This window comes from Sinohyriopsis cumingii, unplaced genomic scaffold (genome assembly GCF_028554795.1).
Source record: "Sinohyriopsis cumingii isolate HCF-2022 unplaced genomic scaffold, ASM2855479v2 utg002106l, whole genome shotgun sequence".
Lineage (NCBI taxonomy): Eukaryota > Metazoa > Mollusca > Bivalvia > Unionida > Unionidae > Sinohyriopsis > Sinohyriopsis cumingii.
In genome coordinates, this window is record NW_028316131.1 from 396,672 (window position 1) to 466,961 (window position 70,290).

Sequence of the window (70,290 nt, forward strand, 5' to 3'; positions counted from 1 at the left end):
ATTTCAGTCTTAACTACTGTATCTTTATTGACACTATATAGTCATACGTTTGCTTATGTGCTGTTAGACCATAATGCATGCATGCATACATATACATATCTTTCTTAGACAATAATCGACATGCTATATCATGCTACACTGTACAGTGTGTACTTCCTTGTTGCAGAATTTGTCATTGTGGATATCAGATTCAGGACCACGATATTATTGAGAGAAATCCACCAAAACAAGAAGAGAAGAGCTCTAACACCGTGTTAAAGTGGGAATTTTCACAACACACAGTGACTCGACCAACCAACGCCTTTGGGAACATTGAATTTGTTGATGTCAATCAAATAGAAAATATTGAAAGAAAAGTAAGATTGATAAACGTCCAAGTTTTGACCACCACATGGAAAATAATAAAACTTGCATAAGTATGCATACAGTTAAATATATTGTCATAAACTACAAGGTACATGACAATTTATGTAAAGATTGTAATAATCCTGATCATGCATCAGTGTAACTCACAGTATAAAAAACATACTGCATGATTCTGACAATATGAACTTAACGAGGACAAAAATGAACATATATTAATAAGCAAGATAGTATAATTATGATAATTAATTAATTAAAACAATAGCTATTTGCATAACTTTTGATTGATAATCTTTTTTTCCAGGTAGATTGCTCAGTCAATTACATTCTGACCTATTAGAGGTTCATGGTTTAGCAGGTGGTCAGATTACAGTTAGTTAAACACATAAACAAAAAAATCACCAGATAATGTATCCTTTTCAATTTTTCAGTTTATTCGTGTTGACAAACAAACTGATATGTCCAAGATGTTGGAATTGTTGGAAAGATGGGGAATGGAACAGCCCAATTTGCTCATTTCTGTGACTGGTGATGCACAAGACTTTGTCAAGAACCCTAACCTAAAAGATGCATTCCAAGGAGGACTTATGAAAGCAGTGCATAGCATAGGTTGGAATTATACATTTATGAATGCAAATATCAAATTATTCTTTTCTGTCATATGTCTGATCCTAATGGACTGGATTAATGTAGCATAATTTGTATTGACACATTTTTCTCATTGTCACTTTGTTCTGTTCATTGTCTCAGTCAAAAGTCACAGGTGAGAACATTAGAATCTACCATTCGTATTTGATTGGGGCTGTGGTAAATCAATACAGGAAGATATCAGTTTAGAGGTTACATTTATGGTTTTTATAAGGGTCCTTAAAAATGAAGAAAAGTAAATTACATCTGTGACTCGTATTTTCTTTTAATAAATAATAATGAAGCGTAATAAAGTCCTGCAATAAAATGTCAGATTTTAGAATTAAGTCATAAAATATTTTCTATAGTGTCAGATTTTATCGTCAAATTATATGATAATATTTAGATATCCTCTCATTGCATAACTCAAACAATGAATTTTGGATAGCGCTACATTTATTATTATGGTTCTTCTCAACAGATGTTACATATGTTTGAGCGAATGATAAGGTGAAGTTGTCAGCATTTACAACTTTGTCATTGAAGTGTGTGTGTGTGTGTGTGTTATTTGGATTTTTAACGTAGCTTTTAAAAATTTTTCAGTAATATTGCTACGATGTCTGCAGTGTAACAGTTTATAGTGATGTTTAGCACTGGGGCATCATGCCGCAGAGATGTGGCATGATGTCCCACTCAGTCACATTATCCTGATACCTGGCCGACCAGACTTACGCTAACCTCTTGTCTTCCATGCTGAGCGCCAAGCGGTCATTGAAGAGAATGTTGACAGACCTGTATACTACTTTCATGTAACGTATAATGTAATTGTGGAACTGTACATTATCAAAGCACACAAATAGCCAAAATGTCTGCCTCCATTAGCTCGAATTAGTTGAAAGTACTCTATCTTTAGCAGCTGTTAAACTTGTTTGCTGGAATAGTGAATACCAGCTTCAGAATGACTGAATTACAAAATATATATACAAGAGGTAACTAAACTTGTCAGGTTCTTTTATTGTTTACCTTTGAAGTCCAGGAAGTGAAAATGACTAAAATAACTAGCAATTTTTTACAATTTCAAATCTGAAGTAATGCCAAGCTGTATACTTTATCACCCAATTTATACCCATCAATCATATATCAATATAAAGGCAATTGAAAGTTATTTAAACAATTAAAAGTCATTTTAAAAACGTATAAGGTATATAAGGTCTATTTTTTATTAACCAGGAAAACCAGGATTGAAAACCTGGGAAATTATTTTTCTCTCAGAATCTAACCTTGTGAAATACGAAAATGTGATGTCCAGATAAATTGTGTTATTCAGTTAGGATGAGCTTTGCACTTGACTATTTAAGATCATATTATCGAATTTGAGTAGCCAATGGTTTTGCCTTTAAGTATGATACATTTTGGATATCATTGGATTTTGCCCTTAAGTCATTATAAGAATAGTTATCGTCCAATTTTATAGTGAAATGGTATACAGTTGTCCCCTTTATGAACAGCTACCCAGTCACCCACTCTTTGCGGTTAGAATCCCTTAGCCAACATATAATTTGTTGTTTTTTTTTTTTTTTTTTGGGGGGGAGCATCACCAGACAGATGCCCCCACCACTTATCCACAAAATAAAGAAAATGTGTTTATGTTGTTGTTGTTTCCACCAGGTATGTTCTTTCTTTATTTCTGTAAAATAATTTTGATTAAAACAAATAAAATAATTAAAAGACATTTTTGATGGGATATTTATGTCCTAGTGTTGTCTATGGGGTTGTTCATCCGAGTTCGGTTTCTATCACCTTATTCGAAATCCCTCCCTTGAGTTCTTAGTTGACCTGGGCTATAGGTCTCCTACGTGTGCTATATAATTTTCGTGTAGGGAAAGCATCATTTTTTCAATTCATACCAGTTGTCTTAATAGCAGCATTTGAACCTGTCTCTATGGATTTCGTACGTACAATCCTGATGAAGAGTGCACCAAAGTCATGTGAACTTGATCCAATTCTAACATCATTGCTGCTTGAGTGCTTAGATCCAGTATTGCCTTCACTAACTGATGTTATTAATACCTCTCTCTCATCTGGGGAATTCTCATCATTTTTCAACTTTGCCATTGTAAAGCCTCTCCTGAAGAAACCAACACTAGACCATAACGATTTAAAGAGCTACCGCCCAGTTTCTAATCTCCAATTCATTTAAAAAATCTTAGAAAAGTTGTTCTATCCCAGCTTGTATCTCATCTAAATTCAAACAGTCTTTTCAGCAATGTACAATCTGCATATCGCAATTGCCACAGTGCTGAAACTATTCTTCTAAAAGTAGTTAATGACATTCTCTCTGCATTGGATAGCGGAAAGATTACAGTCCTCACCCTCCTTGATTTGTCTGCAGCATTTGACACAATAGATCATGATATATTACTTCACCGTCTCCAGCATGTATTTGGCATTCATGATACAGCCTTACTGTGGTTCAAGTCCTACTTGGTCAACAGGACACAAATTGTATATGCAAATGGAATACACTCCCGCCCAGTTGATCTATGTTGTGGTGTTCCAGAGGGGTCTGTTCTTGGGTCTGTTCTCTTCATTCTGTACACTCAGTAGCTCTCAAGTGTCATAGATCATTATCCAGTGTCTCATCAATTGTACGCTGATGACACCCAAATATACAAATTTAGACACCCAACTGAGTTGATGCTACCATCAAAGGTGTAGAGAGGTGCATTTCTGATGTGAAATCATGGATGACTTGTAACAAGCTGCAGATGAATGATGATAAAACTGAGGCCATTCTGATCACATCACAAAGACTTTATCATTCACATCCTTTACCTAAAAAAACAAATATCAGCAACGCCAACATGAAAGTCACACAATCAGTATGAAACCTAGGTGTTACTCTGGACAGTACTCTCACATTGCACCAACATGTCATGAACATATGCAAGGCTGCGTATCTTGAGCTGAGACGCATCAGCTCCATTCGCAAATATCTTTCAGTTGATGTCACTAAAACACTTGTGTGTTCATTAGTAATTTCAAGACTGGAATATTGTAACTCAATTCTGTCTGGTTCATCTCAATATCTGCTCCAGAAACTTCAGAAAGTTAAAAACACAGCTGTTCGGTTCATAGTTAGTGTACCACGATCAGACCACACCTCTCCGCTGCTCTATACCCTATACTGGCTATCCATTCGATCCAGAATCAAACACAAAATTTGTTCTCTGTGCTACATTTCACTGTCGGACTCTAGTCCAACATACCTATCTGACCTCAATCATGTGTACCCACCAGCAAGATACTTACGCTCCTCTTCTGACAATCGTATGCTCATTATTCCAAGTATGAAAACAAAGTCATATGGACAGCGTTCTTTTGCATACCAGGGCCCAGCAACGTGGATGAATTGCCCACTGAACTTAGACACAAGGACACAGTGATCACATTCAAGAGGGCTCTCAAAACTTACTTATTTCGACAGCAAGAACAAACTTAAAGACCTAATAATGTTTCCTACCTGAAATATTCTCGGCATATTTTTTTTTAAAAATTTTTTATGTTTTTCTAATTTCATGTTGTTTGTTTTTGTAATAAAATTGTTATGTTTCTTATCTTATAGGTGTTGTCTAAAGTTGTAAAGCGCTTAGAGCTTCTAAAGATTAGGCACCATACAAAGTCCTCATTATTATTATTATTATTATTATTATTATTATTATTATTATTATTATTATTATTTGGCTATCACAGATCCATTTGATAATTTTGATAAAATGTAGATATTTCAAATTTTAATTCATATTTTTGAATTGCGGTGAGTGAACGGTGTACTACAGGTTTGTCATTAAAAAAAAATAAACCTACTGTTTTATATGCGTGTTTGTATATGTCGTTCCTCGCATTATTTAAATTCTAGAGTGAGATCGGCTGTGCTCGAGTCGGGTCCACACTTTCTTTATTTAATTGTATTTCTCCCGACTCTGAGTTTGGCCGCCTCTTTATTATTTAACCTATTAACCAAAAGATCCAAAAAGGTTTAAAGAAATTTCCATAGAAAGGAAAAGAACTATACAGTAAGGGAGCTGTATAGTTAGATAGGAAAAGTATAGAAGATTATTAGTTGCCAACTAGCCTATTCCCCTGTTTTTCTGTATGGTCTGCCAGTTTTCTACGTGGGGTGTTTTTCCCAGACTATTTCAAGGGCCTGTTCACTTCGCGTAGCGCCATGTGACATATTCCCATAACGTCATTGCCTCGTACTTTCCCACCATATAGATTCTATGTCCCATCCATTGGTTTCTTTTTCTTAACCCTAATAAAACTTAAGTACATTTTAATTTATTACCGGGTTAAAGGATGGGCTGAGGGCTCCAGCCCGCATACTGACGGTGGCACACCCCTAATGGGTAGCAAACCGAAGCTGTCCTCCCTTCCTCCCCCTCATTCCTTTATATATATATCAGTAATTTTAAAATTTGAGATATTACCGATAGGATTTAAATTGGCTTTTAATTTGATCATTTTGATGCTTAAAGAGAGTGACAATACATGTCTGAGTTGAGGGATGAGGTGGGGGCTCTGGCCCGCACACTGGCATTAGCGGATCCCTAATGGATAGCAAACCAAAGCTCCCCCTCCACCCACCCCTCATGGTGTCTCACACCCCCTCCATACAAGTTATACATATATTTATTAAGCTTACTTGTTTATTTGTATTATTTGCCCGAATGCCATCGTGATCTCAATTATGTATTCAATGACCTTAAAAATTGTGCTTTTGTCACAATCTCTATCTAGGAAGAGTATCTTATTCTTCCGGTACCGGTGTCTTTTGCAGATGTCTATAATTAATTGTATTCTTTGGTCTTTTCTTTTTCGTATTGTGTGATTACATGCTTTTTTGGCTTTTAGTAAAGTAAGCTCTTTTGTACAAAGGTCAATTTGGTACTGATTTTATCATATGTCTCCTTCATGCAACATCCCTAGTTAGCCATGCATTGTGAAAGTATTTAAAAATTAGGCTTTGTACTTTTAGTGATTTGATTAATGGGACCAGTGCCCCCACACTCTTGGCCAATTATCCCCTCAGTTTTCTTGTTCTATTTTACATCTAATATTTTTAGTGATTTCCTCCCTTATCCAGTTATATGTTTCCTCTTTCTTTTTATTCCACAAATCCTTTTTTTCTCTAAATTTAATTATCCATTTAGGATGTGCTTTGCACTTGACTATTTAAGGTCACATTATAGAAATTGAGTAGACAATGATTTTGTATTTAAGTATGATACATTTTGGATATCATTGGAGTTTGTCCTTGACTCATTATAAGTACAGTTATCCTCAAATTTTATAGTGAAATGGTATACAGTTGTCCTCCTCAAAAACAGCTCCCCAGTCAACCACTCTTTGCGGCCAGAATCCCTTGGCCAACTTATTAATGCACACATGTAAAACTTTGCCCCTCACAAGCGGCCACATTTTATAATTAACATGTGTCCATAACCAATATTTAATTACGGTAAGGTAAATAATCCAATTATCTTTCTTTTCTGGTTTTGGATGTCAGGGTTTTGTTACTGAAATAAGTGTTGGCTAAAGTACATGTACTACTAAGGTTATTTTTATATAATTAGTGCAGACTTTTGCAGGAAATGGGGTCAGCAATGTTTTGATAGAACTGTGGCCTTCACGCAACTTTTTTTTTTCGTTGTTTAATTGCCGATCATGACCAGATGTAAGCTACGTTAAAAATACTAATCACACACACACACACACACACACACATACACATGACAGGACGTACTTTAAAGATCGTAACATGGTCAGATAGAAATGAGGTTAGTACTGTTTTGATAGAGCTTTGGGCTTCACACAGTGGATTTTTTATATAATAAAATTGACGATTACGACTGACGTAAATGTCAAAATCATAACATGCACAGATCGGCTGAAAATAGATTTTGTGAATTAACACACACACACACACACACACACACACACACACACATAGATAAACAATTAACCTTGAACAAAAGATGGTGCCAGACAAAGACCAATAAATCACGTGACAGTACATGTATCACTTCCTTTACCACAAGGGTTTTCGTTTACGAAAGTTTCATCTGCAAACTTAAATTGCAGTACTGTACAATTAGCAACATAGGAATAAATCATTACAAAACTTTAAAATGTCATCATGTAAATGAAGAAATAATACTTTAGAAGGAAAAGTAAAAGTTATTCGACTTGATGACAATGGTGGAGAATTCACTTGCCGATATATTTTATGTTGGCGAGATTCAAATAAACAAGCTCATAACAGATAATAGAATATTCTGTAGCAGTGGAATGGTGGAGTAAATGAAAAGGGAATTATTTTAAATACGAAACAACGTATGTACCATATTTAAATAACGTTTTTGAATGGTTTTGTTATGCGCATGCCAACTCACGTTCCACGCCTAATAATACGAACTATTAATTTATATTACCTTGAAATACATGCATTTAAGACAAGAAGAATAATTTAATAATTGATGCTATTTTTAAACGAAGATATTAACTGATTTAAGTTATATATAGCTTTTCTGCTATATACACACACATCTCACAAATATAGTCCGTTCTGGAAAGGTCGCCGACTCTATAAAGCCATTTTCCCAGTACAGAAGGAATGGTCGTATAAAAGTGGGACCACTGTAATACATTTCAGAATTCTTTTAATGATATCTATAAAATAAATAAGTTTTTTTATGTCTTTGGATTTTATTGCGAATTCCTAATAAATTTCAGCTTATTTATATTTTTCATCATAATTGATCAGAAATAGAATAGTTAATACAAAATGTATTAGTCAGCAAACCTGGATGTGGAACAGATAGTGGATCCCATGTATTTTAAATGGGCTTCCAAGCATGATTTAAAAATATTGTTTGTGATGTTTTCATTGCATAAAAATAAATATAGTTCAAAGAAAAAGAAAAATTTATCGTTTGACCCTCCCATTTTCTCCACCCATCTACCATCCCCTTCCTCTCCCCCAATAACAAATTGAAAAATAAAACAAAAATAAATGATACAAATAAAAATCTAAAAATAACATAAATAAAAAGGTAAAAAATATCACCGTGCAAAATAAAATTCCACATCTCCAATAAATTCTTTCCTGCAGGAGGATAAAAGGTGTTTAAGGAAGAAAGTTATCTCCCCTTACCCTCATTCAAAGATTTTGAGAGCCCCTCCCTCTCTTACCAACTCAACTTCCCTGAAGAAGCTAACTGGCAAAATTGAATATAATTATCTTTACCAAACTTGTATTAAACTTTGTGATATTTTCAAAGGAAATTATTTTCTAATCAGAAGAACAAAGTCGTATTATTTTGTTTAAACAGATGTTTTCTGAGAAATGGTAACTCTTTTGGAACAAAGTGCCATGTTTATAGTTTATGTAAAGTTTTGTTGAATATTAAGTACTTTATTTAGTTGAATTTTCTTCAATTTGATAGGAACAATAACTCTTGGAAAAGGGACAGTTATTTTTATTTTATGTTTGGTTATTGTGTTATTAAATTTTAATAATTTTAGCTTCATTTTAATTGTTTTGTTCTTTAAAACTTATTTTTATCATTAATGTGCTAGAAATTTACAAAAAATTGTTTCAATTTTCCAACTGACAGATTTTACAGTTGTCAAAAATGACTTACGTTTTCACATGGGAAAATCCATGGTATTTTTATTTTTACCATTGAATGATTGTAAAGATTCTTAATTAAAGAGGTTTCTTTTAGCATGGTCTTACTTCAGATATGTATCTATAAAAACAACTGCTATCTGCATTAATGATTTTCACTTTCTGGATTAAAAGGTATATATAAAAAAGGATAAAACCTTTTCTATCATTTTTTGAATATTTTGTAATCCATTCCTTGCAAATTCAGCAGCTGGTATTACCTAATGTGGCAAAGTTATTTCTCTCTATTTTAATAACTGCTAAATTTTGTGTACTTTGGACCAATTCAGGCTGATTTATTAATTCTTCTGTACAACCATTTAATCAGATATATGTTTAGATCAAGAACTAGAACATGCAAAGTAATATCAGCCACAGTACACGAAAGCAGCATAGGTGTATGCCAACATTCTCTCCAATGAGCATGCTGCAAATGCAAAAACTTCATTTTACACCCATCACATGATATCTGCAAATGTAATGATAAGAACAAGGTCTTTTTCTTATGCACAGACTGTTTTAAGATGGAAAAATAAAGTTAACGGTGAGTGAAGTGTTAAAGAAACCCTATCTTTAGTAGATTAAGCTGGCTAATGTACATCATAAGGTGACACATTGGTAATGCAGGTAACAACAATATCAAGTTATATCTGTGCAGTATACAATGTGTAAGATACTACCCTCTATACCGTATAAAATTTGAAACAAAAATATAGCAGACAACCTACCCTGAAAATTTGTCTATCATAAGGTAATGTGACTAGACTATAGTTTTTTATTATTTATTTTTAATTATATCCCACACATTCCATAATAATGCAATTTTAATAGAAATGTCTTGCAATAATTTTGTAAAATTCATAAATTAGTAGCATTTAGAATGACAGTGATTTGACTACATTTCACATCATAATTAAAATATTCAAATTACAGTATTTTGTTTACAAAAATCAATGATGAATATAAAAACAAATGGAAATTTATAAAATAATAACAGAAGGTCTTATTGCAAGGTTCACAGCTTTGATGCACATACTCCCATGGGTTAAAATAGTGCTGTCCAACCTTTTTGACACCATGGGCCAAAGAAAAATGTTTTTCTTGAAGCCGATGGCCGCAGCAGAAAACTGAAAAGCAGTGACTATATAGCTGCTCCAGCTCTGGTGGGCCATTTAAAATTAGCTAGAGGGCTGCGGGTTGGGCAGCACTGGGTTAACTGTGTTAAAAGAAGGCACATCTATACTGTATACATCATGCAAGATACATACAGCTTTAATGATGGCAGCTAAAATAAACGGGCATAAAACTTGTATTTACTAAGTTGCCTAAATCAAAAATAGATCATTATCGAAGCATTAATTAGTATAAAACTTTAAAAATTGCTGCATCATTTTATATCATAACATAAGTTTTTCTTTGCTAGTCGTGCCTTTATTCAGTTCAGTCCTGCTCAAGGAAATAATCTTTATAGGTTCCTGCTTGCAGAATATTCTGTTTAGATAATTTAATCCCTACATCCAACCTGATGGATAAGGTAAAAGGAACTTATCATGCCTATATGATGTGCTACATTGTCAGTAGTTAATTATAATTAATTTATCAATTTTGTATTGAATTCTACTTCAATCCAGTGGTTTTGTTTTTGATGTACATGGCAAATAAAATCCTCAGCTATTTTTGTCACAGGTGCCTGGATTATAACGGGAGGAACTCATACTGATGTGATAAAATATGTTGGTGAGGCAATAAGAAGTGATTCAAATTCGAAATCTGTTGTTGCCATTGGTATAGCTCCATGGGGAGTCATTCATAACAGAGAGGACCTGGAGTGCAAGGTACAGTGATTTCAAGTGGTGTGTGGTATATTCGTGTAATTTTTAGAATGACTCTTGAATATGTCCATTACTGTTTTAGTTGCATGCAGATATTTTTAACTGTGCAAATTACCCAAATTAAATTAGAGTTCTTGAACCTTAGTGCCAGTGGCACTATATTTCCAGGATTGTACTAATTTACATATTTACTGGTCTCCATAATCGAACTGACATTTTCTTCTTAGAATATATCAAAATTATTTGTGAAACAGACAGGCCTGAAGTCTCCACACTAGCTCTTCATGCATGTACTGTTTGCATGCAACATAGCAGCATTAGGCAATGGAAGATGTACGTTTTGTTCATTTAAAAACTTAAAATATTACTCAGTTTGAATAATGGTCTTGCATGTCTTGCCAGACTGCAGAAACAGTTATGAAATAGAGGACAATATACCAGTTTAGATAAATAAATCCATCCTCCATCTGCGAATAGTTGCTGTCAGGCTCATATTAGATTGAATGATTTCTAGTCCAGGGCATCTATCATCAGTTTGTACAACACTATATAGGATGCCAGTCAAAACAGGTTAAGACACGCACATATATTCACCATCACACACATGCACAAAATATGTTATCCATTTTTAATAGATAACTGAAAGGATCAAGCAATGTTAACTGGCTAGCTCAGTGCATTATATTACTGACATTGCTTTACCTTAAGCTGAGGAAATCTCAACCTTAAATCTATCATTCTAATCAATATGTAATATTGCATTAGAAAAATACTGTGATATTATTTTCTTGTGGTGTATAAATTTTAATTGGATTTTCATGCTTGCCTTTAGTTTTAACGACTCATTGAAAATGATTTTTCTGTGAAAACCATATTAAGCCCACCCTCTGTTTCTCAATTTATTCTGATCTTAACAGTGAAAGAAGTATTGTAAATGACAATGTAAATATTAAAGTCTTACATCTGTCAAGGTAAAATTGTTTAGAACTTGTGATCCTTTTTTATATAGGAGTTATTTGAGCCAGCGTTGTTTGAGCCAGCGAGATATCATATGAAAGGGAACCCACATTCAGATGAGAGGTTCCTGGACCCAAATCACAGCCACTTTATCTTAGTGGATGATGGCACCCAGCACAAGTTTGAAACTGAGATCCCTTTCAGGGCTGAGCTGGAGAAGAAAATATCTCAAATGAAAACAGACAAAGGAGATGGTAATGCAATATTTCATATTTTCAAGCATGTCTGGATGTAAAGGATGTTGACCCAGATGTGCCACCAAATAAAATACTGGCAGATCAAGGCCATTGATATGAATAATAAGCCTACTTATTGCATGCTATTAAAATCTTAAAACTCTTGAGTTTTAACTTAAGGTTTTGTTTCAACCAGTCAGAAATGATGCTATTTTAGAAAGGTCATTTTGCATTGGCTGATAATGGAAATTCAATGTCAAAATCAAGTTCATGTTTTCTATATCCAGGCATGATCTAACAGTATATGGTACTTTGCTGGTTTAAAAAAATGAGTTAGGAATGTTAGATTTTCCAGTCTAGAAAGTTGCAAAGGGTTCATCTTATTCTACAAATGGGGAAGAAATACTTTCTCCATATAAATATATAAAATTCAGAACAATTTGTTCAATTTCTTCTTGTGTTCTTTTTGGTCAGGATGATAAAGGGGGAATACCAGCTTTCCAGTATATACATTAAGTCTTAAATACAGAAATATTATTTCAATCATCAAGTTTTTCTCCATTATTTGAAACCTTTGTTTAACAATGTTTCCTATATTATACAATGACCCAGTCTGTTTGTCGACATTACAATGTGGGCAGTATTAATAGCTGAAATTGTTTGTTTCATTTTTATGTCCAAACATATAGAATGTGTCTGCTTATGAGAAATGATGTATTTCAAATTCCTGGTTTCAAAATTTAGGGATTAGGAAATTTAATCATCATCATTCCCACCGGAACTGAGGGCCTTTCAGTAACTATCCATTTGTCGCAATCTTGGGCTATATGTTTTGGCTCTTTTCAGGACATGTGGATGGTTTAAATTAGGTATCTTGTGTTTTTCAACAAATAATGGCTGGTGATCTACTGCTACGTTTGCTTAAAATATTCCAATCCAGGGCATGGCAAGTGATGTCAGACTGGTCTCTCCATAGGGTGTGCCCACTCTATCTCCCTTAGTGTTCCTTAATGGTGGATATGAGGTTTTGTTGTGTCCTTAGCTATAACTGGGGCTTATGTTTGGCCATTTGAGACATATGATCAGATGGAGACAGAATCGACAAAGACCTTTTGCTTATCTTTTAAGTTCTTGTTGTGTCTCCATGTCTCTGTCCCATAAAGCAGCACTAACATTAGAGGAGAACAGTCCAAGCTTTGTTTTTATTGTTCTTGTTATCATTCCTCCAGACTGGCATGATAGTGGTAAAGGCACGGTATGCTATGTCAATCCTGGCCTGGATATCCTCGTCTTTTCTTCCTGATTTGTTCACGATGATGCAAAGGTATGTGAACTGTCGACATTCTCAGTGGTTTGTCCCTGTTAGAGAATAGGTGCATCTTAGATTGCTTTGATTCACAGAAACTTGTTTTGCATGGCATGTAGTTTGGATGATGGTATATAGTCTTTAAATGCTGGAGAGAGTGATAACAGTTTAGTATCATCTGCAAAAGTTCCAGATCTTCAAGTTTTTGGGTCAGGGTCAAATGCATGCCTAAGTCTGCCTAGTTCAGTGCAATCTTCATTACACAGTTTATCACTAGTGAGAAAATCATTGGTGAAAGCAAGTATTCTTTCTTGACACCATAGTCAACAGAAAAAGAAAGAGAAAAGTCCATGTTGTGCATGTTATGACAAGTTATGTCTTTTTAGATGCAATGGATAGTCCTTAAAATCTTCGTAGAGATGCCCATAGAACCTCAGGAATTTCCAGATGGTGCTTCTGTCCACCATATTAAATGTTCTCCTGAAGTCTGCAAAGTGTACATTCAGGAGTGACTTACTTTCTAGGGACTGTTCTATGATAATACACAGTGTTGCTATGTTTTATGTTCATAACCTTCCAGCTCTGATTCCTGTTTGTTTGTCTTTCAGACTGGAATGTACTGCAGACCAGGTGCACTCCAAAATCAGCCTTAATTTGAGAATCTTGCTTGGTAGGGATGGTAGTGGAATATATCTCCAGTTCAAGCAGCCATGAACGTCATCTTTCTTGTGAATCTAAACAATGTATCCTTCTTTCTCTCAGGTGGCACATATTCCTTGCCCTATATTTCCTGTATAAGGTCAGTCATGGCATGGGCTGAAACTGTGGCCTTACCTTTTAAGGCTTCTCTGGGTTATTGTCTTGGCCAGAGGGCTCACCAATCAAGCTGTTATGCTAGTTTGCTCAGAGTATTCCCATCCTTTTCACATAAGGCTTGTTATTATTAAGTTTCTGCAATGATAGTTGCTGTGAGATGATGATGGATGGTCGTCATGTCATTTGTTTAACCAGATTTCTCTGCATCTGTGGCATATTATTCGGCAGGTTCCTGGTTATTTTACTTGCATGCTATTCTTGAGTTTATTTATTGTAATGTATTGCCTCATGAAGATGCTGTTTATGTGCTCTAATTATAGCTTGTGCAAGTCTACACTTGATTTCCTGTCTGTCTTCAGTACTCTTGATTGTATCTTCTGACAGCCATCTCTGCTTCTTTCTTCTAAATTCCAGCAACTCCTCAAAGTTTGACCTCAAATGTACCTCAATATACCTCAATTTGTTTCCACTTCTTTTATGTGGAACCATCATTAGAGTGAAGAAGAACCTGGAATCTATTAGAGATGAAAATGGCAAACTTCTCATGTTTCTAAACAGTCATGAGCACAGAGATGTCATCTCATGGTTGTTTGTTTAGTCTAGTCTTGTAATGCTTCTAATTCTTGTCTTCCGTTTTTGATGGCATGATCTGAGTTTACATCCTCCTCCATCTCCTGAAGACAGAAAGGTTGCCAATCTGATTTCACTGTTGCTGAATACATGTATATGCATTTCCAAGTAATCTGTTTGATCCTACAATGGAAAACAAATTGTCCCACAGATTTTAAGGTAATTCTGTCCAGAGAGTCTGCAAAGATCTCTCCATTTTCACTCATCTCTCAAATGCAGTCTTTATGAATGATTAGTCCCCATCCGATGCTCAAGCTGCCTACTTTTGCATTAATGTTGCCCATCACAACTGTGACTTCCTTCAATGGTACTCAGGCAAGCAGGCTCTCAATTAGAAAAAAAATTAGTGTACTAAGATGTTGTATTTTCTTTAATACTACATGTATTACGTTGTCATGCATCATCACATTATTCACTGAAATTGGTTCTGGATGGTGTCTTTAATATTCTGATAGAACATAATACGTTATCATCCTTGGGGTGTTTTGAAATCAGTTTTGTTAATTATCTAAACAGTAAATTTCAGCTATAAAAAGCATGTCTGGTAGATTATCTGTATCTTTTCTCAGTTCTAATTTAATTTATTCTTTCATATATATCTTTAAAAACTGACTTTACTTTCTTCTGTGATTAATATTTTTTGCCATTAAATTGAATTGTATTCAGGAACTTACTTGAGGCAGTGACCTAATTTCCATGTAGCTGCATCGTAAAATCTATCATATGATATGAAGGTAATAACCAAGTTTCTGTGTTTCACTTAAAACAATTATTTATTAAGCCTATATTTTTCTTATTAAAAGTTCTCCATATCCAATGTGAACATTTTGTGGTTGGTCAAAAAATTCTTGTGTCTTTATATATTTAAAGATGTTTTTAAAGTCCTGATACATGTTATGGACATTCCATGTAAGGACAACTTGTATAAGTCTATTTTCTTCATTGACATATTCACCAACTGAAAACAGCAGGGCCCAAAGTGGCTGAGTGGTATAAAGTGCTCACCATTACGTATCACTGCCATGTCATCTCTATCAGCATGGGCTTGAGGCTGGGTTCGGCCAGTTTGGGTATGTGAGAAAGCTTGCCAGTAGCTTCACATGGGTTGGTGGTTCTTTCCGGTGTTTTCCTAAGTTCTTCTTGTACCATTAATACTGGCTGCCATGTATAGCCTATCTTTTGCTGAACATGGCGTCAAATCCTACAACAACAACAAAAAAACCCAACACCAACAACCAGCTGAAATTCTGACGCTATCCATAAATTGCGTTTTTGGTCTCTTAAGACTCTTTAAATAGTTTGTCATGATCATCCCATATTTAACAAAAAAGTGACACCTTTCCTGGATGGCAAAGGTGTTTTGTTTTTATCCTAACCTCATTGCAATATTTAGCCTCTATAAACCTGACAGCTGTTCAGAATTACAAATTTGTTTGGCCTTTTTTCTTAATTTTATTGTCATGTTCACCTTCTATAAAGCTAACACCCTTCCACAAAGTTCAACAATATTTAGCAAATAGGCTTAATCCCTATCCACAAATGGCAGGTGTTTGTGGTCCCTAAGTATTTTCCTTTAATTTCATTTTGATCTTCAGCCTCAATAAAATCATACTTGTTTGCAAAGGACACCAGCTTCAGTCCCTTTTGTTACTTTTATTGCCTTATTAAGTATTAATTATTATAATTCTGACACCTCTTTACAAAGGCCAGCCTTTAAATCATATTCCCTAATTTCACGTCACTTTCAACCTTTATTTCTCAGCCCTTATAAACTACATAACTATCAAAAAGGGGCAGAAGAGTTTATTCTGTTAAGTCAACATTTAAATTCCTTTTCCAACCATTATAAACCTATTCCTGATGATAAACCAATATGCTTGTGATCCCTTAAATCCCTTTTCTTAATTTTACTTTCCTTTTCAACTTCCATAAACTAAACACTATAATAAAAGACTGGGTTTTCATTCCTTATTTATTGTATCCCTTTTATTGTATGACATTCATTGTCAACCTCCGTAAACATGACACCTGTCCGCAATTAAAAAATGTTTTTTGTCCCTATGGTCCCTTTTGTGAATTTCATTTTCCATTTCAACCATTATCAACCAAACTTTTTACTGGCAAAAGATGAACACTTTTGGTCCTGAATTGGACATCTATATTTCACCTCTTTAAACTTTTTTCATTCATAAATGACTCAAATATTTTGGCCCTTTTAAATTTCTTTTCTCAATTTCATTGCCTTTTAAACCTCACATTTGCCCACAAAGGTCATTCCTGCATAGTAAACATGAGACATCGTTGACATAGTACCTGCAAGAAATAGACTGTTTCAAGAGATAAAACACCTGTGCTCAAACAACACATTAAATTCTGATATGAAACAATTCAGGGCAAAATAAATGCAAATAAAACCATCTGGACCTAGCCTTCGCATTTGAGGATGATAGTTTTGACCCATTTATTTCTAATCTTGCCATAATAACATTAAACTTCCTGATGTTAAATCTTGGAGGATACACGTTTGACACAGAAGTGATTACTTCAAAGCACATGCAAAATATGAAGTTGTTATAATTCTGCTTTAAATAGCATATTACAAATAAAATACATCTTAACCAGTGAGTTGAGTTATATTTACTCTGTAAACTTAATTGTGTCTTCTTATATGCCCCATGGTTTAAAATTATTGCATTTCCAACAGAGTATCTTCTCAAATTGTCAGTAGTTTCAGATATACGTTTGGAGAATATAGATGTTAAGTTTCTTGGATTATATATTGCACAAATGATTCTTCTATATAGAAAACATTCAAATCTGATCAAATTGGGGATTCTCAAAACTTTTAATGTCAGCAACCTTAGTTCTAATGTCAGGCATCTTTAACATAGGGACAAATATTGCTGTAACGAAACGTATTCTCGGCTTGACCTTATCATAAGATGTTACCTTATGTTATGTAAGCCTGTTACGCTAAATGTTGAATATATTTACCTTAATCCGTCCATTGCAGTGCCTGTATTAATGCTGGTTGTAGGAGGAAGACAAACTACACTGAAGATGGTTGAAATTGCTCTCCAGAAAGATACACCAATGGTCATTGTAAAGGTATGCAAACAGTAGGATTATACTTCAGTTGTAATATATAATGCTGATTCAAATGTGCCTTGAACTAACGCTGATTCAAATGTGAATTGCTTAGACCAAGATCTGACATTGCTGTTTGTTCTACGTTTAATTATAAACAGTTTGGACTCTGATCAGCTGTTGAATTAATGCAATGGTCAACCGGGGTTTACATTGATTATTAGTGTGTAAATCATGTATGGGCAGATCTGGTTTTTAATTGTTTGTTAATATTATACTGAATATTTGCATTTTGATGTTTGAATGACTGTACCATTCCCTATAGGCTTGCATGGCTTAAACTTGTTCTTAATTGTCCAACATTGCTTAAGTGGATCACACACACTGCTTTGCACACCACATAACCATTTTTTGAGCCTCAAATATTCTCCCACCATTGTTCAAAATGCTGGAAGTGATGCAAAGTTTAAGGAAGATTGTTTTTGATTGAGAGACTGCTTCCACAAACAAATGCAACACGTGGGTGGGGCAGACTAAGAAAACTATATGAATAAAATGGCTGGTGATAAATGAAACTTAAGTTATAATACAGTAGTATTACACATCTGTGGTCCTTTATCCAATCATGTGGAAGAGTACATAGAGGACAGCTCAAGGAGGTAGCAATTTTTCTCCATTTTCTTATTACTTGCATCTTAAAGATAACACTGGCAACCAGCCATGAAAAATAATACATATGTTAAATCATCAGAACCATGGTAAACTTCCACTTTAAATCCAGTTTTGTTTTTCATTAAAAATATTTCGCCACTTTCTTGGGGGTGGGGGTGGGTAGTTTTATGTTTGATATGTATGATTACATGCAACTGGAAACAATAATATTGTTTAAAATTGAATTTTTGCATGTTACACAGTGTTATTTATCTCAGTGCTTGCTCATTAAGGTAGCATGCCTTCTAATAACCAGACAAGCTAATCACACCAGGGGACAATCCTTTGTGTAGCAATCTACATATGGCAAGAATAAAAATTGGCTAATATAAAGCAATATGATTTGTAGTTATTAATGGGGGTGTGGAACATTTTATCTTGGAGATCTTTAATCTTACAGTTTAATATAAGTTTTGTAAATTTCTCATGAACCAGCATCTTTTAAAGTCAATTCATTAGTAACAAAATTAAAGAGTAAATTGAGTAACCCACTTACATGTGTGCGTTTCGGACTTTTAATTTAGCTTTGATAATTATTTAGTCATATTGGTATTATGTTCGCAGTGTGACACTTTATAGTGGCACTTGGGCATCATACCGCATACGTGTAGCATCATGTCCCACTAAGTCACATTATCCTGCCACTAGGCTGACTTGTTCTGACACTAATCCCTTAATGCTTAGTGACTAGCAATGCAGCAGCAAGTACAAATTTTTATCTTTTAACCCACTTATAAAAGTGATGGTTTTTAACCAGTGAGTAATGTTACGTTTATTTAATTTGCCTTGTGGGTAGTTTTTATCAATGCATGTAATGCATAATTGTATTTGGTACTTGACCTTGTCCAAATTCAAGTTCATGTTGTCTGATCAGTGACATGTTTTGAAAACAATGTAATATATGGCTAGTGTTTCTCTCTGTGTGTAGGTTAAATATTAGAATCATTGTCTTATCTGGCTCAAGGACATTGGACTAGCACTACTTTAGATTGTTACTTAAAAACTATTAATTCCTGCAATAACATCTGATGCAGAAATAATTTGTGTACAATTTTGTATTTGGTTGGAATTATTTGTTCAAATTTGTCTTCTCTGGAATTACAAAGTGCTTAATAATATTCTTAGACAGAGCCATTAACATGGAATTAAAGTGAATTTAGAAAAGGACATTTTGGATTATATTACTGTGACTAATCAAAAGATTTAGTACATCATCACACTCAGGTTACTGGTACATTAGTACATTGAAGACTACAGGCACATTAACACCTTCAGCACTGGATTTTATTTTGAACACCACTAAAATTTAACTAGAACTTTATTCATTAGGACTGGTGATTTAACCTTTTAGACCATTTGTGATTTTATTCAGGGTACTGTAAGTTCTTTTTAAATTTTTCACTTTTGTAGTCTAGGAAAAAAATTGTATATTGAATTGTATGAAAATTGTTAGTTTTTGCTCTTTTCTGTTACTTGGTTTTAAAGCATAAAGTCAAAACAGTATACTGCAGGCTTTTAGATTTTGTGCATTTGCTGAAAGTCAGTTTTAACATGTATTGTGGGATGCTACTTTTAACATTAAGCTGTTTGTAATGAAATCAACAATAACAAAATATCAGATATAAACAAATATTGGATCATATGAATCACATTTTATTGTTTTTTCAAAGTGTTATGAAAACATTGCCGATGATATAGCAAATATGGAATATAATTATATAATGCTTTGTGTACCTTGCTCATTGTTTTATCAAGAGTTTACTCTTTTTCTAAACAATGAGTCTGGTTTATAGTTGTTGTTGTTGTAGGGTTTAACACCATTTTCCATCACAAAAAATAGGCTTTAGTGACGTGGCAGCGAGTATAAATGGTGGAGGAAGAATCCGGGAAAACCCCAGAAAGAACCACTGACCCACGAGAAGCTATTGGCAAACTTTCTCACATACCCACATTGGTCGCATCTAAGACTCGAACCCATTCAGACAGAGGTGAAATGGCAATGATCCATAATGGTGAATGCTTTAGACCACTCGGCCACTCTGGGGCCCTCTGGTTTATAGAACATCATACAAAGGTCATTTGTTTTGTATATCTTCTTTGAACATGAATTGTATATCTTCTTTGAACATGGGTACATTAATACTAAGAGACTGCACTAATGTTTCCTTAATGAAATAATGTTGAATAAAACAACATAGTCTGACAATGAATTGCATATAATGAATTTTATTCCTTTTTAAAATGAGTATACTTGTAATAAATGTGTTAAGTTATGAATTATTTTTGACATAATGGTGATATTTGTATTAGGTTAATAGTGAAAGATCAAGGCTACATAATCATAAATTTTGTGTATTTCAGGGATCTGGCGGAGTAGCTGAGATATTAGCTGATGCAATCAGACATGCAGAAAAGGTTGAGGTTGATAACAAAGATAACCAAGGACAAGACAGCGAAAGGTTTACAAATGCAAATTGTCATTGCAGACGAATGATTATATTTATTGCTGTTAATTGTTTGTATGTTGTTACCTACATACATACCTAATGGCCTATACACATGTGAAAAGTAATAGGTTCTATTTTGGTTATTGAAGTCAAGAAATTTGCTAGGATTCAGAACAGCACCCTCTAGGTTGTGAGTGATACAATGACCACAGCATTTATATTAAGCACATTATCATTATATATCAATAATATTATCAGTATCAACAAAAGTTTTATAAATCTTCATTATATGCCCAAGCAAAATTCATTTTGTAAAGACCAATCTAGAAAAGGACGAGAAGCCATTCGTTATGCAATAAGAAAGTAGAAATAGCAATGATGACATATTGTGTGCTGGATTATTATCTATCATATAATTCAGTTGGTAGTAAAAATAAAAGTTTCAGCAACGCATTTGTATAAAAGAGGTTTGACTGTTTTAGGATTTGTTAATAAATATTTCTGGAAGAAAGGAAAAAGCTGATATTGGACTTGAAATCAATTACTATTAATTAAGTAATTGTTGAATATGTAATACATTTGTTTCAACAGAACTGAGATGCATGTCAATCAGAAAGTTGATATCCGTCAAAAAATGAAGGGTATCTGTGCAGAGCAAGATATGGATGGTAATATCAAGCTAATCCAAGACTGCCTTGCTAAGTCCAATCTGATTCATATATATCAATACGGCAGTGGTGACCAAGACCTTGATGCCATAATGCTTGCAATATTTCAGAAGGTATGTGGTTCTTAAAACTGAAATGTAATCATTATACTTGCATTGCCAGATAACTAAATTTTGGAATGATATTACCAGTGGTAAAAGCATTGCATTGTTGTGATTGTCACTATCTTCCAACTTTCCATTAATGGCATCAGGCATCACCACACTGACTTCCATTTTTATTTTACTTCATTTGTCTACAGTTGTTACAAAATCTATTGAATAAAGGTGTAGGTTCACCTACTCCAGTGCTAGTGTACTTACTTGAAGCACCAACCTAAACACAAGAATACAACAAGTAAAACATAATAGTGATTTTCTCAGGATCTAATGCAATTTCACCTTCTCCATTACTATCTTACGTACATTAACCTGGATGCAAGAGTAACAGCTATTAACATCAGATTGGTGCAGATAGCATATAAATGCCTTGTAGATTGGTTTTAGCTAGCAAGTATTGTAATATACATCATAACAGGATTAGCAAGTATGACATAGTGTTACTTGAAATATTTTGCTTCAATTTGCATCAGTTGCATGCAGTTAGTATAAGATTATCCTATTAAGTTTGCTTCAAAAATGTTTTTTTCTTCTTCAAATACTACATTAGTAATTGAAAAGGTAGACAAATATCAGAATAGTTATGAGAAATGATTACTTTTGCTATAATCATTTGACAGAAGAGTGTAGTTCAATTGTCGAATAAGAGTTATTTATTTGCAGCTTTTAGAAAGTTAAATATGCCTCATAATGTAGTCTTTTTATAGCCATGACATTACATCAGTGACTTGAAGTACAAAACTCTTATTCCAATTCCAAATATATATCCATACACTATGTCAACAAACAGTCAGAAGTGAAAACCTGTGTGACATTTTGTTGTGAGTTCATAATGACATTAATATTTCCAAAGTATAAAACTTCCAACTGCAGCAATTTGAAAAGTAGCTTTGTCTTCCCACTTCATACCATTACTGAATATTCACAAAACAAGATACTTAATACATTTAACAAAATGTATGCCTAAAATCTGTAGAATTTGATGCTGTTTATTCTGATATTTTAATATTCAAAACTTATAAACCTCATATCTTTTAATTCTGTCCAATTATGGTGCATTTAACATTTCACATATCCGAATTGAAAGACTGATGCTTGTGCGAAAACGATGGAACTGCTGCAAACATTGTTGGCATTGGAGAGATATTAGCATTCAAGATTTGCAAAATATTACAAAGATTCATTTTAGGAGGCAACATACATCACACCTAGTGCTAATTAAACATTGATTTCTAAATATAAATCTGAACCAACTGAATGATATACATCTGATGCCGTAAAAATATGCAGTGTAGTACTAGGTTTCTCATAATAACTAGCATTATTATTTTGCAAACATAAGGATCATTCTAGAAGGTTAATTTCCGTTGTTTTTGTTATTTTCCATTAGGTAATAATTGTTTTTAGAGACTGCTAATTGTGACCAGAGGTCAAGCAGAAGACTATATAATCTTATCACTGGAGGAAAAATTCAGTTGTGATTTAAGATCTAGCACTTTTAAGTTGTATTATATGTTGTGTCCAGCTGGGCTGATATTTAGTTCTTCAAATTATTCAAAATACAAACGTTATCTGATAAAATTCTTGGGCAGAGACATTCACTGGAATTTATGTTGAATTTAAACATGGAATTATATTACTGTAATTCAACAAAAGACTGTTGGCTCATTAGCCATATATAGGGTATAACAGACACATTAACACCTTCATTTTGGATTTATTGTGGACTTCTGCTGAATTATAGTTAGGACTTTTATTTATTTGGATTTGTGTCTGTACTTCTAGGATTATTTGTGGATTTATTTCATAATACCTTAAGTTCCTTAATATTATTTTCACTTTGTTTCCTTGGGAAATATATTGTTTGTTGAATTTTACAAAGCTTGTTGATTTTTTTTTCTGTTACTTGTTTTAAGAGCATAGACTCATAACAATATATCTCCTCATAAGATTTTTTCGGATGGGTATACTGCACGACTCATTAAAAATGATTTTTCTATGAAGACAATATTAAGCCCACCTTCAGTTTCTCAGTTTATTCTGATTTTAACAGTGAAAGAAGTATTGTAAATGACAATGTAAATATTAAAGTCTTACATCCATCATATCTCAGTGACATGCAGACGAGGATGCGTTCAGATAAAAATGAAATATAAGAGTATTGTAAAGGTAATTGTTTTTAAAACTTGTGATACCTTTTTTTATAGTTAGGACTTTTAATTATTAGGACTTGTGTCTGTAATTCTAGGGTTATTTGTGGATTTATTTCATAATACCCTAAGTTCCTTAATATTATTTTCACTGTGTTTCCTCAGGAAATATATTGTTTGTTGAATTTTACAAAGCTTGTTGCTTTTCTCTCTTTTCTGCTTTTAAGAGCATAGACTTGTAACAATATAACTCCACATAAGAACAACAGAATGGCCAAGTCCACCATTTTGAACTTGATTAAATATGTACTTGCTGCAGCCAAATTACCTTGGAAATAAAAATTAAGAGCAAAACCAAAAGCATCATAATTGTAGTTTTTAAATTATGTCAAAATTTCGGATTTAATTTCATCTTAACCTAACTAACTATTGGTAACTAGAATATGAGGGAAATGACATTTTATTTGAACTTCACATATGATCTGTTATTGGCATATTGGTCAATACTGCTTCAAACTCTCAATCAACTAGACGACACTTTAGCCGATGACTTTACAGTTATGGGACTACTCAGCAGATGTCAGTAAGTTTATGTATGAAGTTGTATTATTAGGACCATCATCACTGTAATTCATTAGTGTTTTATAAAAGCATAGACATTTGTTTAACAAGATTACTGACTGTGTACAATGTATATTTTCAGACTATGATGTTCAATGCCATAAAGTCTAACAGGGCAGACCTTGTGAAGCAGCTTTTAGTTAATGATGTCAAGCTCCTGACATTGTTGACAAAAGAAGGACTGGTAAAGTTATATAATGTAAGTTCACGATAAAGCTAGTGTGAAAATTATCCTTTCCAATTTCAGATATGCATGACCCAATGCCTAACCGTGATTAAGCAGCTAAAATTAGTATTCATCGATAAAAGCTAGCAATTGCGGGTGATATAATACTAAATTCCTATTTTTTAAATTAAAACCCCGATTAAAAACTGACGATTGCTATTGGACATGATCGTGCTCACATGACGCAAGATGTACACCAGTGCACCCTAGATACAGTTTAAATAACATTAACTGCTTCTCAAAGTTACATCAGCACAATTTAATTACCCTTGCTAAGAAAAGATAGTAAGTAAATTAATTAGGATCTTACAAATGTAATTGCATCTGTGTACTTGCATAATCCATCTAGCTTTCAAGACTTCACCCAGGGTTCGTATAGAGTTTGTGAAAGTTTGTAAAGTTTCAGTTGGACATTTCATGCTCATGAAAAATGACTTTCTATTGATGTTGTTGCTGTTGTTGTATGGTTTAACGCCATTTTTCAGCACACAATAGGCTATGCATGGCAGCCCGTATTAATGGTGGAAGAAGAAGCTGGGAAAACCCCGGAAAGAACCACCAACCCACGAGAAGCTACTGGCAAGCTTTCTCACATACCCACATTAGCCAAATCTGAGACTCGAACCAATGCAGACAAAAGTGAGATGGCAGTGATCCATAACAGAGAACGCTTTAGACCACTCGGCCACTTGGGGCTCTAACTTTCTGTTGAAAGGTTTTTGCAAGTTTACAACTTTTGTGGAAACAGGAGCTGAATCTTTTATTTGTCTTTTTTTTATTCCATTAAAATATTTTATTTTAAATATTGTTTGTCGATAGATATGAAGGCATTTTCCATTTATCTTCTCCGTAAGTGAACAAAGGAAAGTAACTTGGGAGCTGGACATAAGATTGCACATGTGTGTTCAATATGTTTCCATCATTATTTGTGTGAAAACGTTGTCACTGTCTTCAGAGTCAATGGAGTATTGTTAATAGTGCAGAATTGATCCATAAATATGTAATTCAACACTTTGTTATGCCTGAAAAGGTCTCTTTTGAAGCCAAATGGCTTGAAATTTCAGGCTTCAAATCATTGTCAAAAAAATTAAAGTAGAGTGTCACAACAGAAAGCAGTTTGCTCTGTTTGTAAGAAAAATTTTGAAGCAGAAAATGAGAGAACAAACCATTTCCTGTCATGGGAAACATGGAAATAAAAGGATTGGTGCATTCAAACCTCTTTAGTACAACTACACCCTTTTTGGTCTCATCGAATTTTACTTCATCTGTTGCAAAAATTTTGTCAGAAAGACATCTAAACTCCCAAAATCAGCCAATGTCAAAGTAGATATACAAATGTGAAAGCCAAAATCATATGGATTTTAAACATTGTCATTGCAGGTTCAAATCATATGATGAAAATAATATGTTTGACTTGATCTTCCTTTACAGTCAAATACTTTGCAGTATTCTGTGGGGAAAGAAAAACTGCATACTTAGCTGTCTTCAGCGTTGTATCACACTACACACTGCAAAGTATCTTCAATGATGGGCAGAACAAAGAATTTGTTCTATTTGATAAAGATTTGAATGAGGACTTGCAAGAATATAAAATTGACTCTTCAATGACTATGAAGTAACAAGTTATTATTTTAATTCTGAATTGAAATTCTGGCTAAGAGCATTCTTAAAGCAAAATGTACTATAATTGACCATATCTACAAGGCCGGAGGAATCTCCCAGACCCAGGTCACAAAGAAACTCATGCTATCTGCCTCAGGAGAGTGAGGAAAATACCAGATTCATCTGGACAACAATACAAAAGAAGCTGGAAGTGGCAATAAGGCACAGAAGAGAAATGCAATGGATGAAGATCTTGCAAAATCTAAGGAGTTAAAGATTTCAAAGTAATATAACTGAATTGAAGACCTGTGCAAATAAGCTTGCACTTGAGGCAAATTTGAACATGATATTGGAGATAAAGAGTACAAGCTGTGAGATAATGTGGCTAGATATTTCTTTCCTGTTCATATGAGTGCCTCTCTCTAAGGTATTTTTATTGCTTGGAGAGTATTTAGTTTAAATATATAAATCTGTTTAACAAGGATTCTTTCATTTCTTCATTATGAAGGCTTGCATCACTTGGTGGAGAAAATATTTGTGACACATTCAAATAGCGGTTATGCTATTTAGATACAGCTTGATAGCAAGTATGCTATGATACAATTACTACCAAAAATGGCTTTTAATTTTAAATGCATTGAAGTATGTTCACCTAATAGTATGTGAATTACTGTGCACTCTTTAATGCACATAAGTCGTAAGTTTTGTTGTTGGTAGGTCAGGAAGTTTATGAAAATGGTTAGCATTAGTTCATTAATTTGTTTTTAAAAAGTCTGTTTGAACCTGTCACTTCAATGCTGTCGGTCATTAAGTATTGCTCATATCCTACAAATAGTGATTCAGTTCTGTTTATTTATTATCTCTTCAATTCTTTGTGATTTTAATTAAATTTGATATGTTTTTGTGTCTTGGCTGTTTTTTGTGTCTTGCAAAAGAATCTTTCTCATATTAAGATTTATCCCCAGTTTTGCTATAATTTATGATGGTTTGACCTCTGTTTGTAACACTCTTCTCCCTTTAATATAACCCTTTGAGATATATTCATGAAAATAGATATTCATTTCTACCATGTACTAATTTTATTTATCAGTCTGTTCATGTTTCTCCAGCTTCTCTCTTTTGAATTGCTTAAGATACTTTAAGGCAACATGGCATGGAAGTGTCATGACAAGAGTTTGCGTATGATTAAGCTTTGTCAGTTAAGTGCTTATAACATTATCTACCATTGCTTGAAAGTTGTACTTACACTTCATATCAGTTTAAATGTTTCCAGCATCGTCATGAAACTTAACTTGCAGTTGTACCATGACTAGGAAAGGTGCACTGTAAAATAAGTGTCTGATCAGCATTTGATGAGATGCCTCCATTTTTAAAATTTGAAATGTTTATTCTCTTTCAAACCTTTCACACCTGATTTAGCTGAAACTGGTCATCTCATTTGTTGAAAACTGGGTGTGATGATAAATCTAGATATATGTGCCCAGAAAAAATCCCTAAGCAGAATATAAGAACAATTTGTTTTATACATTCTGTTTTTTGTTGGTAAGAAAAGGCATTATTATATAAAACCCACAACGAGCAAATAGTTTTGGCAAGTAACTTTCTTTTATTAAATAACACCTTCTCCTTACATAGTGTGGAACAGAAAGTAAGACTTGTTTTCATTCATATAACACATATTAGTGACCATATAATTTACATAAGTGGCTGCAGGGAGAAGGAAAGGGAGTCATTCTAATCATTCAAGCACAAGAAGATCGATTGGATATGCATCAGATCTTTTCCATGTGATGAGAGTCACAACTGATTGAGAGAATTCAGTCAAAGTTATTTACACCTAGATCTGAATACAAACCTTTTTGAGGATTAGATGTACATGTTTTGTAGATCTGGCTAACCCATTTTCAACATCTATTTGCATATGAATATTTGATTTCTGTAAATTGAAAAAAGAAAGTGAAAATGGATTTAAAAGATTTCGTTTTTGTTCAGACAACTATGGAGGCCAAAACAAAATATACATTTAGTTATCAATGCGGTGGTATGGCTTACCAGTACAAGGTTTTAGAAAAGAGTTAGACTCAGAATTGAGCAGTAGACAATGCCTGTAAGAACATAACAGCATACATGATTCCCCAGTGAGCTGCCATGTTTGGAGCACTATAGGTCTGAAAATACCCTAGATTGTTAACATAATAACCTCTGAAGCTTTTGGCATTTTTGCCTGAAAATCGAGTAGGAAACACATTTTGAAAGCTATTTCTGAATAGACTCGAAAACACCAAATTCACAGGATTCTTTCACTAACATACTGCCTAATTAGACACATCATTTTTCATTGGCTATTTGACTCGCACATGAGCAGAAGGGTAAAAGTTGGGAGTTCTCTTTTTGTTTTTGTTTGCTAAACGGAGCCATTATTTTTGTATCGAGACCATATATATATATATATATATATATATATATATATATATATATATATATATATATATATATATATATATACACACACACACACACACACATATATATATATATATATATATATATATATATTTATTTATTTATTTGATCTGAATTAAAAGACAATGATGGATTTAAAATCCTAAGCCAATAAGAATATTTGTTTCCTGCTTATTACACTCAGTTTTAAATTAAGGTAGGAAAAGGTAGGCTTTTATTTAAAAAAAAATAAACATATTATAATGTTTGGCATCTACAATGTACTAATCGCTTCAAAACTAACTCACTTAGATGCACAAATACATTTCAGTAACTTTATTTATTTATTATTTTTGTTAATTTTATAATTATTAATATTATTTTTATTTATTATTATTATTATTATTATTATTATTATTATTATTGTTGTTGTTATTATTATTATTATTATTATTATTATTATTATTATTATTATTATTATTATTATTATTATTATTATTATTATTATTAACAAAGTTGATATGAGTGCTAGGGTAAGCAGTGAGAAACAGAGATGGCCAGCCAGCTTACAACACGCGTATTTATTTTATGCCTACTAAAGCCATATGGGATAGATAGTAAAACTGGTATAGTAGTCATTAATGCACCGATTCAAGTAAGTGAAGCTTTAACAGAGCTTAGTGAAAAACCTTATTTTGGAGCAGAAGGATCCAAAAGACAGTACCTGTGAGCTGTGATAAATTGTACATACCAACCATATATAATAGTTTACAAAGTTATTCAATCTGGTTAAGCAAGCTCTCCATATATGCCCCTTTAGCAGGGGTGTGTCAGGACAGAAAAGTATTCAGATTATGTCATGTCATGAGCATTGCATAATACTGGGCAGGTAAATGAACTTGGATGTCAAAATATAACTATAGAAGTAATGATAGAGGCATATAGGATAGGCATGCAGCACATACATCCATATGCTTCCAAATAAATGATGAAATAACTGTTGAATAATTTTTACATCTTTTCTTAGAAGCAAAAATATGTTTGAGGTTCCATAACATTAAGTCTTTTACTTTTGTCACTAGAGTTCTTCAGAAAGCAGTTTCATGGATTTGTGGTTGAAGAGAAAGGAGGTATGCCATTTGGAAGATGAAATAATATTTTACAATAGATTGCTGTTGAAAGAGGTAAGGTATTTTAGTTTAGCTCTTACCATTGGGGCTGATATGGGGTGAGTAAAACAAGCCAAACAACCTTATGCAAGCAGACAAAAATTGAACCGGTATAGGAGGCACCCATGTTGGGAAGATAAGAAACCATTTCTTCTCCAACCCTAATTCTGACTTAGCAGGTAGACAGTTTACTGGAGGCACCAGACGCCTGCAATCTTGATCACATATGTTCAGTTTATTGACCCAAAAATGAATGGGTGATTTAGGTCATTTGGAGGGTCTTCAGATCTAATTGTTCCTTTCCCCTCCTCTTTTGTTTCTCTCTCAGATGGATACACAGTCAGATGAGGAGAATAACAAAATTCTTTTGCATGACATACATTTGTTCATTGACAAATGGGCAATGGAAATTGTATAAAACCACAATAAATGGGGTTCTATTCACGTGTCCATTTAATTAAGGCCAATGGGAAGTTGAGACCAATGATAAGCGCGATTTGCCTCAATGAATCCGAGGTTCAAGATAGAGACAGCAAGATCCCTAATGTCTCCATCCGAAAGGACAAGTATGCCATCAGAGTCAATTAAACAGCTGCCTACTTTAAAGTCCGTTTTCACTTGAGAATACAAAAGCTTCTTTGGTTTAACACAACAATCAATTACCATTTTGAAGTCCTTTTATTTAGTCTAAATATTAACTCCTCGAGTCTTTGCTAAATTATGGATTGCTTCATCACCCTGTTCTTGTTGAATTACTCTGTGGCAACAGCAATGTATCAGAACCAAAATCATGTGGTAAGTTCTGTTTTCTACAAGAGCAGAAGCAATCTCTTTTGAATCATTTAGTTTTTCTCATAAATTAGGAAATATCCAACTTTCACCCATCCCAGTGTTTTTTTCAGTGTCAGTTTTGTTCATGTCTCATGTCTGCATTATACAGACTGTCACATTCCAACAGGACATGGATTTCAGCAAGAGATTTGATCCCACTGGGCTACCTTTGTATGCACCCATTACAAATGATGGCTCAATGATGGCCTTTTCCACTTTACTAGATCAAAAGGTCACTATCATGATCGAGGTATGATCATTACTGTGACAGTGCTGTGGATTCATTGCCATTCATTTGGTAGTGTTATGGACATTTGCTGTACCCAATTAGCTATGGTCACAGTACCAAAAATAATGAATAAGGGTTCGAAATTGCACAATAATTATAATGGCCTCTCTCTGATGAGACAAACCCTGGGCCCACGATGTTCACAGCCATTCCCAGAACTATTACAGACAAACTGAATCTCTTCAGATAACCACAGTTGCAGGTATTCCACCCATTAATGCTTGGCTCTTTTCAGGACAGTCTTGCAAGTGAAAGAATTTAGACCTTCGATTCAAGAGAGTCAGAAGTCCAACCACCATGAATGTCTTTGAAGGAAAGGAACATGCTTTCAGGGACTAGTGTTGATTCTATAAAGTCATCCCTCTGAATGCCTCAGTCCCTAAACTAGCCTAGTACTCACCCCTTGCTTATGATAGCACAACCTATTAATCAGGCAGTTATAGCAAACTACACTGGATTCACATGGAAAAACTTAATATGTGATATCATTTAAGCATTGAATCCCATAAAGATATCCTCACATTTGAATAACTTCAGTCCCCCCCATGTGCTAAACAGAAATTAGGAAAACTAAATCCATTAGTAGAATAAGTATGCTCCTTCTGGGTATTACAGGTAAAGGTAGGAATTGCTAAGCATTTCCTCCACCTCTTACATATCCTTCCAATGTAATGTGATCAAGTAATGTATTTGCCAGAGAAAACAATTTTTTAAAAGTAAATTATGTTTCTCCTATAATATATACCCAGCCACATTACAAATAATCATTCCCACCCTTCCCTGCAATGCAAGCATCCTTTAATGTGCCACTCCGGTAAAACATTTATTTATACCAGACATACTTGCAGCCACTAAGCAGCTAGAAAGGGGAATTAACCTTTGACAGTTGATTCCCTTTGACTTTATAATATACAGACAGAAATACAATGTTTTGTCTCTCCCGAAGACTTGAATTTGGAAGTAGCAAATAATTTTACAAATGTAATGTGATCAGGAGAAACATAATTTACTCAATTTACTTTCTATCAATATGTACTTTCCATGACTAATTATCAATTGGCAATATGGTCCTGTCTGCTGTAAACCACATTTGAAATTGATGTATTGGATTTGAGAAAAGCAAAATGTTTTTAATAATTTACAAAAAATGTATTACGAAATACTCCATTATTATAATATATGACTTTGGGTCGATACTGATGTTAATTATAACTAAATTAACATTCTAATAAATTATTCTCTCCACATGAATTAATCTTTTTGATGTCTTATATCTTAATATATCTTGAAACACATAGCATAGGAGACTTTATCAGAGATCAGTTTACTTCCGTTACATTAATATATTCCTTTTTTCTAGGAGCCTTTACAAATTCTCAAGGGCTTTTGTTGTAAAGAAAAGGAGAAGGTATGATGTTGACAAATGAAATTGTATTTTGCATCAGAAGATTACTCTTTCCCTTGATTGAAAGTTGTTTGGTATTATGGGTCGAAACTTAGCACATGGGTGATCCTTTGCTAAATGGAACAAGAACATCTATTGATATGACAATTATTACATTCAAGGACAAAGTAAAATTAATAATGCAGATTAGCTTTTGCTGGAAATTCTGAATTGGAGATTACATTTTCTTAATCAGTTTAAAAAAGCAAACTGAATTACATATATTGCAGTTATAAGCCCAGGGAAGGAACCATGTTAATTTAATAGTTGGCAACTTGAAATACAAGGTCATTGTTCTCATTTGCCTTTCATTTCATGATGACAAATTGCCTTTTCTTTAAATAATTCGAAGGAGACTTGATAATTATGTTTCCATTTTCCTAAAGAACCAGTTAGACTGCATAGCTGGTAGCCTAAAGGTCAGTTTTGCTAAAATTGGATTTGGCACTTGTATCTAATTACTCGAAACATGTTCACCGAATGCTTGCACTGTATTATCAGCTATTTACAGTTCTCCTTTTGAATCTTCAAAAATAACAATATAGATGGGTTATTTTGGTCATTGAAGTGGTCATATCTGGTGTGTACTGAATTAAAGTTACTTTCAGTAGCAATGTTGTCAGAGTCTGGCACATCCGATGGACAGAAGTTATCCTTGACATGGAAAGTAAATTTTAATCTGACTAATGAACTGCAATCATTATCAGAGTTTGATTTGCATGGAGATGCCATATCTTTAAATTAAAGTTTTGTTTGCTATAACAGGTGTGATTCTTTTTTCAGAATAGATATGGGGTGCTTGAATAAGCTTGTTTTGTCTATAATGTAACAGTTATTTTCAGCTAACCTTTGATGGAAGTACATACAAAAAATATTTAAAAAAATATATATGAGTCCCAATATTATTCCAAGATCATTGTTTAGTATTTTATTAGGAGAACAAAAAATAATGTTAATGCACAAAGCAACAGTTTGATTGATAAAATATAAATGAATTGAAGATTGTATTGGTGTGAATTTACTGTTTTGAGCTTATAGTTCTAGCATACATTGTAAATATAATTTTCGTTGTTGTGAACTGCATCTTAAGATCCCAGCCAAGTGTAATCTTCTGCAGAAAGGATAATAGTATCTCTTTGCAAATCAGTACATTTAAAATACCAATTCAAATGTTTTAAAGTATACAACTCAAGAAAAAAACGAATTAACATGACGGATATTTTAACTATGAATAAATATGTATGAAAAAGCTTGTATTAAGTTGCTTCTCTGTATTTTCACACTGTAAAATTAGAAATGGCAGTTTATGGAACAACATGTAAATCATGTAAATGATGTTTTTAATATTTCAAAGGAAATCACGCTGAAGCATGTGATGCACTTGGTACAAGATTTACTGGGGGACAAATATCTCAAGCATTATGAACTTCAAGGCAGAAGGAATAAGAAAGGCGGTGAGTATATTAGCAAATGCATGTTTTGATGCAAACATGTGCCCATGCATCACAAGCCTATTGTTTTGCTTTCAAGACAAAAGTACAGTAAAGCACTGCTTATCTCGATCATTAAAATATATTTTGCCCCAACTAAATAGTTGTCCAATTAATGATTTTGTAATTATCTAGAAATATTTAACATTTGTTTAGATTCAACTTGACTCTGTGTAAATAGACATTTTTTCTTCCTCAGTGCCCAGTATTAGGATTATGGTGACAATATGTTTTAGTTTTGCTGCCTGCCATGATAGACAAATGGCATTTATTTCTTTGCTTTTGTACATCTGCAGGCCATCAGGTCTATATGTCCATGCATCAGTTCATACAGTCACAACTGATCACATCCCATAGACCGACATCCCAAACTATTTAATTTTTTTGAAGTCATTCAACTAAAATGTACCAACTGAATGTCTGGGACAAGTATTTTTGTTCCTGTTTAAAAAGACGGTAGTGCATGATTTCAAACTTTGATACCTTTTATCAACCTTTTGTATGGCCTTTGTATGACCTTTGTATGAGCATTCGTGCCCTTCCTGCATACTGAATGCTTAATTCTACCCCTTTCATTGGTCATTGTTTATTGTCATGCGTGCATACATTTATTACCACTTGACTACCTATTAGGCTAAGTGGATAAAATATTGCCCATTCAAGCACATGAAACAAAACAAAGCTAACATGATTAATTACCTTTGTTTTAAAGAGTTTTGCTGTATTTTGCTCACTCAAACCTGATCCTCATGTTTCACTAACTGATTTTGAATCCACATAGTCATTGAAATTACACTGATGTCAGTTTCCTTTATGAAGTGATGAAACCAGAGTAATGATTTTTTAAATTTTAATTGGTAATATAATATAGGATTAATTTCCATGTGTGATACTGCATTTGATACAATTATGATAATAAAGGAGCTTTCTCCGTTCATATTTACATAATATAATGTGTATTATGCACTCTTTTGGAGTAGTTGTTGAGCAAGGTGATATTTTATATGTGGATAAAATGGATTTGCTAAATTATTTTGGCATTAAAGGTAGTAAGGAAGAACTGGAGAAGGACAATTATCTGAAAGTGAAGGAATACAATATAAGATTGCCATGGAATGTAGTGTAACTATTTCTCTTAGGAGATACAAATCAGATTTTATGACTACAAGAAATGTAAAATATGATTCTACTATAAGACAAAGGATTTTTCAGCTGCATTGGGTTGATTCTTATCCCAGGCTTGAGTTCATCGACCCAGAAGGAAAGATGTTTTATAGTCATTGCAAAGAATATCCATGACTGGTACAACATGGAAATTCAGCCAGTATATATTTGAAAATGTGACTGACAAATTCAGGATTGAGCCAATCTAGTCATCTTCCAGTCTCGGGTTTCATCAGCACATGGCATGACACTAGCCAGCAGAAAATCCATGAAATCTGAGTTGCAGACACTCCACTAGAATGGGCCCTTTATAAACCAAATGAAACTGAAACGTATACATTTGGAACTATCATTAGTACAGTCTACACGTTAGCCCATAATGAAATAACATGTGCTGATATAGAAATGGTGTTTGCTCTCTAAAAAAAGAATGGTTTTGAACTTGGTGCTAATTCAAAGAACAGACTCAGTGCAAGATAGCAAGTTATATCAACTGATCAAGTCTTGTTATAAGCTAAGGAAAATCTAAATTCGAGTAAATTTCTGTCCATTCTTGCTGATGGACATACTCCATATCAGAACAAGAAACAGCAGATATACAAAACTCGTACTTTGGAAAATTGGAAACCTTATTTTGCAGCATCGAGGAGTTGAAATCAGCTGTTGCCTACAAGCTAAAGTAAGGCATTAAACTGGGTTTGGAGAAAGTGTGTCTTATACTGACAGATTACAGTGTGATGTTACAAGCTGGAAACCAACCACTGAATGTGTTGATTTTTAAAGTGCCAATGTGATATGGGGATTATAGAGTGGGACTATGAAACACTTATTAGACCATGTTCCATAGACATGTCCTATACTGAAGCTATGTTCAAACAAGAAGGCCATCCTGCTATTGATTGGCAGTATTTAGAGTTCAAAGAAAAATTGAGGGTATATAAAAGCTTACTGGATCCACCTACTGAAATTCTTGGTGTACTGTTAGTGAACACTCCATTTCTTTCATTCTGTTATGAAAACTACAAAAAATCATGTTTGTTATAAGCCCGACCACTGCAGAGTGTTGGTGAGGATGAAGATTCACTACTAAATGCCTTGGTCCTAGAGAGTTTGCAAATTCTAATGAACAGCACTGCAAATGGACCAGATCTTGAGGACTTTACTCAGCAGACACAGTTACAACTTGTTGGCTTACTACTGTGCCAGGTGACACACAGTTACATCAACATTTTTTCAAATCCTGCAGTTTGAAAATATATACCTGATGTAGAAAATGTATAACATAAACAAAAGGTTTTGAAAAATTAAATGGATTTAAGAAATAATTATGTTATATGTTATTTTGTTTGTTCTAAGAATTAAGTGCAGCAACACTTGAAGCAACACTGAAGTCAGTCTTTTGAAAGTAACTTTAGTGTTGCTTCAGGTGAAAAAGATAGGTGGGATGAGTGAAGTTTCTGAAACAACTTGTTCAGGACAAGTAGAGTTTAAATCCTTCATAAATCTGGACAATACTATATTTTGGTACCAACTGAATTATGTACTTCTGCTCCAAAGAAAGTGTGAGTGTCTTAAGATGGCTAAGCAATTAATATAGCGATCAAAGGTGTGCTGATCCAAATCTTGCTTAGACTTGTGGCTGGGTTCTGTTGTGGCATGCATAATAACTATGTGCTGTTGGAGGAGACCATCACACGACTAATTACTTGGTTGACGCAGCACTATAGGGTTAAAAATAATGACCTTATTTCCAAATTATTTATATTTGGGTTGTTTCATATTTAACTCCCATTGCCATGGCACAGTATAACTTTCCATTAGTTAATGCCCCGTTAAACACTCATCCACCATCCAACCAACCAACCAGACAACCAAACCAAAGTCTGTTATAACTGTGCTTGCAGATAAATATACTTACATTGATAATGCCTTTTTAGTACACTAATAGAGCCATATTCAACAACATTAGAACAATGGTGATGAAGAATATTTAGAAATCTTCCAAATCATCAAAATGTGTAAGCACATTGCTAAATTTGATGTGGACCTTTATCAATATTTTCATTAATTAAACAAGATATTATTCATTAGGTGTGACAAAATCTCTAGTCAAGTGACTTTGTGATATACCTCTAAGTCACTTGTTTATGGCAAAATAACACTGGATGTGAACAACTTTTAGATTTGATATGCATGTTCACTTGTGTAAACAGATGAACTAGTTATATAGATCTTTTACCATTTAAGCATCTTGTTCATATCCTTGCCCAGGCATAAAAATATAGCGTTTTGTGAAAGCAATGGAAGCAGCAATAATGCCATACAGAATATTTATGGTAAACGTCAAAGTTGTATTCTCTATTTAGCACATGTGTTCAGTTAAATCTATATTATCAAATCAGTATAGACTAGACCGATGTCTTGTGATTTTCTGCCTGTCCACACATCATTCAAATGTGAAAAGCAGCATTCTGCAGAACACTTGGTTATTAGTTTATAATGTGTTTGCACTTTTGTCCAGGTATATTAAAACATTTGGCAAGCATTATGTTAAACTATAATATTATACTATACAGTACTATGCTATGCTATACTATCTCATACTAACTATATTGTACCATACCATACCATACCATATCATACCATCTTATGTCATTATGTTAATTTTGCAAGTGATATTCCAATGTAGGATCCTTAATTGGTAATTAATTCCTTAAAAGGTTTTCAATGCATAGCCTTAAATCCCATTTGTTGCAAATATAATAAAAATGTGTATGATGCATTATGAGTGTAATAATTAAAAGTTTAAAACACACAGGGTATTTTTAACTCGATTTTCAACGTTAAATCATAAGTGACATAACTGTAAGGAACTGATTTAGTTTTCAGTGTTTTCCCTTGAAGCTATAATTGGCCACTTGTCAGAGCTATAATGGATATATACATTTAAAGTTGTAATCTATTTGGCAAAACATACCATAATTTGAAGTTTGACATTTTTAAAACTAAATGTGCCTTCATAGCATTTAACCTTTATTATGTGCATATACCAACATCAGGTATAAAAGTAAGCCTTGAAATCACAAAACTCATGACCCTTAGTAGCATCTTAAGATTTTATTAAAAATAAAAAAATGACTTTACTTTTGATAGCTTGTTCCTAATTAACTGATAGTGGAAACACCATTTCAGACTTACTTTTATAATCTCTAGGCCAGGAGATGAAAGATGTATATCAAAGGTAACTTTGCTTCTCTTTCTTAAACTGTACAGTATTTGTTGAACCCTGTGACTGTCAATCTAAAACGTTTTAATCATTTTATTTAAATTCAAACCTGTTTATGAAAGTGAACATGTAGTTTTATCTCAAAAGGTGACAAGCTCAAGAAGGAATCTGATCTTGAGATTACCACACTGGATTGTTTCCTTTGGTCAGTTCTAAACAACAAACAAGATCTGGCAAAACTGTTCTGGCAGCATGGAGAGGTAACTTTATATCTTTATTCATGGACATCTGTATGCATCATGAAGATATTGTTGCCCCTGTGCATCAGTCTGTGAGTACATGCTTCTGTCCCTGACAAGGTTTCATATCACTTCTTCTCACTCAAAACTTGGATGTTATAATTAAACATTGTAGCTAGATATGTGGTCAGTGCATAATAGGGGTTTACTATTGTCTCTTTAGCATTTTGGGCAGATATAGAGTTTGCCAAATATTGAGTGCAGTGTATTTGGAATTTCAGACATACATTTTCCTTTCACACCAGTTGACAGATCATATTGCAACTTTGTTGGCTATCAAGTTTGGCATGTTGGTCACTTGAAATGAAGCACTGATAATTAAACATAGTTTTAACATTAGTTATCTTTGAGCCTATAATAGCCAATAAAGTTAAAGTCAATGACCAGTTTTATGGGTCATAATGGAGGCTTAGTGTTAAAATTACCAACTGACTCAATGGTTATAATAATAATAAACTTATAGACTTTATAACTTTAAATTCCCCTAGACCCATAATGGCATACCTTGTCTAATGTTAAATTCTCAATGACCCTAAAATGGCACGTAATGTTAAACCTCTGTTTAACATTACACATTACATTTCCATTGACTCCATAAGGGCCAAACTGGCTTACTGTTAAATTCCCATTGTTACTGTTTCTTATAAATCCGATATCACCCGCTATACTACTCAGATGTATTGCTGCTGATATAATGTTTCATGATTGATAATGAGTAAAATAATCTAATAGTGGGCTTATATGTCATACATGTATTAAATAATTACAATAGTTAAAATTCCAGACTTATTTATAGTATGCTCATAATTGATGGAATTATATCTTTTTTAGTTTATAATAATAATAATAATAATAATAATAATAATAATAATAATAATGCTTTATTTATAGAGGGTGACTCAGGGCTATTCTTTGTTGAGGCCCTCTTAAAGAGAGTATACCAATGCACATTATATGAAGATAGCAATAGTCACTGTTTATTTTAACATGTTTAGTATTAAAATACTAAATTTCATTATCTATTAAAAGTACATACATGCTTATGATATCTATTCTTAAATACTCTAATATTTTCCGCAGATTTTACATGTAGTGGAAGCCTGTTCCACAGAACTGTACCAGAGTATTGGAAGCTCTTTTTAAATTGCTCTGTTCTTGGTTTTGATGCTAGAAGGTTTCCATGTGATATTGATCTCAACTGGTATTGTGTTGAAAAGGCCTGAATAAGTCCTGAAGATACTCTGGTGCCGTTCCATGCAGACATTTATATAAAAGAACTGCCTTGTGAAAATCTATCGTGTCATATATTGTATATACCATAGATCTCCTGGCGGTAAGGCTAAGTGAGTTAAATCAGAGACCACAGTCTTTCACGAGCCATCTGAACAAATCGCAGTGTTTTAAAAAAGAATCGGATTTATAACTTCATTTATTTTACAGGATAAAATGGCTGCTGCCCTAGTTGCACATGCTTTGTACTCTGCCATGTCACGCAAAATTGAAAAGCAAAAGATACTTGCAGAAATTGAAAGAAATGGCAGGTAAGATTCGTTATACAATTTACATTAGAAGATTAAGAATTATCCCAGAAACATATATTTTCAGATATAGATCATTAAACTTATACATTTCATTCAATTGATTACTTTTGATGGCAGATGGCTTATCATATAATTCAGCAAACTATTGTGTATTGCGAAAACTGTTGATAAATGTCTTGTATTTTGTTTCTCAATCAACCTTCTTGATAAAAGGATTACTAATCTGAAGGTCTTATAAAGCGTCACTAATTCATGCAATAATGGTGTTATCACAGATATTGTAAATTCATGTACACATCATACCATGATACCAGAATCTTTGTGTTTGGCTCACACATTTGTAAGCTAGGACAGGATATGGCTCTCAACATCATACCACCTTCTGGTTAACTTGAACTCTGCAGTAAACCACACTTGAGCCAGATTGACCAAACCTGGCAGGTTGCAAGACATGAATACAGATATTTACTATACATGTCCATCTCTCACATCACTTGTAATTATCACTATACTAACTGAGCAATTAATCTAATATTTTATCAAAATGTAGTCAATGATAAAATTATTTTTCTCAATTTTTTGTCAGTGAGGATCTTTTTGGCATTAAACTGAAATGCATCTTAAAGTCTAAATGGAACATAATGAGTGTTTTAATTTAGATTATGTTCTATTGTGCACAGTTACAAAGTTATCAGTAGTTATACTGAAGGGTCACTTGTGCTAACAATTATATATATATATATATATATATATATATATATATATATATATATATATATATATATATATATATATATATATATAATGATTTTCTTCATTGTTTTATCAAAGGTAGTGTCGAAATTAAGTATCGATATTTATAATGCATCTGAATCTGTGTGTAAAGTAATGAAGTGAAAGAAATATATAAAGAACTTAATTTGTGCAAAGATATGTAAAGCATTCAAGATTTTCCCATTTCGCTGGTTGAGCTAAAAAGAGCTAAAAGTTATCAACCCACCTAGGTGGCAGTTGGCACAGTGATCTCCCTTTGATACAGGGATTGGCACCAGACCTATGATTATCTCAGTTACTACTTCCACTTGTGCTGATAAGCACACTCTCACCATGATAGACCTCACTAAATCCAGAACCAACACATTAATACATATACAAGTTGGAGTTGTTCTCACTAAACAAAGAAAGTATACTCCATCTATATTTCCAACTTGTCTCTCTACCTCATCAAAGTTCTGCCTTTATCATTTTAGCCACACTTTTGTCATCTTTATGCATTTAATTATATTTGGCTACTTGCAAGTGTAGCATATGCAACTTCATATATAAATTCAGGCTGTACATTTATTATGTTATTGTGCAAGCCCCTGAGATCTATAGAAAACTCTTAGTATAATTCCAGGAGTGGCTACATCCATGTGAGTTTTCTTTACTAACACATTTGTGTCGGAATGCCACCCTTCATTCCATATACCTGTACGAATCAACGTTGAACCTCTTACTGGTAGTTCGTGATTTAATTTGGTACTCCTTTTTGCTAATGTCCAGGTCACACTATAAGGCATAGTACAGCGCCGACTTTCTGTTCAGTAATAAGAGACAGATACAGAGCTACAACAGGTTTATAGTAGCTTAGTGCCTTGACCTCTGACAGATGTTACTTTTCATTTCTTTCAAACCTTGGTCAAGAAAGGGACTCATGTGACCAATTGGAAATCAACATTTCTGCTTCAGCACACTCCATGAGTTTTGATAACTGCAGACCTCAACATTCTTCACCAGCTCCATTCGAGGTAATGAATAAGACAGCAGCCTCATTTCATGCAAGTAGAGATGATAATGCTTGCTTTCAGGCTCCTTCTTCACTTCCTGATCTCACTATATTATGCGAAGACAAGCATTCAGAGCTGCCATTGACGACTTTTTCTGCCTTTTACCTCTGGATTTCTGCCCTTCTCTTTATATTTTATCAAATAGGATGAGAGCTCTAGCATCTGTTGATCTTATCACATCAAAAAAAGGATCCAACGTCAATAATTCTGCAGTTTGAAATAATCACAAATATTTTGAACACCTTACATCAGCTTCCACCATTTCTTTTTCTCACAAATTGTTTTCCATCAACTTTTTGTCAGTGTTTCCACTATTGCCATTCACCATCCTTCTAATCAAATACCCCAACAGTTGACTTGGACATCAGAGGTTTGGGGATGACTAAACCATACTCTATTTGTATGTATCGAACATCTTTTAGTGGCACTCAACCATTGGTTGACAATGTGGTAGCCATGGGCTCTATGTTGGACTTGGTATCGATGGATATCTTTCAACAGGTGGAACAGAGCTCATATAGACTCCACAATAAATACATGGGAATTAGTCTTCAGAATTTCTGGGTCTTGAACTGAGCTGCTCAACACTTTAGTCAGTGTCATTGCAACATCTGTGAATTATCAGTTGGCGGAACGAGATGCACAGTGAGGTATATATTAGAATATAATATGATACCCCTTGTCACGCTGCTTACAACCTGGGTATCCTCGTCAGCAATGACAAATCCAACCTAGCTCCATCTCTACAATTTGTTCACTTAGGTATGGAACTCAACACATAGGTAAAGAGAGTACGTATCCCTCAGGAACGGCATTATAATCAGGACCATGGTGACATCATTGCTCTTGAGGGCATATCTGTCTGCCTGGAAATTCATTATTTTAAGTTTGCTCAATGCAGAAGCAGACATCATCATCCAGGGGTGCCATCAGTGGACTGCACACCTAATACTGCTTTTTCGGGTAGCTAGTGGAGTGTGCTCTCCCTGGACTGGCATCTGCAAATCAATATCCTTGAGATGAAGGGTATTTTGAAAGTCTTTCACTGATGCAGGAACTTGAAACCAGAATGGGAGCCCTCATTATATCCATCACCTCTAGGATGGTGACTTGTCTCAAACAACAAGAACAAGCCTAGTCCCCAGGTCTTTGTATAATAGTGTGGGCCTTTCTAAAGTGGTGTTGTCAACAGGAAATCCACATCCAAGTCTATCATATTCCTATAAAAACAACACTTTTAGAAGTTAAATACATGTATTTATTATTTGTTAACCATGTCATGCCCCCTCTGGATGTCCATGACAATACACTCTCTTTAGTGAGGTCTTTTGTCCAACATGGTTATGCCCTCCTTTCACCAACCCTGGATTTATAGAAAATAATTATCATTATTTCTGCAGTATACCTTCCACTGTCTTCCAAAATATTCCATTGGCTTGTGTCATTCCAGGGGAATACATTAGTTTCAGTAAATATTTTCTAGAACATATCTAGCGTACATCTTGTTGTCAAGTTAGACTGTCAGCTGTGAACTAAAATCATTTTCCTTACATCATCTACATAATCAGTCAATGTCCATTTCAGCAACAATGACAAAGAGTGTGTTGTGCAGATGATGAATTTTCAGGGTCATTGGCAAAACACGGCATGGGAAAACTGATAAACCAAGTCATTTTCTGCCTAACTTAATTATCAACTTTGGAAGACATAAGACCCATTTATAATCATAATACAATATTTTGGAGAATAGGAATTAGTAGAACTTGATTCCCTCTTGAAAACTGAAAAACCCAAAGAAGCTTCACTTATAACAGGTATTAACAGGGAATTAATATGCACCATACAGCTACTACGGACCATTGAATATGATCATATTCAGTGAGCTACTTCAGGATTTTACATGTAAACCTTCCTAACAAACACTTTATAAAGGGTTTGCATAATCCTTAGTTTTATTAAATAGGGATAAAATGTAAACAGTTCTTCTGTACTATATATCTGTAAACCTCAAAGTACACCCCACTTCTATCTAAACTCTAGAAATCTTATATAAGATTTGAAACCTATTTTTTTTATTGCATACGTTTGCACATTCCTAAGAAAAGTGACCTTCAACAATAGGGCAATGTTCAACTTTTGTAAGGTCAGAGAACAAGGGATGGTTGTTGTGGTCATTTTGTCCTGAAATATCACAAGAACTTATTTTTAAGAATTTATAATACATACGTCAGAGATTATCTTAGATTGTATGGAGAATATGTGGATTGAGATAACATTTTTGCAATTAATATGTTCTTCCTATTATTTTCATTAGGGTAGCAGGAGATACTTTGATCATATTTTCACTCACCTGACTTCCAAGCATGTGCACCAGTTACAGTAAACTGTATTAATTCCTAGAGAGAAAAGAGGGCACTTAAGCGCGACATAGATAGTTTTGACTCGCACTTAAATTTAATTAATCCTTGTTCCTCCTGAAATGTTTGTCGATGTTTTCTTAGTTAAACAAATGTTCAAAGGTGATTTGTGTGCCAAGGGTCCTAAATCTCTTTTTGGAGGCTTTGTAAGCTTGGCATTGATTTTGCTTGCAATTGGTTTAAACTGCTCAGACTGAACCACACTTTAAATCTAGATTGAGGTCAATTGGTACAATATTAATGTAGCTAAAATGTTTCAATTAATGTGATCTTAGTTTATAAAACCCACTTAAGATCAGTACATGACCAAGAGACTGGTTGGCTAAATATCAACTGTCGGTTTCCAGGGTTGTAAGAGAGCTGCCCCTGTTCTTTGGCGGGGTTTATCTACACTCAGCATCTGCTAGATCTAAAGTTAAATATTATTAATTTTTAAGTTTAGACTGCATCAAGATGGACTTGGTCTGGTGAAATACATATTGAGGTATGTATGACTGTACTATGTGGCCGTGTTTTCTTTGTATTTATTGCAAACTTGGAAGTTTAGTTGCAACCTTAAAGTTTACAGATTTTATGCATATAATGGTTGCAACTTACGATCAGTGTCCTAACTTGAGACTGCTGTGTCATAAATCATCTTTTGATGGTCAGGTGCCTGGGTTCACTTGAAGTTGATATAATTAGAACTTAAGTTACAGATTGCCAGTTAAGGATATTTACATATGTATGTTCTTGACTTTCCTGAGACCATTGGGCCAAATACTGCCTCAGTCTGATCACTGTCTGGAATAGAAATGTCTCTTCAAAGTTTCAAAGTTTATTTTTTTTTCAGCAGAGTTGACCCATAGTCACTGGCTAATATCTTGTATGTACATTACCTTATTAGTATACATATATATCTAGCCTATGCATTAGCTGAAGATTGTGTGTTACTTAATGGATGCAACTTTTGTATACTTATACTTAAGACAACCATGAAATTTGGTAACTTTTCGTCAACTCTTCAACTCTATCATAAAGCTCACACATTTCAATTATATTATTCATTTGGAGATGTTACCACAATGGGAAGATGACACAATTTCACTGTTTCAGCTTGCTCTTTTACATTTTACAGTGAGTTTATGACTTTAGCCATACAAGTTGCTCAAGAGTGTTATGAAGCTGATAATAAGAAAACACAGGATCTGCTAATTCACAGGATGGAACAGTGGGGTAATGCAACATGCATAGAGATTGCTGTGAATGCACATGACAATGGATTTATTTCCCAGCATTTTTGCCTTGATCTGTTCGACAAAATCTGGATGGGTGGATTGAAGCAGCAGAATAGCTTAAAGGTTGTAAACAAACTTTCACATAAGATTTAGCCAAGTAAGATCTAGCCACATAAGATTTAGCCAAATGAATTCATGAATGCATTTGCTCTGCACACCTTAAGTTATAAATATACAGCAATGTGTGATTCTTAGAAAAGGCATTGAAAATAACATTGAACAATGTTTCAACAATCATTGAAATACCTGAAATATCTGCACTGTTATTGTCTACGTTAAACCTGCAATGTTTGAATAAAAGGAAAACTAAGAAAAGGAACTTTTAATTTCCTCAAAATGTTGCTTATGTTGCTATCATGATGACATGTCACCTAGTTAGTAAGATGTTAATCATGTTGTTGGAGGCAAAAATGGTCACTAAGTGAAGTTCAGAACTGCCAAAATGTACATCCATTGTCATTTCTTGCATGTGAGGAATAAATCAAGGATATTCCACTTGTAATAACAACAGTGACATCTTGTACGCTGAAGTTTCATGTAATAAACAATAAAAATCATTAAGTAAATCTGAAATAATCCCCTGAAAGTATATTATAAAATAATTTTCACAACGTAGGTAAAGCTTTTTCGAAAGCTTATACCAACATGTGGTGACCAAACTTTAATCGAGTTGAGCAGATGTTATTAAAGCCCACATTAATTCCAAAGAAAAGAATTTATCTAATTTTTCCTGGATGCTGGTAAACCAAGAAAGAATGTTGCTTGTTTTGAAAAGAAAGCAACATGAAAGCCCTTGTAGACATTTACTGAATTTATTGGATAATAAACCTTATTAACCTGCTTCGGCCCATTCCAGACAAGTGTCGTACACTGAAGGATGCATGCATTTTATGTAATTAGCTTTTCATAAAATGCCTCATATCCTACCATGATTAATGTATATCTTGAAACATGAAATATGTCTGTTTTTCTTTTCTTAATATTTAAGATCCAAAATATATTAACTCCTTTTAGGATAGCAACTTTTGTGCAGCTCATGGTTGTAAATGCTTTTCTAAGATGTTTACTTAGTGTATATGCTCGTCTCAAGACACGTATATTATGTGCCATGGCTTTGTCCATTTGTCTATCCATCTGATCCATCTATAATGTTGTAACTGTTATTTTAATCTGCATGATTATATATATAACATAATATAAAATTTTAATTAAAGACCTGAGCACATTTTCATATTTGCAGCCTAGAATGTTCTAAAAAATGAACCTTTGACTCACATCCTGGTCATCTTTTTGTAAATGAAGGTTGTTTAAATTAGAATTGTTCATTCTCATCTTAACATCTGAAGTGGACTCAGTCTTTTAGTTGTGTTCAGTTTTTATTTGTGAAGATTTATTTATTGAAATTATTCTCCAGAATTATAAAATGCTTGAACTACTTTCAAATTAAAATTTTCTTTTGGGATTATTGTGAATTCATTTAGAGACATTTTGGATCATATCATCGTGATACATCAAAATTGTTAGCACATCAGCACTATTCCAGGCTATTGGTACATAGCACATTTAGGATTGGAATTTGTTTGAAACACAACTGGAATTCATTCTGAAAGTCTGTACATTTAGCCTTATGATAGAGATTTTCGGACTATTTGGGATTTAAGTTATTTTTAAAGTTTCACTTTTGTAGTGAAGGTTAATAAATTATTTGTTTTAATTGTACTAAACTTGTTGTTTTTCGCTTTTCTGTTATTTAGTTTAAGACTATTGAGTCGTGACACACACACACAGACAAACACACACACACACACACACACACACACACACACACATATATATATATATATATATATATATATATATATATATATATATATATATATATATATATATATATATATATATATATATATATATATATATATATATATATATATATATATATATATATTATATGGCAGCCACTACGCTGGCCTGATATATTAAGTTTCCTATATCCAAGTGTGGTCATTATCCTTTCCTTCATAAAGTCTTGTTATTCTATATAAAAAGAATATGACAGATTTCTAAATTGTAATATTTTTATGTGACCTGAATCTGAGGGAGCAGCAATTCATTAGCATTTGTTCCAAGCTGCTAATATATTGATGCTATAACCAGCCTATGAATCTATCTGAAGATCCATATTTGAAAAAATTAAATATAATCCTTTACCTTGTGAATAATAAACATTGCTTCGTGACTTTTGTGCCAAATCCTCATATCTTCTAGACATAAGACATCTCATCTGTTTGCTCACTGTCGTTTTTAACGTTCAAGACGGATTTACATGGCTTCAAACCCTCCATTGACATATTGCTCTTGTCGTCAGTCAGGAGTTTCGCTCCCTCCAAATTCAATGCATATGGCCTTATATTTTGTAACGTTAATTCAATTGATGAATGCATTCCATTCAGGCTCACTTGGCACATTTATTAAGATTCTTCTCGTCTGATTATGGATATGAAATCTGTCCATTGTCCTCATCATCAGTGGAATGACACTCAGCTGAAGGCAGACATTGATACTAACTCCACATCCAGTGGTTCCTCACCATACAGTGAATAAAATTTAAGTTACTAATTCATTGTCATTGTCTGCTCTCCCACTCCTGAATTCCATTGACTAAATCCATCTTCTGACAATAATTTTAGTTGATATCACTCCAAGATATCTTCTGTTTTACTTTGCTCTGGAATGGGCCATGCTCTGATATAAATATATCAAAATTTGCTGGATCTCTTGATTAATATAGATCAACTTTTTGCTTGTTTATACAAAACTTAATCTTCTGTGTTGTATTTAGCTTGTGAAATAAAGTTTCATCTTATATAAATACCCTCTCTGCACATCGACTGCATCGACCAGGATAATTGGTACCAAACTTCTAGATGTTGAGACGTTAATGGATAGGATTGTACCTACTGACAATTCTTTGCAAATGGAAGCATGATGCACATAATGGTAATTCCAATAAATTAAGCATCATTTCGAATTTTCAGGTCCTGCTAATTTAAATTCATCTACCAGTACCATCATTCTAATCCTTTAACAAGGTCAAGGTCGTCTGAAAGTCATAGTTACATTCCCTACTCTGCATGTTCTTTTTTCATTATGATATTATATGCATCCAGAGGATTCCTGTAATAGCTCTGAGGACAAATGTTTCTCCTTATTGTAATGGTTCTGTTGTTATAGTCTCAGGGAATATATTACAATAAATGAATGGTTTAAGGATACATGAGACTAATTATTACTCCATTTTCAGCTGCTGGCATATATTGTTATTCCACCTTTGATCCCCCTGTTTGTACGCTTTGAGAAAAGAGAGTATCATCAACAGAATTCAAGTAATGAAGAGAGAAAACCCCGTGGACAGGTTAAATTACTGCTGTTTTATCAATTACTCCTAGATTTGAATGCAATGACATGAATATGAAATGACCATCTAGTATTATTCTTTTCCATTTATCGTGTCCATCTTTTTAAATCTGGTTTATGTAATATGCCATTAATATGGATGTTTGGATTTTGTACGTCATTTTAAAGGTTATCATCTCTGATTCTTGGGCTCTCTGCAAAATCATTTTATCCAGGATCATCCCTTGTCAACTAAATTTGCTATGCATATTTATTTTTATAAAGACATTCAATGAATTTAATTTCCAACATCAGTTACATGAGGTCCTATCCTGAAATGTCCATCTTATCTTTGGTGTCTGCATTATGAAATGTTAAAAATGAGAATTAGCTTGCAACTTTATACTCACGAAACATGAGTTTGACTTCCAGCGCTTTGAATCATTTACGGGAATCTTCACACCTGATTCCATATCCATTTAACTTTATATCTTCAATATAACTGTACTAAGGATCATTTGATTTAGCATCTGTAACCCCTGCTGCCACAATAACTCATTGTACTTTACCACCCTTATCTCCCGAGTGCCATGACAACATGGCACAGTTTACCTTGTATGTGTCCCGGGTGCCACTTTTGAATGGGAGTATTGGTCTTTGCCTGTATCCCGCATGACAAGGAAAGGTGGCACAAACCATTGGTTTATTTCTTCTTCAGATATGTTACCCAATTGTAATACCTTAGGAAAACTACTACTACCTCACGAATCCAGGTTCCCCCCATGATACTACTTTTAGCTAAAGGGAGCTGAAGGTTGTATGCTAACCTATGCGGCAGTTGGGCAGAGATCTCTCCACTTACGTATAAGACTTGGTGTCAAGGTGCAGGAATACATAAGTTGCTACTTCGACTTGTGCAACACAGCACTCTCTCTCTCTCAAAACTTTGCAAGCAAGTTTCAAATTGGAAGCATACGATTTTCAGCTGAATAAGTTCTTTCACCTCAAACTAAAGTATACTCCATCTCTATTTCCAACTTTTGTCGCTTCCTTACACTGAAAAAGTTGTTCCTTTCTGTTGTTAACACTTTGTCATCTGTGTATATTTTTGAGTTCTTTGACACCTGCATGGGTGGCCAATATATCTTACCAGGATAGGTTCAGGTTGCAATAATTTTGTGTGTGCAAGTTGTCACCCTGTTATACCTGTATAACTTCTTCATTTCTGGTACATAAGAGGAGCATTCTTCACCAATTAAGGCATTAATTAATGCATAGCACCATGCTTCCATGAGTTACTTGTGTAGCCTGTCTCTGAGCCTTCCTACAGGTAGTATTATCTTTTTCCTGTATTTTATATTATACCTTTATTGGCTTGCCTGCTAATTTTTTTGCCTGTGCTGTCTTAGAGTCCAGACATCATGCTTCAGTGACTCTACCTGTCCATGCCATCCCTGACCTCTCCTACACATATTATTGGCATTAAATCATCTGCTATCACATTTGTGTTGTCTAGGTAAATGTCATTTGGCCAGCTCAATTCGTTATCAGCATTTAGGCATATATTTATTAACATTATATTCAGCGCACACTTCTTTGCATATTGGACTGCCTATTATCATTTGCCGGGCCAGCTTTAAGTTCTTGCTCTGTACCAATGTTGAGTACAAGCTGACATGTGCAGGGCTCTGCGTTTAAATTTTCTGCAAATTATGCTAACAGGTTTGAACTATGGGCAAAGCATAAAAACATATAGTGAAAGATGACATCATGAGTCTGCAAGCTGATCTTTCCTCAGTGCAAGATTTTCAGGTGGACAAGGGAGATAATTTGACTCTTCAGCCTTCAGCCATGAAACATTGGAAATCAAGACGATTAGAAAATGTTCTGGCACCCAAGTCACTACCTCCATACCCAGCGTTATTGCCACCTCGTGTTGGGGGGCCCCGAGTGGCTGGGTGGTCTAAAGCGCTTTTCATTACTGATCACTGCAATCTCACCTCTGTCTGCGTGGGTTCGAGTCTAGAATTCGGCAAATGTGGTTATGTGAAAAAGCTTCCAGTAGCTTCTCATGGGTCGGTGGTTCTTCCCGGGGTTTTCCATGGTTCTTCCTCCACTATTCATACTGGCTGCCATGCATAGCTTATTGCGTGCTGAAAAATGACGTTAAACACAACAACAAGACTTCTCGGCCTTGCCTCCTCAGGTTTCAACTCCATTTCTTTTTCAGAATGGCGAGAGAAAGAGTTAATCAAATGGCCATCTATTCCCTCTCGCTCAGCAGATACAAGGACCAGTTACATGGATCAAACATAATTTGTCCCAACATTATGATTCGGACAACACACATCCCAAGCAGATGGCCTATTTCTCTTGTGACTGGCCTAGGCTATACTCCAGGGATCATGAAAAGCAACAGTAACCAATTTGTATGGCTCAATCACAGAACATACTTACACTGACAAGTCCAGGGATCAGTCCAACCCATAAGCCACCTGAAGACTCTCTTCAGCACAATGCCTTAATTAGTTCCTCTCACTTTTAAGACATCGCTTCAAAAATCTCTCTACACTATGCCATGAGAAGAGACTCTTTGCTCAGTAATGATTTCAGGTCACAGTTTCTTTTGTCACAAAAACAGCCCTACCCCTAGTACATTGAACCAGACTTACACCGACATGTCAAGAGATCAGTCCAAACCATATACCACCTCAAAACTCTCTTCGAGCACAATGCCTTAATAAGTCCCTCACTCTTCAAAAGACATCACTTTGTAAATCTCTCTACACACTGCCACGAGAAGAGACTCATTACTCAGTAACCATCGTCAGGTCATGGTTTCTTATATGGGACATTCTACGAGCTTCGTGAGTGGCTGGTCTCGTAACTTTTCACCTGCTAAGTCCCAGGCATCATGGAAGTCCTGAACCTTACCTCATGCCACCAAGGACAATGATTCTTTCTCTCAGAGGATGTTGTCAGTTATTGATTACATGGTGTCACATGAAGATTCTGCCTTCTGGGCCTCCATCAAGGAAGTTTTCTGCTTTTTACCTCTGAGTTCTGTCCACATCCTCCCACACCAACACGTAACTGGACCAGAGTTCTAGTAACTGTCGATGTCATGAAAAAGAAGGAGGAACCTAAATTCAAGCACCTTCCACAGTCTGCAAGAGTTACGGACATTCTGAACTGTCTTCACAATCAATTGCATGATCCCAGCATCAGTAGACTTGTCTTCACACAAAAGCGCCTTCCATAAAACTTCCGTTGGCAGTTCTACCTTTGCCATACGCCAGCCTTTCACTTGGATACCCAAGCAATCCACCACAATATTGCTGCTTTGTGGATAACCAAACCATGCTCCATACAGATGGAATGGATGGCTTTTGATGACATTCATCAGTTACTGCACAATATTGTAACTGTTGGACTTTGTTTTCATGGTTATCTTCTGATAGGCAGAAAATAGTATATCCCCTCCCAATCTGAATACCACAGGACATGCACAGGAGTTAATCTCAAGAATGGCCCATGTTTTAAATAGGGTTGCCAAACACACCCTGGCCAATGCCGTCACCGCAGCTACCAGTCTACATTTGACATAACATGACTTGGAACACTCTACCTCAATTTTTCTGAAGGATCACCATAAGGCCAGATTGCGGGCACAACCTTTATCTTTCAACCTTTTGTTTAATTGCCATAATGAAGAAGTCAGCAAAGAAGGCACCAATGAGACAAACTTCCCTCCCACCCACCACCGCATAGTTATAGGGACAATACGGAGAATAGTGAATGGGACCCAAGAGCCACACATAGGATATAAACCTCTAGAAAACTTTCTTACCAAAAATCCAACCAGTGAAAGCCAGAGCCCTTGCAGACCAAAGTTAATAAAACATAAAGAGGGTCCTTTCATTTATCCCAGCATTTCTCCTCTTGACAGCCTCCTCCCCTCAAGAAATGATGTCATCTCCAATCCACCCTTTCCAAACATCCCAGTTAGAGGAAGGCTTCATTTCTTCACTGCCAAAATGTGACAAGATTTGACACAATGATGCATGGACTCGATAAGTGGTTTCTGCATCACTTTTCAAATGCCTTCTCCTCTGTCCAGAGTACCAACATTTGCAAACGTCCCATCAGACCCACTCAGTGCCACCACCTTGCAGAAGGAAAGGAACAACCTTCATCAGAAAAGGGTGGTATAACTCGTTTGAAACACATTGTCTCTGGGGTTTTAATCCAGACTTTTCTTGGTTCCAAAGACAAACTGCACTTTGTACCCGGTCATGTACCTCAGCACCCTCAATCACTTCATTCAGTGGTTCGCAATGGAAACACCAAAACACATTTTAATGGCATCCGGGAGGGAGACATTGCCTATCAATGTGTTAATTAAAAGACGCTTACCTTCATGTCCCTATTCACCAGGCTTCCAGTAAGTTCCTGTGGGTTTGCATACGATGACATGGTATGCCAATTCATGGCACTCACACTTGGACTCAACATCAGCCCCTGGGTCTTCACTGTTCTCATGAACTAAGTAATGTCGCATGGCTGGACCATTTATATGGCAGCAACATCGAGTTACATGGATTATATCCTGCAAAATTATCAGGTGAGTTATATTTTACATCACGATATGATAACCCTTGGTACCTTGCTTACCAACCAGTGCTTGCACGTCAACAGGAATAAATCTGAGCTAATCACTTCCCAATAATTTGTTCACCTAGGTATGGAGTTCAGCACACAGCAAACAGTGTTCTAATCCCTCAGGATCAGGCAAAAGAAAATCCTTAACATGGTGGCTTCATTACTCTCAAGGAGAACCCTATCCACATGAAAATGTCCTCGCCTCCTGGGCTTACATGGCAGTGGACCTACTCACCCTAGGATACATTATTCTGCACCCATTGCAAATGCTTCTTCTGTCTCAGTGGAGACCCAACGTTTGCCAACTGGACCAACCTCACACCATCTGCGACCGAATGAGGCACCATCTGCAACCTTGGAGCAACCTAACTTGCCTCACGGCAGTTATATCTCTGCAAGTACCACCGCCCAAGATTAAAATTTGTACCAACGCCAGAGCGGAGGGCTGGGGAGCCCAACTACTACTATCTTTTGAGGAAGTCAGTGGTGCATGGTGTCTCCAGGAAGGCCTTCTGCATATCAGTCTTCTAGAGATGAAGGCCATGGTGGCATTTCACTGATGGCAGGAATGCTTAACTGGCAAGTGAGTCCGGATTCTGTCTGACAACTCTACAGTAGTGACTTATCTCAAAAGACAAAGAGGAACCAAGTCCCCAGACCTTTTCGTGTGGTACTTTCTAAAGTGGTATTGTCAATAACAAATCCACATGTTTGCCATATCCAATCACACCTCAATGTTCTGGCCGAATCTTTGTCACGGAATAATTAACTAATACAGACAGAATGGTCTCTCCATCCATCGGTTTTCACTCAGATCTGTACCCGATGGGAATGACCATTGGTGGACTTGTTTGTGACTAAATGGAATGCCAAACTCCCAACCTATGTCTCTCTCTCCAGGTCCAGACCCAAGAGCATTTGCAGTCGACACCCTATCATTGGATTGGAGCAACGTGAATGCTTACACCTACCCTCCGACACCCTGATTATGAAATGATACATAAAGCAAAGGAATCAGCCTGTTGCCTCATCATCATCACACCACTCTAAAAGGAGAACTCCTGGATCAATGACCACATTAATCTTGCATCAGAAACTCCTCAAAGGCCATCCATTCTGAAAGCATACAAAGGCAACTGGCACATTTTCACCTAGTGATGCGCAAATGAACATAACCTGCCTCTGCTGGCTCTTTGAAGAGAGAAAGTTAGCATTGAATACGATAAAAGGTTAGCACATGTACCTTTCATCATCATGGCAGAGAGGATATTGGACAAAAGGAGGACTTGCCTACTTTGATTATACACGGCCACAAATGTTAACCCTATCCGCATCGAGGACCCTATATTGGGTATTAACCTGCTTAACAAAACAAATTTTGACCCAATTTTATGTGCCTGTCTGGTGCACCTTTCAAACAAGACCTGCTTCCTTATGGTGCTGGCTATGGCAGGCAGAATTAACAATACATGCCATATCAGCAGACCCGAATTACATGCAGTTTCGACAAAACAGGTCAGTCTTACTTATGATGGCAGCCTCCTTCATCATCAAGAACCACCTCCCTTCACAGGGTAATCAGATTTTTGTCATGAAACATCTGTCTGATCTGGACTCATCAACTGAAGGCCACCTGCAAGACCCATTGCGGGCTTTGAAATGGTACCTCAGTAACACAGAATCGTTGCATCGAGGTCGATCACGCCTTGTTCTACCTCTCAAGACAGGACAGGATGATATCTCAGCAATGACTATCTTGTCCTGGATTAAGCGGGTTATTCCCTCAGCACATAGAGAAATAACCCCAGCTCAAATGAACTTATGCATTTTGGCTCACAATGTTAGAGCAGTCGCCAGCCTAGTATTCAATTGGAACTATTCCCTAACCGACTTCATTCAGGATGTGGGATAGAGATCGGAGTCCACATTCTGTCGCTTTTATCTCCAAGATCTGCCATCCCATAGGACCCAGATTGATCTGGTAGGACCTATATCCACAGCTTAACAGGTCACCCTTCCAGGTTGATAGACAGCTTGATAAGATGTGGCTTCACAACTTCTGCTGGATTTGTGGGGGAAATGTTTTTCCCTATTGGAAGATGTGCCCTCCAGTCTGGTTACCTGGAAGCTGTCTCATATATCTTCTGGGATCGGAGATGGTATCTGTGGGGTAATGGGATTTACCTCCCTTCACCTCTTACCTATTTTCCTGAGGCATTCTGATTATGTAATGTATCTGAAGAAGAAATACTTTGCCACAAAGTCTTATATGCAAGGGGAGATCGCTCTACATGACCACCAAATAGGTTGGCATACACCTTTTAGCTCCCTTTAGCTAAAAGTAGTATATGGGACGGCTGGATTTGCAAGGTGGTAGTTCTCCTAAGGTATTACGATTGGGTAAGCATTCTCGAAGAAACATATTTTACTAGAAAAAATGGGTTTCAAGCCATTCCCTAATTATGCAGGTAGATTAACCAATCAAATTTTAGATTTGATAGATGAAGTAAATACTGGAGCATGAAGGGAAATATTTGACTTTGACAGTGCCAGAAATAGCGCAGTTATTTAGATTTGAAATTGATGTAAATTGATGCGAATGAGTTCAAAGTTATCTTATAGATTTTGACGGAGAATTTTCTAGAATTAGGAAAATAATTCTAACTTTGTTTGAAGTGTTTTTTATTCAAGATCATATATAGTTTTATTCTCAAGGGAGAAAGACACTCTTTTTAATATGTTCACCTTTGTTGAGCCCACATGATTGGGCAGTGCAGAATAGCAGTCCCTTTCAGTCTGACAGCAGCAGCATCAAAAGTCTGTAAGGTCTCAGTTAAATTTTGGTACTTGCATATTGTTTCTAATTCCTGACCTTTATATTAAATCTTAAAAATGAAGTATTTGACCTAGCCCCATCCTTGAATGATTCCCTTACAGGATTTGTTCATCTGTTCGAGTTATTGATTTGTCTGAAACACCTAAACAGTGTAACAGATGGCACAGGAGACTGAGAGTCAAACCAGAAATAGTTAAGACATTGTGTGAGTCATTGTTAACCAAGGACACAGAGTATACATGGCATGTTTATTTGTTGGAGTTGTTAATGCAGTCCCAGCTTATGTTGCAGTGTACATTAGAACTTATGAATAATGTACCCTTGGGTTTCATCATAACAATATAAGTAAATGTCAGAATTTCAGTGTAATATTTTTACATTTTATGCTTCAGTATAGTTTGTTGATGCTTAATAGCAATTTTCTGCCTTTTATATTATTTGGTTTATTTGTGTTATTTTTCTATTTCCATATATCCTCTGATGCAATCCAGAAAGCCATGTGCTGTTTTTCATCACAAAGATGGTAAATAGTCTTGTTACACCCTTCCTTAGTGTATGCATTCTTTTGTTTTATAACAGTGGGTCTTGAAACATCTTTTGCTATGTTAATTTTAATATCATCAACAATAGGTAAGTGCATTTTAGGCATTAATCCTTTACCTCTTGCAAGCGCCTTTGAACACCTCTACTCCATTTGCATGGAAGCGCCTTTAGATGCCTCCGCCCGATTTGAATACAAGCGCCTTTTAATGCTTTTACCCCATTCTCATGGAAACACCTCTTGACACCTGCTATAAACATCAGCCATTTTAATTGGGGTTTTGTAGCGTCACCTTTGGGGGTAAACCTCCTATTAGATACTACATTCTTAAAGGTGAACTACCCGATCACGTGGTCGCTGTTTATGCTCTGGTAGAAATCTGCTATTTAATGTAACTGGGTTGTATTATCCACTCTCCAAAATGGAGGTTGCGGATTTCATTCAGTACTTACTCGAGTTTTCACAATTAGAATCGCAACTATGAAAGCTTAAATAATTTAGGAAAAGGCTCTGGTATTGATGTAGGCAGCAATTAGTTTTTATAAATTATCAAATTCAGATGATTTAGTGATGAGATGCTAAGAACTGGTAAATTTCGAGTATGAGAAAGGACAGTTATTGTTGGTGACGTGTTTTCACTGAATTAGTGGTGAACGAGTTCCCTTAAGATTTTACAGCACGGTAAAAATTCTTCTGTGAAAAATAATTATACAGTTATAACTATCGGATTTTACTCTTAAATCTTTCCATACATAATATATGTGTACCAAAAATGTCAAATGGTTAGAATTGCTGTTAAACGTAACATATACCACACTATTTAACAGTTAACAGGCAGGCCTACTTTTATGGAGTTGACTAGGTTACACATCTTCTGTTTATTGCACACTGCACTGGGTAACTTTGCTACCTGTATATAAAGGCTAAAACGTCATACACTCTATGAGGTAAAGGGCTAAAGCAACACATTTTATTATTAGTTTTCATTACATTCATCTTTAAATTTACCTACAACTTTTTATTTCTTTGTACAATATAAAAGTTGATTACTTGGATAAACATGTATTAAATAATGTACCAATGTTTTTCACATCATCATACATATTATCAGTTTTGATACATAATATTCAACTATCAGTGGCTGTTTTTATAGTAATTAAACAGTTTTTGCTTTCAAGTTATTTTAATAAAGTCCAGTATTGATTGACCAGAATAAATTGGTCAGTTTAGCATTAATTGTGATTAAACACTATGAACATCTCTGAATTGTTCCTTAAATATATTTTCTTCGTATGGGTTGTTTTCAGAGACGTCATGATTGTGTAAGCAAATACCCACAATGCAACGAATGCGTAGGTACGTTGCTGCCATTTTGAGTCCCCAGCAAACCTTTATCAGCACCATTCATCACGTATAGTCAAGATAATAATCTGATTTAATTGTCGATCAGGATATTTACTTAATCAAAACGATACATAGATTATACTTGAAATTATATGCCCTTTAGCACGAAAATAAAAATAAAAATAAGCTACCTGGCTTATATCGAAGGACAGAAGAGTGAAGTTGAACCATAATTGTGTGCATTGCTATTAAATAGAAATACAGTTATTTTTTATACAGATAGACAATATTATCTTTTAAACAAAAGTATTTTGTGTGATGTCAGTAGCAGAAAGTAATCACAGACCAGGTTCTTCGTCCAAAATGAAAGCTTCTACAGGAAATAATTTTGTGGTGACCTTTATTTTCATTTCTAAGGGCTGCTACGAGGGTCATTTTTCGATATTAACAGACCCACATGCAGTCACTATGTATATAAAAAAACATCACCGCGGGGGCAAATTGTTTTTGAAACAAGTGATCAAAATATTTGATCAAGACCAATTCGATATCTACATCGTGGATCGTGTAAATTTATCGTAATGAATCCATGCGGAGTTGACTGAGCACGGCTAAATAAATTCTTGAACATATTTATGTCCATGTCGCCGTTGCACCCTGTCTGATGAATATTTCGTAACGTGTGCGTATCGACGCCGTTAAATACCGCCAAAATATTGCAATTATCTCTGATAAGTTTTGGAATCTGCGTATATCGCTGAGTTACGTAAATAACGTCGGTATTTTTATGTCGGCCGCGAGAAAATATTCTGGCTGGATTTGTTTGCTTGTCCAACATTACGTCGTCGTATACGACTAAATTATTTATTTCTCCGTTAATGTCTTCCACGGATGGTGCTTCATTGATATCTATGATAAATTCAATAATATTTTCAGATATTTCTGACGCATTGTCGTTAAAGTCTTTTAGAACTTGATAACAACGTTGATCATCAACCGACGGTGCAACTAAATATAATTTGCCCCATTTCAGCCATCTCATTATCAAATTTAGCAATAATTGTGTTTTACCGGATCCAGATGGACCAATTATGATCATTCTGATCGAATTTGGTAATGCCGCGTGATGTTTTACTTGCTCGCGTTTTTTCGTGGCTGAAAAATCAATTACATTCATGTTATAATATATCATGGATTTATATTGTGTGAAATGTCGCATGCGCACAGGCACGGAGAATCTAACTGAGGTCACGACGCGTAATAATAAAAATGCGATTACAGGAACATGCGTGAAATGTGGAACACGCAAGTTTAGATTTGTTAAAAAATAAAGCGATATGGAGGTGACATCGCCGCATCCTTGGGTAAATTGCCCGGATTGCCCTGGGCAAAATATCCCGGAGAAAAACATGTACCAGGATATAATTACTGCGGACACGATTAGATATCAGACTTGACAAAAGTAATCAGCCAAAATCGGGCGAGGATCCAGTAAACGCCATCGATAACGCATGTTATATTCATGATCTTGCTTATCGTAGTGGAGATCTACAACAAAGACATATCGCTGATGTAAAATTAATTCACGCCATAGACGCTGTTCCTAATAAGTCCCTCAAAGAAAAATTAGCGACGTTGCTAATAAAAACTGCAATGAAGAGCAAATTAGTATTCGACGCGGGTAATAAATAGACATGGAAGAAATATATTATTCTTCGAGGGGCATCTGGCGAGGAAAATCTGCAATTGCCAAATTTGCGAAGGCCGCCAAAGTAAAAATACCCGTGGCAGCTTCTTGGTTATCGAAACAAGCTGTGTGGCAAATTTATCTTCTTCCACCTAAGAAAATTCTTTATGCGCATTTTGAAGTTAGTGTTCCTAATGAAGTTCATCAAGCTGATATAATGTTCTTCCGCATGATACTGTCAACTGCGTCACATACAAATACGTACTAACCGTCGTTGATATCGCTAGCAGATATAAGGAAGCGGCGCCATTAGCAACTAAATCGGCCAGCGAGGTTGCCAACGCATTTAGCAATATTTATTCGCGATCATTATTAGCATGGCCAAATCTTCTTCAGGTCGATCCTGGCAGGGAATTTCTCGGCCCGGTCTCGTCGCTGATGAAAAAGAATAACGTTAATATTCGACGCGGTCACGCTGGAATTCATCGAGATCAGGCCATTGTTGAGCGATTTAACAAAACACTCGCCCAGCAATTATTTGGATATCAATACGCGAGGGAATTTATCAGCGATGAGCGATCTCAGGAGTGGGTATCGAGATTGCCAGATGTAATTAACGCGATAAATAACGAGATAACACGACAATAAAAATAAAACCAGCCGTCGCTATTACAAAAGCAACTATGCCAACAAGGCGAGATTTCTCAATACAGCCTGTATTAGGTAGCATTATAGTTAAATATTTATATAAGCAAGGTGAAGCCGAAGGTGGACGAAAAAGAGCAACTGATCCAATCTGGAGCATAACTTCGCATAAAATATCCGCCGTAACAAGATCATCCGGAAGGCCTGCCATGTACATGTTAGATTCGCTTGCTCCTCAACGCGGATTCACCAAGGAAGAATTACAGGTAATTCCTGCAGATACTCAATTCCCGCCAAAATCACTCAAGTAAAATCCGTCCTAGCTGAGATAATTTTCTAACTCTGGATATGGCTAAATAAACTAAATTTGACCACATAATTCTATCATCGACAATCCAAACTTGACTGTCTATAGTTAATCCTTGAGATGAATGTATTGTCGTTGCATAACCTAACTTCCACGGAGATTTTTCTGCATTTATCATATCATTAACAAAATCAATATTAACATTAATAATATCATTTAGCACCAAATTTTTTTTCTCCGCAGATAATTACATCAATATTTTGTTTTCGAGTATCCGCCGGCCTATAACATAGCGGCACTGGCAGCGTTGGAAATTTCTCACGATGCAACTTAAATAATTTTATCTGAAGATCATCACGAACTATTTTTCTGCTAGCGACGATTAGGTGATCAGGACGCCATAAATTAAGAAAATCACTCATTGATGTCTCGCTAATTACTTTTCTCATAACTTCACATTGAATTGTATCTGACTGTAATCGAATCAATTTCTTAAATTCCGTCAATAATTTATCTGTTGATCTGTAATCGGCATCAATTTCTTCATAATAATCAACAAAATTCTTAAGCCAGGCATGCGGCGATTCACCTTCAATCGGATTTGGTTGACCGTGATCTCCGCACATTATCACGGCGGTATTTTTCTGTGATAGCCACGCTAAAAACAACTTTAATACATATAAATTTATCGTGCAAACTTCGTCAATAACTATGACCTTATTTATATATTTATCGCCCATCCGCACAGGATCCCATGCACCACCGCTGTATTTGAAATAACTGTGATAAGTACATGATTTAACACCGCGTTGTTTCATTTCTCGCGCTAATCTGTGTGTTGGCGTTAATACAATCATATCTGAATTTACAAATAAATTTATCATTCTTGAAGTTTTACCACTGCCGCCAGGTCCATTCAGATATACGAATTTATGTCGTGAAATTGGATCATTTACGGACACCTCCGTAGATATTTCTTCGATATCTCCGCAGTGAAATTCATCACGATCTTCAACGTCGGCGTCTTCACAATAATCAAGAATATCTTCATCTTTTTTTCTCCAAGTGCCCCATGGACCATCTTCGGTAAGATATTTTTCTACCAAAGATAAGTGTTTACCATCAATATAGAACGAATCAGTCTCTACTCGTACTGCAATATTGGGGAATTTATTTATCATCGAAAGTAAATTAATACTTACATATGCAAGCATTGACGATCTTAAATGCGTGTATTGAGGAGATTCTCCGTCAAGATAGCTAACTACGGTACCTAACTTTATTCCATCGACGAAAATATTTTCTCTGTTACAAAATATGCCTCTCGACGCGGTATCATTCAGAATAAAATCTAATTCTGCATCGTTCATGAACAACCTAGCATGGCGTCGCTTATGATCAACAGAGCCACCTTGAGTAAATTTACCGATTATTTTTCTTCCTAAATCTTTAGCGTTATCACAGTCCGTTGGCAACCACACATCAGTCTGTTTGTTATACGAAATAATTGCCTCGCTGACGGTCAATCGCGTTAACATCGCTGAATCTAACATATATTGCAGCAGCGCTATGTGAACCCAGCGTCGTTGTGAGAAATGTCTGCCAAATCAAATGTAGCAAATTTTATGTAAATTATCTGCAAATTTGAATGATGTAACGCGTGCGAATGCTGTCAGGGGAAAATTCGGTAATGGTCCGTTAATGGCAACCCGCGTCATTTCGCTGCAAGGATGGCCGTATTTGGCAAAATATTTAGCAGCGTCGCCATACCCTAGAAAACTCCCCGGATAACACGCGGACATATCGATGGATATCATATTTGTATAATCATATTTAGTGTTCCATAATCCGCCGTGGCCATATTCAACGCAACTCATCTGAACATCTTTGAGAAATTCGCATCGTGTTGGCTTCCATGAATTTTTCTCTCTAGCGGCGTGAGCAGCAACTGACGGAATGGTAAAACAATTTGTTAATAACTGTTCGGAATTTGTTGAATATTTATACGCTAATTCGCTCATTGAGTCATGTAGGGATTTATTTCTGTAAATGTCACCTCGCGGCAATACAAATTGGTCGTATTTATCTTCGCTGGAAAATAACCAAACTGATATCGGATCTGATTTACTCAATTCACTAATAAATTTAAACATATCTTCCGCAGATAATTCTTCTGGATAAAATTTAACTACGCGTTCTCGCGGAAATATCGTTACCGCACTCGACCAAGCATGAGAATTATGATCAACAATTACTATTGGCGATCCCCGAGATTTATTCGGAGAATCATACAAAATTACTCTCGATAATGTTTTGACCACGATAGGAAATTTTAACTGTCGTGATAACGCCGCTACATCATCTATTGACGCACCATCAATGACAGTTCCCGCCCATATATTTATCTTTGCTAATCTTAATTCGGTCAATCCTGATCCGCGTTTTGAATTTTTCATATGCTCTATTACACGCTCACCAACGCAATTTATAACTGAAGATTTCTTCATTAAGGGTAATTTTTTTCATGTCGGGCTTGTTATTTAGCCGATAAATTCCATAAACAACCGCGCTGACCGGATAAGCCTTAACATAATACGGTTTATATATGCCTAATAATAACCCCGGCCTGCTATTTGCATCAAGAATAAAAAAAAATTTCCCTCCGATTATAGGATCTCGCTTATCACGAATGATCCATACGCCATCGGGCATCTGCACGATAAATTTTATTCCAAAGATAAATTTCTCATTAGGATGATTTTTCTTAATATAATCAATTATTTTCTTGGCTTGTTCGTCAGTCATCGTATTGTCGGTCAAATTTGTTTTCCAAGTTGACCAAGTATGAACCGCTCCATCGTCGAAAAATTCCTTCTTGGCTCGATCGGCTTCAGAAATATCGTATTCAGCCTCATCAAGATCAAATAATTTCATTATTATATTTTAAACAAATATTTAAATAATAATGAATCATTGCAAATGTCTATTGGTTGCTTCAACAAATCACTGCGATAAATCATGCAAAAAAGATTATTGTGGCGCTCATATGCAAGCTGTTCGCGAAGGAAGTTTAGGACCGCAGCAGTGTATGATTTGTCAGGTTGGCACGCGAGGAAAGACTCGATTATGTCTAAAATGTGGTGGAAAGCGCTATCGAGAACTGAAGCGACATTATAATAAAAAATCTGTCAATGACGTAATAACTTGCGAAAAAGATTATCTTAATAGATTTCAACCAAATTATGATTTAAACAAATGAATAATTATATATGAATCCAATATTCAAGACTCACCGAACAATTAGCGGCTACGAAACATCGTGCGATGGCGTAGTCAGAAATATCAAAACAAAAAATTCCGTTGGTGCCGTTGGTAATTCTGGTTATCTTAAATTTACCAACGGAGGGGGAAAAATTATTATAATCACAGATTCATTTATGAGTGTCATAAAGGACTCATCAAAGACAAGCTTGTTATTGACCATATTGACGGGGATACCTTAAATAACAAGTTATCTAATCTTAGAGCGGTTACTCAAAGTGAAAATTTAAAATTCGGCTCTGGTGGTGGATGCAGAATATCCAAAGCGGTTAAATCAGCAAATTTAGAAACTAACGAGGAGATGGTATTTCAATCAATGCACGCTGCTGGTAAATACTTTGGTATTAATCGTGCATCGGTTCGACGAGCTGTGGAAAAAATATATAAATCGGCGTTTTCATATAAATTTGACGAATGGATCGAGTTTTCTTATATTCCAGTAATACTTGAGTAAATTCAATAAATATTTACTTACAAAAAATAATTACTTAAAGATATAATATTTATAATATGAACGAAGAAAATATCAACAATATCATTGACGCAATCGAAGACTTAAAAATAGGAATATAAATTTGCACATAGATCTAGACACATATAAAATTATTTCTGAATTTGAGATACTCGCTCACAATAAACTTGAACACAGATATGTTCTGCCATCTGAATATAAATTCATAAAGAAAATTCAGTCAGCAATGTATCAGTCGTTGGCATCTGTCAATGAGGCACAAATCAAGAATTTTGTTGCGCTTTCTACAGCCGTAGAAAGAATCAGATCAGAGTTATCTGACGAATACGAATCGAGAAAAGTTATTAATGTTCGCGCTAGACAACTAAAAAAACTAGTAAATGATTCTGAGAATTAAAAAAAATAAGTAAATTTGACTTTTTTATTGTATTTTATCTTGTTTTTTTATGTTATTTTTCCGGTGGACAGGTAAGGATTAAGAACTTTAAAGGTTCTCAGGATCAAAGATCGTACGATCTTACTAGCAAATTAATACTTAATGTTTCTCCGCGTATATCAAGTAAATGTCCAGATTGATTTGTTAACTTAAAATTAATTCTCGATAATAATCGATTATGACATCGCAAATAAAACAGATTGACCGGCTCTTTTACAATCAAGTATCCCGGAGAAACATCTGGAGAAAACGAATATAAAACGAATCCTTGTTGTGCTCGTTCTGACACATCTGCATCTGCACTATAACTACCATCGATGATATCCGCGTGAAGATTAACCGCGATAACGTCGGATATATTTACGATATTCGGCGAGATATGTCGTCCTTGCCCTGATGGATCATTATTATGTCTAAGTATCGACGCTGGCGGTAATTTTTTCCTCCACGCAGCAATTAATTTTGAAAATAACTCATCAATAGTGTCAGTGACGGATTTTCTTAATTCAGGTGCATTATAGCCGGGCAATTTGAAATTTGGTAACGTTGCCTCGGTCAATTTGTAATGGTCTGTAAATTTTTGTTTAAATTCTTCATTTGTTGAATTAATTATTGCCTGAATTATTCGCTGATGAAGATATTCCATGTCGGCCGTAGGTTGATTTAAAATTTCCATGCGTTTAATAATCTCACCACATGAGCCTGATATGTTAAAAATACACTCTTGAAAATACTGCCGTAGTAATTGTAGTTGTTCTTTATGTGTTTCATTAATTTCAGTAATAAATTCAATATCTATATAGACAGATTGTTTAGCTTCGGTTTCACGAAAAACAAAATCCTTATATGAATAAATAAAGTTGGTAACTTTCTTCAAATCTTTTAACCAAGATAGTACTCGTATATATTCTGAAACAATTCCATGATAATTTTTCTTATCGGTAACATAATCGGATTTTTTAGGTTCTGGTGGCGCTGGTGGGTGAACTAGCGCATCTTCAGGCCAACCTAGTATAGATCTGATTGAAGATTTATAAATATCGACGATATATGGTGATTTTAACTCAATTATTGACGTTAGTGTTGGTTCATGCACGGATATTTTTATGCCCGGTTCTTTGTCGGTAGTTATATTCGCTATTTTGTAGATGAGTTCGTCATTGATTTGTTCGATCTCGTAACTACCTGTTTGTAGTCCAACTGTCATCCAGTCAGCAGTATCATCGGTAGATTTAGCGAAAACAAGCAAATTATTCGATGATAACCCACCAAACGACTCTGATCTGATATTAGGCCAGCTGTAATAAACGCGCAACTGCGATAAGGCAATTTCGTTTACAGAAATTGCTGTTGGAAAATTAATGTTAAATTCTGGCTTAGTCGAGCTTGCCGATATCATTGTTGTCACTGACGGTGTTGTATTTGTCGCAATCTGAGCTAACTCCGACATTATTAATATCAACAATCTTTAACATTAGCGAGAATTCGTAATCGGATATAATTCCATCATTGAGACTCTCAGAAAGCAACGATGATAATTTCGAATACGCGCTCGTCGCTATATTTAACTTATTTATGTACGAGGTCAGTTTTTCGCTCGTACATGAAGATATTTTTTTTGCAATGATGCTAAGAACGCCCGCGCATGTCGTTGATACGGAAACGGCTATAGTTACAACGACCGGTGCCATCATTGTTACCGCGGATAATATTATTCCTACACCAGCAATAACTGCACTTGTCGCGTACACAGCCACGTCGATGGCAACTAATCTGCGTTGATATTTTTTTACCTTTGTCGTGTACACATCTACGGATAATTTCAGCGAATCCTGCCATGAACGCGCCTGATTATATCTGTAGTCGTTCATTATTAATTTTGTGTCCAACGAAATGATGAAGGCATTTCGGCGATAAATTCCGTGCACCACCAATAATCAGTTGACGCTGTTGCGGCTCTGTCTGGAGGTTCTAACTCAAATGTTTCTTCGGAATCTTTCTCTAGCGGAATATTTAAGAATCTAAGAAATCTATCGCTGGTGTGTCGCCATTTATATTTTCTAGATATTATTCTGAATCTCACCTTGGATAAAATATATAACTGATACAGACCAGTAATCGGCGCCGTATACGTAAACGTGTTACTTTCTGGCGTCCATGTTGCTAATCCCGACACCGTCGTGAATGTTAAATTTATAAATTGATTTGGTGTTGTTGGTGGTGGAAATTTAATAAAACTTGTTTTAGTGATAATTCCAGGAATTAACGCGTTGGTTCCACCAAATAGATCAACGGTGGTGCTGATGTTGGCAATTTTTGTGTTAATGTCAGCAATTTTTACGTTAAAATCACGAATTTCTCCGTCGTACAACGACATATCAACCTTACTACGTGTAATATTTGCTATCAAATTATTCAGTGCTGCAATGTCCTCGTTGGCTTTTTTAATAGCATTAAATTCATTTACATGAGCGTTGTATTCATCTCGTTTGAGTATATCTCCTATTTTAACATTACTAGTCCGTAATTTTCCATGTTTATCTTGAAAAATAGCAACATCGTCAGGATCTATTCCTGCTATCGATAGCAAATTATTAAGATCGTCCTTAGTTGCATATTTGGATAAATCAATATCAGCTGGAGTTTTTTTTTTTACTCTGAATGCGGATCTTCCATAAATGTCAACCATATTTATTAGATGTATATTTAAGTATTGTTTTGCGATATGGATCAATTGCGCGTGAAATCGCATCAAGAACATTAATTGATTCAGGACCGCATATTGGTGGATCCGTTAGTGTCTGTGTTGGTAACGTCGAATATAAAATTGGAATATTTAATTTTGACGTGTATTTGATAAATTCCTTCGGTGGCGCCAACCCGTATGAGTCAAAATAAATAGCTTCGCGCGGATTAATCGCATAGGCAACCCAATGTGTTCCCGGACCAATACTTGAATCGAGATTTATTATTCCGGTCTAGTTAATGTTTGGTTTGTCCGGTAATTGATCTCGCATAAATACGTCTCTGAAGAATTTTATCTTTCTATGCGCTGCCTCGTTAGATAAATCTAAATTTGACATCGGAGTTAGGCTAGTTTTAGACCGCGTCCGAATTTGGGATAAGTTCCTGGCTGTTTCAGGCCGTCTCCGTATCTCGGCCGTCGTAGATAAGCGCCGCTGTCCCGCTTGTGCATCGCTAAGAAAAGCCTTGCCATCGTTGGGTCGGGTATATTTAGATTGAGATTGCCGGTTACTTTCTCTAGTAGTTTACTGGCTCCGAATCCGGTCGCGACTGCTAGTGCGCCTTTCGCTACTATCGGAGCAATGGTGGACGCTAATAATCCTAGCAGTGGTAAAAATCCACCGACTTTAATCATATCTTTGATCGCGCCAGGACTAAGACTAACATGGACGCCTGAATTCGCTGATTTAGCCTTAGTGAATCGTCCATGTTCAGTCTTAGTAAATGATAATTTATTTGGCCCACCCTGAATTTGAGCGTTTTGTAACGTTAATTTTACCCCGCATTTTTTCGTCATCGACGATTGGAGTTTTTTTACCTGACTCGGAGTCAGAGTCACACTAACATGATCGTATGGCATTATTATAATTCGTTTGATCTAAATTTAGATCACATTTTTTTCACAGGTGCATCAACGACTCTCATTCGGCCACTAATGCCTTCTAAAATCGTAGTTCTGTCGCTAAGTATCACTGCAATTACTTTATGATTAACTCCACCTGTGACAATGTTAGCCTTGAAATGTATATCAACGACAGATTGCTTTATCAAATCAAGATGTTCCAGTGAAAAATAATAAATTGGGTAATTAGTGTTGAAATCTAACTGTGATATTTGTAATCCTGTGTCAATATTTTGATCTCGACCCATATAACTTAATATGCGATGATACGCACGAGCCGTTGAATTATCCGCAAAATTTATTGATATTTCCTCAGATGGTTCCTGTTGTCCGTTTGTTCTCAATGATACGTTTGTTGCAACAGCATTATCAAATATCATATGACTACGCTTCTGATTTGGTGATCTCGTTCTTGCGGCGTTTTGAAGAGCAATACATATATGTCTTGGCGCAGAGACACCTTGTTGTGAGGCAATACGCCAGGTAAAATCGCCATTGATGTTGGTAGTTATAGTGTCAGTAGTTGTTGTTAGCCATGACATAATTGATTTACCACCATGATCCATGAATGATAGTAGTTTTTGATCTTTGAACATCGATGGAGTTATCGCTGGCATCCACAATGTAAATTTAGTTAATACTACTTTAGCGTTACTTTCAGCGGCATCAGCGGCGTCATCAGCAATACCTTCTCTCCAGATAGCGTCATTGCTGTTATCTTTTCTGGCAAAAACAATTGTGTGTTTCGCTCCGAAAATAACTTTTCTAAAATGTCTACAAAATCCAAATATATGTGATAACGGAATCGCACAAGAAAATCTCCTACGACCTGCTGTTAACATAGCTCTTCGTGCGACAAATCCCAAGTTGTAATTAGAATTAATACTTGCGATGTCAAAAGTATCAGCTAGTCTAAATCTATGTTCAATATCGATCGGTTGTGGATCAGATGCGGTATCCCGTGGTGTTCGTATTTTAATATACTGGCAAACATCATGCTAGGACCAGCCGATCTGGTAAAATCGTCTGAGTACCTAGCTAGGCCTATAATTGTAGTAGCAACATCAACATCGTTGTTAACTGACTCAATTTCTTTTCCATCAATTATATATTTAGCGCCGCTAAATAACGCCATAATGCCATTACTGACAAATCCGATTTTATACGTAGCAGGATATGTTTCATCAACCGGAGGACCAGGAAGCGGAGTGACTCTTAAAATTTCGCCGGTAAATTCAATAAACGCCTCAGATGGTAGAAAATATCTTGTTGTGTCATGAACTTGAATTTCAACACGACCAACGACATTTGGTATTACTGTGTCGTATGAATAAAACTGACAATCACGAACAGATGTGTCCTTACTTACGGGTTCGTCCATGTCGAATGCCTCGTTAGATGTCCGTGCAA

The 70,290-nt window shown here is 35.2% G+C and overlaps 1 protein-coding gene across 1 annotated transcript; it reads left to right on the plus strand.

The window, feature by feature from the left end:
- The first annotated feature begins 830 nt into the window (after positions 1–830).
- Positions 831–54,205, plus strand: LOC149771140 (transient receptor potential cation channel subfamily M member 2-like). Its single transcript, XM_089948815.1, has 14 exons — positions 831–972; positions 10,409–10,557; positions 11,564–11,765; positions 17,513–17,607; positions 20,659–20,756; positions 21,336–21,525; positions 24,424–24,525; positions 29,694–29,795; positions 30,721–30,861; positions 33,699–33,798; positions 36,044–36,204; positions 39,964–40,064; positions 45,428–45,650; positions 53,726–54,205. The coding sequence occupies exons 1-14, from the start codon at positions 831–833 to the stop codon at positions 54,203–54,205; spliced, it is 2,286 nt and encodes a 761-aa protein (XP_089804941.1).
- The last annotated feature ends 16,085 nt before the right edge of the window (positions 54,206–70,290 follow it).

What these genes read in the sequence shown, in the direction of transcription:
- LOC149771140 (XM_089948815.1), top strand. Translation starts at nt 831, where the DNA reads ATGTTGGAATTGTTGGAAAGATGGGGAATGGAACAGCCCAATTTGCTC. An exon ending in GAAAGCAGTGCATAGCATAG is followed by an intron (nt 973 to 10,408) that starts GTTGGAATTATA and finishes TTTTTGTCACAG; the next exon opens with GTGCCTGGATTATAACGGGA. An exon ending in TGCTTGCAATATTTCAGAAG is followed by an intron (nt 21,526 to 24,423) that starts GTATGTGGTTCT and finishes GTATATTTTCAG; the next exon opens with ACTATGATGTTCAATGCCAT.